The following is a 62,368-nucleotide window of genomic DNA, read 5'->3' on the forward strand; positions in this document are numbered from 1 at the left end:
ACTTTTTTGGACCAGGTACCCCTTTTGGGGTAGACATTTTTCCAGGTACCCCCTCATCTGAAGCGGCCGCAGAAACCTTTCAAGTGTCCTGAGTCTTTTTGTTGTTTCTGCAGCATGCGTCCTGCTGTTACTGTTTGGGGTCACGACAGGTTGACTGATGTTGTAGTTTTAGTAATCATGTCAGCTATTGGCCCAAAGCAAACATGGGAGAAACACAATGAACACAAAAAATACGTTTATTGCACAACTTGGCAGAAATGACCACGTAGATAAACATAATTTTAATGTTAAAAAAATCTTTTTCTGGGAATTATTTGGGTACCCCCGTCGCGTACCCCTAGGGGTCCGTGGAGCCCACTTTGGGAACCGCTGATGTAAACGATATATCATAAATCCATTCAAACTGGTGGAGATTCAAATCGTGATCAAAGCACAATTTTAATCGTGATGCAAAGAGCAGAGGGCGTGTGAAAAAAAGGGAAGAAAATACGGGAACTTATTGATTAAAAAAAACATGTTTTCATCCATTTGCTACTGTGTTGACAAGAGGGTCAAATCATTTATTTTTAAAGAGAAAGAAAATGCTGGATTTGTATAAGAGAAATAATAATAGTTTTTTCAGTCATTTGTCTGGAAAATAATTTAATCTTTAAAAGAATGAAACTATTGTGAACCATAGTATTGTGATTCGAATCGTATCGTGAGTTCAGTGAATCATTACATGCCTAAAAAATGACTTTGTATTTCCTCTCTCACATGTTTTATTATTCCACTTGTTACTTTGTATTTCCTCTCACATGTTTTATTATTCCACTTGTTACTTTATATTTCCTCTCACATGTTTTATTATTCCACTTGTTACTTTGTATTTCCTCTCACGTGTTTTATTATTCCACTTGTTACTTTTAATTTAGCCCTTCAACACTTTTCAACTTATCTTCATATAATTGCTCCTTAACACAGCGAACGCTAATCGCGTATCAATACGTTATCAATTAATCAAACGTCCGGTGCGAACCACGTATCCATACGTTTTAATCACTTTTTGATATCATACTTTCATTCATCTTTTTACCCACCCGGACAATGAAGAACCATCCCCCTGTCATTGCTGCTTAGTCCCGCTCACGTGATCAGAAAAAAAAACAAAAAAAACCCTCCCCTCCTGAAAACAGGAGGGCGGGCCGCTTTACGTGTAGAAGCCAGTGTAAAATGGACGCGCCCATGGAATGATCTAGTCGGTGTGTGAAAAAAATCAAATGTCACCTAACCTCGCCTCACCAGGCTTTCACCCAACACTATAATACTCGATTCCCCCCTCCCCTCCTGTTTCTCCTGCAGGAGGAGGGCCTTGCGAGATGGGGGCTCTGCTCTGTCTCGGAAAAAAACATGATGAACGGAACGCTGTTACGCTGCCTAACACATCTGCACCAGATCGGCATTGCACAACGTCTGCAACACACATGGACAGATGCATGTTTACTTCTTCATACTGTAGCGACCAAACGATCCCCGAGCCTACAATACTACGAACTAACAAACGAACTACAGTATCGAGAGGGGCCGCCATGACAACAGACAGTCTACCGTTGGGGGATCACGTATCGCCATGCAGAGCCGTCATAATCGGAGATCGCTCGGACGTGTGATTGTAACGCTTTTTTATTCATTATAATTGTAGTGATAAGACCGCAATGAACGCGTCGGGGACGTAATCGACCCGGGTGTAATGTATAACGAACATTTCCGCGTCCTAAACCGTGCATGCCCAGGCATGTTCCCCTATACTAGCTTGAAAAACAAAATCAGCTGATGATGACAACGCGTCTCACCGTTATACTATAGTTCTGAACCGAACGGTGGAATGGGACTTTTTATAGCCGTACGGATCAAGACTTTTGCTGCCCAATGTGCCCATGACCCCCCCCCCCCCCCCCCCAATGTTACTGCGATCAAAACAATGAAAGCAGTGAATCATCATCATCATCTAAAGAAAGCAGAGTTATGAAGGTTTATAGTCAGACATTGACAGGCAGATATAACAATAAACACAATAAATATGCTATACATCCTATACACCAAATGAAAGCCCTGAATGTGTACTTTTACGAGGAAAAGAGTAAACAAAGCCAGTTGTAGGAGTGGTTTACACCACTCAACAAAGCCAGTTGTAGGAGTGGTTTACACCACTCAATAAGAAAGCCTGCTGTTTCTATTAGCTTGGATGCCCCAACGATAATGTCACTGGAGGTTTCTGATGTCACTGGTAGACGGGTTTCTGCCCACAGCCCTCCTGTCCCATTTAGGCCTGACGTCGGAAAAAAAGAAGAAATCCTGTCAAGGACCCCCAGGAATGATCTGTATTTCAGGTCAAGGACCCCCAGGAATGATCTGTATTTCAGGTCAAGGACCCCCAGGAATGATCTGTATTTCAGGTCAAGGACCCCCAGGAATGATCTGTATTTCAGGTCAAGGACCCCCAGGAATGATCTGTATTTCAGGTCAAGGACCCCCAGGAATGATCTGTATTTCAGGTCAAGGACCCCCAGGAATGATCTGTATTTCAGGTCAAGGACCCCCAGGAATGATCTGTATTTCAGGTCAAGGACCCCCAGGAATGATCTGTATTTCAGGTCAAGGACCCCCAGGAATGATCTGTATTTCAAACTATTTCATGTTATCAGGTCTAAACTGGGTTAACATACATTAACCACTTAAAACTTAGTTTATACTTTCAGAAATAGCCGATCTACAACCTGTCAAAGCATCACATTGCAATGCATCGTGATGTACAACCTGTCAAAGCATCACATTGCAATGCATCGTGATCTACAACCTGTCAAAGCATCACATTGCAATGCATCGTGATGTACAACCTGTCAAAGCATCACATTGCAATGCATCGTGATCTACAACCTGTCAAAGCATCACATTGCAATGCATCGTGATGTACAACCTGTCAAAGCATCACATTGCAATGCATCGTGATCTACAACCTGTCAAAGCATCACATTGCAATGCATCGTGATGTACAACCTGTCAAAGCATCACATTGCAATGCATCGTGATCTACAACCTGTCAAAGCATCACATTGCAATGCATCGTGATGTACAACCTGTCAAAGCATCACATTGCAATGCATCGTGATGTACAACCTGTCAAAGCATCACATTGCAATGCATCGTGATCAATGCATCGTGATCTTGTACATTGGCATCATTTTTTTTTTCACTCAAGTCACATTTTGAATACAGGCCTTTTACTGTACATAACAGGGAATTATATCACGATATTTCTACTTTTACTAAGTAAAAATAATGATAATAATAAATCAGAATACTTATTCCTTGCAGTGTTGATTTTGTCGACTAAAACTAAGACGAAAGATGTCCGTCGACATCACGTTAATATACTGACTTTTGTCAACAAATACAAACTAGACTAAAATGTTAGGAAGGGACTAGTGGACAAGAGATCCAGTATAAGTCATTTTACAATTGGTTGCATACTGAAAATAAACGCGCTGCGACGCGTTGTGAGCTTGTAGATCGGCTATTTTCAGCAAGTGTAAAACCAGTCATTACGACGCCATCAAGGCCCGCCAAAATACATTTTAGTCGACTAAATCAACTGTAGATTTAGTCGATCTTATGATATTTAGTCGACTAAAATTAGACTAACACTAAAACATTCCGGGTGACTAAAATGCGACTAAAACTAAATGAAAACTAAAACTAAAAATTTGCTGCCAAAAACAACACTGCTTCCTTGTCTGCTTTACAACGAATACAAACTGCGTGTCGTTACCGTGTATCTCCTGTAGTCTGGCCTGAGCCTTACCGTGTATCTCCTGTAGTCTGGCCTGAGCCTTACCGTGTATCTCCTGTAGTCTGGCCTGAGCCTTACCGTGTATCTCCTGTAGTCTGGCCTGAGCCTTACCGTGTATCTCCTGTAGTCTGGCCTGAGCCTTACCGTGTATCTCCTGTAGTCTGGCCTGAGCCTTACCGTGTATCTCCTGTAGTCTGGCCTGAGCCTTTTCATCGTGTTCCAATACTGCGAGTACATCTTCCCCAGATCTCCGATCACTTTGTGCTCTTATTTGGTAGTTGTTTTTTGTGTTTTTTTTTTACACGCTCCGATTTAACCAAGAGGTCTCTCTAGTCTAAAGAGCCACTGCATGCCTAAACCCCATCGTTATAAATCCCTGGGATTGAAGAAATGAGAACTCTACCGGCCGCCTCTCCCTCACACCAGCAGGGATCCTCTCCCTCACACCAGCAGGGATCCTCTCCCTCACACCAGTAGGGATTCTTTAATAAATAAATTCCATTGAATGAAGAACTCAAGCGCTAAATGCATGTTGTAGTCCGTTCAGACTGCGTCGAATACAGATCTAGTACTGCCCTCGTCATGTCTGTCTGTCTGTCTGTCTGTCTGTCTGTCTGTCTGTCTGTCTGTCCGTCCCACAGAGCGATGGCTACAGAACACAGAGAGAGAAGTTGTGAGGTCAGATGACAGAACACACACAGAGAGAGAGAGAGAGAGAGAAGTTGTGAGGTCAGATGACAGAACACACACAGAGAGAGAGAGAGAAGTTGTGAGGTCAGATGATGATGTGATTAAATGTAGAAGAGCAGCTCTGCCTGGGTGGAGAATGTACTGTCACTTCTCCACCATGTCACGCTACGCTGTAGCACTTTTTTTATACGCTATAACTAACACAGCCATGCATGGAAGAAGTCCTCTGGTGTTCAGTCCTGCATTCCAAGGGTTCATAATCTTTCCGGGGCCCAAACTAGAGCGCATTTGAGCCGGGGGACCCTTGTAGATCGATCGGCTATTTTCACATTGTGTGCAACGTTCTTATATAATTTGACAATTTGGCCAATGTTTGAGCATGTGTTATCGTGTAGTTTGTTAAATACTTTTGTTGTGGTAATGCTGGTGTTTTTTTTTTTTATCCCACACTTCCCATTTTGACGATTCTACAAATGCCTTCTAAAATCCTGACAGTTTTCTGAAAAACCTCTGTTTCAATGTCAGTGGTGCTCAAGCTATTTCATGTCAAGGACCCCAAAGATTATATGTATTTGGCCTCCGACCCCCATCTGAAAATATGTTGTTCCAGGGACCCCCCCCCCCCCCAGAAGCAAAGATTTGAGTTAAAAATGTTCGCTCCTACAAGACCTACAAGCTCGTAGCTATGAGCTTGTAGATCTGCTATTTTTCAATAGCTAAAGTATAACATAATCCTTGAAACACCAAAAGGGGTTCCCGTCCAGAATGGGTTAACAGGTGTTACCGATGATATACCTACTAATGAAGGCTCTGTTCCATTCTGGTCAAACAGAGTCAGTGTTAATGACACTAACGAAGGCTCTGTTCCATTCTGGTCAGAACAGAGTCAGTGTTAATGATACTAATGAAGGCTCTGTTCCATTCTGGTCAGAACAGAGTCAGTGTTAATGACACTAACGAAGGCTCTGTTCCATTCTGGTCAGAACAGAGTCAGTGTTAATGATACTAATGAAGGCTCTGTTCCATTCTGGTTCTGAACAGAGTCAGTGTTAATGATACTAACAAAGGCTCTGTTCCATTCTGGTCAGAACAGAGTCAGTGTTAATGACACTAATGAAGGCTCTGTTCCATTCTGGTCAGAACAGAGTCAGTGTTAATGATGCTAATGAAGGCTCTGTTCCATTCTGGTCAGAACAGAGTCAGTGTTAATGATACTAATGAAGGCTCTGTTCCATTCTGGTCAGAACAGAGTCAGTGTTAATGATACTAATGAAGGCTCTGTTCCATTCTGGTCAGAACAGAGTCAGTGTTAATGATGCTAATGAAGGCTCTGTTCCATTCTGGTCAGAACAGAGTCAGTGTTAATGATGCTAATGAAGGCTCTGTTCCATTCTGGTCAGAACAGAGTCAGTGTTAATGATGCTAATGAAGGCTCTGTTCCATTCTGGTCAGAACAGAGTCAGTGTTAATGATGCTAATGAAGGCTCTGTTCCATTCTGGTCAGAACAGAGTCAGTGTTAATGACACTAATGAAGGCTCTGTTCCATTCTGGTCAGAACAGAGTCAGTGTTAATGACACTAATGAAGGCTCTGTTCCATTCTGGTCAGAACAGAGTCAGTGTTAATGATACTAATGAAGGCTCTGTTCCATTCTGGTCAGAACAGAGTCAGTGTTAATGATACTAATGAAGGCTCTGTTCCATTCTGGTCAGAACAGAGTCAGTGTTAATGACAATAATGAAGGCTCTGTTCCATTCTGGTCAGAACAGAGTCAGTGTTAATGATACTAATGAAGGCTCTGTTCCATTCTGGCCAAACAGAGTCAGTGTTAATGACACTAATGAAGGCTCTGTTCCATTCTGGTCAGAACAGAGTCAGTGTTAATGACACTAATGAAGGCTCTGTTCCATTCTGGTCAAACAGAGTCAGTGTTAATGACACTAATGAAGGCTCTGTTCCATTCTGGTCAAACAGAGTCAGTGTTAATGATACTAATGAAGGCTCTGTTCCATTCTGGTCAAACAGGGTCAGTGTTAATGATACTAACGAAGGCTCTGTTCCATTCTGGTCAAACAGAGTCAGTGTTAATGACACTAATGAAGGCTCTGTTCCATTCTGGTCAGAACAGAGTCAGTGTTAATGATACTAATGAAGGCTCTGTTCCATTCTGGTTAAACAGAGTCAGTGTTAATGATGCTAATGAAGGCTCTGTTCCATTCTGGTCAGAAGAGAGTCAGTGTTAATGACACTAATGAAGGCTCTGTTCCATTCTGGTCAGAACAGAGTCAGTGTTAATGACACTAATGAAGGCTCTGTTCCATTCTGGTCAGAACAGAGTCAGTGTTAATGACACTAATGAAGGCTCTGTTCCATTCTGGTCAGAACAGAGTCAGTGTTAATGATACTAATGAAGGCTCTGTTCCATTCTGGTCAGAACAGAGTCAGTGTTAATGACGCTAATGAAGGCTCCGTTCCATTCTGGTCAGAACAGAGTCAGTGTTAATGACACTAATGAAGGCTCCGTTCCATTCTGGTCAGAACAGAGTCAGTGTTAATGACACTAATGAAGGCTCTGTTCCATTCTGGTCAGAACAGAGTCAGTGTTAATGATACTAATGAAGGCTCTGTTCCATTCTGGTCAGAACAGAGTCCGTGTTAATGATACTAATGAAGGCTCTGTTCCATTCTGGTCAGAACAGAGTCAGTGTTAATGATACTAATGAAGGCTCTGTTCCATTCTGGTCAGAACAGAGTCAGTGTTAATGATACTAATGAAGGCTCTGTTCCATTCTGGTCAAACAGAGTCAGTGTTAATGATACTAATGAAGGCTCTGTTCCATTCTGGTCAGAACAGAGTCAGTGTTAAGGATACTAATGAAGGCTCTGTTCCATTCTGGTCAGAACAGAGTCAGTGTTAATGATACTAATGAAGGCTCTGTTCCATTCTGGTTAAACATAGTCAGTGTTAATGATGCTAATGAAGGCTCTGTTCCATTCTGGTCAGAACAGAGTCAGTGTTAATGACACTAATGAAGGCTCTGTTCCATTCTGGTCAGAACAGAGTCAGTGTTAATGACACTAATGAAGGCTCTGTTCCATTCTGGTCAGAACAGAGTCAGTGTTAATGACATTAATGAAGGTTCTGTTCCATTCTGGTCAGAACAGAGTCAGTGTTAATGACACTAATGAAGGCTCTGTTCCATTCTTGTCAGAACAGAGTCAGTGTTAATGACACTAATGAAGGCTCTGTTCCATTCTGGTCAGAACAGAGTCAGTGTTAATGACACTAATGAAGGCTCTGTTCCATTCTGGTCAGAACAGAGTCCGTGTTAATGACACTAATGAAGGCTCTGTTCCATTCTGGTCAGAACAGAGTCAGTGTTAATGATACTAATGAAGGCTCTGTTCCATTCTGGTCAGAACAGAGTCAGTGTTAATGACACTAATGAAGGCTCTGTTCCATTCTGGTCAGAACAGAGTCCGTGTTAATGATACTAATGAAGGCTCTGTTCCATTCTGGTCAGAACAGAGTCAGTGTTAATGATACTAATGAAGGCTCTGTTCCATTCTGGTCAGAACAGAGTCAGTGTTAATGATACTAATGAAGGCTCTGTTCCATTCTGGTCAAACAGAGTCAGTGTTAATGACACTAATGAAGGCTCTGTTCCATTCTGGTCAGAACAGAGTCAGTGTTAATGATACTAATGAAGGCTCTGTTCCATTCTGGTAAAAAAAGAGTCAGGGTGCTGCCATGTTGGCTCACTGGAAATATTCAAAGTGTCCTTGAGTGGGTTCCAAATGGCCTTGTAGCCTACCGTACGGTACGGGTGTGTAACTGAGTGTACAAATGGAACCTTAAGGCTCATTCATAGTCTGGATTTCCGGTGGTGAGGTGACCACCGCTCCGGTGGTGAGGTGACCACCGCTCCGGTGGTGAGGTGACCACCGCTCCGGTGGTGAGCTGACCACCGGAGCTGAAATAACGTTGAGCGGTGGTGAGTAAAAACAGAGAGAAGGGCTGGGGCGGTGGCGGTGGTTTGCTCTTCACCGCGGCTCAGTGACGTCATGTTGTAGTTCGGTGGTCACCTCAGTGACGTCATGTTGTAGTTCGGTGGTCACCTCAGTGACGTCATGTTGTAGTTCGGTGGTCACCTCAGTGACGTCATGTTGTAGTTCGGTGGTCACCTCAGTGACGTCATGTTGTAGTTCGGTGGTCACCTCAGTGACGTCATGTTGTAGTTCGGTGGTCACCTCAGTGACGTCATGTTGTAGTTCGGTGGTCACCTCAGTGACGTCATGTTGTAGTTCGGTGGTCACCTCAGTGACGTCATGTTGTAGATCGGTGGTCACCTCAGTGACGTCATGTTGTAGTTCGGTGGTCACCTCAGTGACGTCATGTTGTAGTTCGGTGGTCACCTCAGTGACGTCATGTTGTAGTTCGGTGGTCACCTCAGTGACGTCATGTTGTAGTTCGGTGGTCACCTCAGTGACGTCATGTTGTAGTTCAGTGGTCACCTCAGTGACGTCATGTTGTAGATCGGTGGTCACCTCAGTGACGTCATGTTGTAGTTCGGTGGTCACCTCAGTGACGTCATGTTGTAGTTCGGTGGTCACCCCAGTGACGTCATGTTGTAGTTCGGTGGTCACCTCAGTGACGTCATGTTGTAGTTCGGTGGTCACCTCAGTGATGTCATGTTGTAGTTCGGTGATCACCTCAGTGACGTCATGTTGTAGTTCGGCGGTCACCTCACCACCGAAAAGCCAGACTATGAATGAGCCTTTACAGGTCCATTTGGTTCCATTTGTACACTCCGAGTTATGGAGGTCCTTGAAATAAAAAAAATCACACCCGTGTGAACTGAGTGGTGTAAGGCCTGTCTGACGTAATGAAATCATGTCTGACGTAATGAAATCACACCCGGGTGAACAGGGTGAACATAGCAACCATGCTCATTTGTTCTGCACTAACAAAGCCAGTTGTAGGAGTGGTTTACACCACTCAAAAATAAAATGGGGTTACCACTGTAGACTAAATGGAACACAGCCTTAATTAGTATGATGGTAACACCTTAACCCATTATGGGCGGGAACCCCTTTTGGTGTTAGCATTATGTCATGCTTTAGCTATTGAAAAATAGCAGATCTACAAGCTCGTAGCGCGCCACCGAGTGGCGCGCTACGAGCTTGTAGGTCTGCTATTTTTGAAAAATTGTGAAAATGCGGCACAAATCTTTGAATATATATTCTTTCAGAGCGATGGTTTTTTTTTTATTTCGACGTCAAGCCTAAATAGGTTAAGGGAAGGGATCGATGGAGGGAAGTAGGGAAGGCCCCGTTAGTAGGAAGAGTATTATAATGTATGTGTGCATAGAGCCCATAGAGCACCGAAGTCTGACGTCAATGTCGGTAGAGGGCGCTAAGTCCACGGGTTCATGTACTTTATATTTGCATTGTAATCCCCATAGGGGGGGATTTTAGATCGCTTCATATAATAACTGTGTTTGAAATATAAACATGTCATCCCGGCCGTTTCACTCATATGGATATGAAGAATCAACTGACTGAGAGAAAACACTATTGTTACTGCTACTGAATTAGTTACATTTTCGCTGGAAAAAGACTATCATATATGAGTGACTGACTGTCGTAAACGATACAGAGACACCTCCCTGACAATATAACGATACAGAGACACCTCCCTGACAATATAACGATACAGAGACACCTCCCTGACAATATAACGATACAGAGACACCTCCCTGACAATATAACGATACAGAGACACCTCCCTGACAATATAACGATACAGAGACACCTCCCTGACAATATAACGACACCTCCCTGACAATATAACGACACAGAGACACCTCCCTGACAATATAACGACACAGAGACACCTCCCTGACAATATAACGACACAGAGACACCTCCCTGACAATATAACGACACAGAGACACCTCCCTGACAATATAACGACACAGAGACACCTCCCTGACAATATAACGACACAGAGACACCTCCCTGACAATATAACGACACAGAGACACCTCCCTGACAATATAACGACACAGAGACACCTCCCTGACAATATAACGATACAGAGACACCTCCCTGACAATATAACGACACAGAGACACCTCCCTGACAATATAACGATACAGAGACACCTCCCTGACAATATAACGACACAGAGACACCTCCCTGACAATATAACGACACAGAGACACCTCCCTGACAATATAACGACACAGAGACACCTCCCTGACAATATAACGACACAGAGACACCTCCCTGACAATATAACGACACAGAGACACCTCCCTGACAATATAACGACACAGAGACATCTCCCTGACAATATAACGACACAGAGACACCTCCCTGACAATATAACGATACAGAGACACCTCCCTGACAATATAACGATACAGAGACACCTCCCTGACAATATAACGATACAGAGACACCTCCCTGACAATATAACGATACAGAGACACCTCCCTGACAATATAACGATACAGAGACACCTCCCTGACAATATAACGACACAGAGACACCTCCCTGACAATATAACGACACAGAGACACCTCCCTGACAATATAACGACACAGAGACACCTCCCTGACAATATAACGACACAGAGACACCTCCCTGACAATATAACGACACAGAGACACCTCCCTGACAATATAACGACACAGAGACACCTCCCTGACAATATAACGATACAGAGACACCTCCCTGACAATATAACGATACAGAGACACCTCCCTGACAATATAACGATACAGAGACACCTCCCTGACAATATAACGATACAGAGACACCTCCCTGACAATATAACGACACAGAGACACCTCCCTGACAATATAACGATACAGAGACACCTCCCTGACAATATAACGATACAGAGACACCTCCCTGACAATATAACGATACAGAGACACCTCCCTGACAATATAACGATACAGAGACACCTCCCTGACCATATAACGACACAGAGACACCTCCCTGACAATAACGCAGAGACAGCTTGGTTATTTTTGGACCACAACGCTTATATGAAACAATTTTAAGATGAGCCCGTGTTATTCTCCATAGAGAAATTACTTCCGTGAACCCCTAGGGGAATCGAGGGGAATCGAGGGGACGAGCGAGTGACGCCAGGCCTTCGGCGCTCTATAGTGAAAGTATAATACGTTCCGAGTTCTAGGATCCCAGAATGCAAGGTTAGTAACATCTGCTGTCCCGCCCAGGACAGCCCATTTAGGTTATCATAATCTTTTTTTTTTATACATTTTTATCCCACAATTTTGTAACCCATTTTTCACCCCTGTGTCAATTATCTAATGTGACTCATGCTTTCTTCATGCATGAGTGTCCAAGTTGCTCCCTGGTTGGACGTAGCGCGTGGAAGGAACACGTTATTCCGACCAGTTCCTTTCCCCTCCATCAGGCGCCCCGGCTGGCCAGAGGGAGGCAGTTTAGAGACCAGGATTACTGCATGTTTTTTTGTGAGGGTATACCTACCGTAGGTTATCATAATCTGATCTGCTATTTGAAATGATCTGCTATTTTCAAACATTTTTGAAATATGTGTTATATATGTTATATATTTATTTTTAAAACATTTTAACAATACAAATATTTTCAGAGGGTTGTCCAACAACTAATTAATATATTAATTAATTTAGTAGTCCTTGACATTAAAGTGTTTGAGAACTACTAGCTGATTGATTGATTGAATTAACAGTTTGAGAATTACAGTACATTCCAAGCACAACTCAATACAAAACTGTGAGTGGACGACCCAATAAAGCATTACACTTGTTTACAATAGGGTCCACCATGTTCAATTCATCATAACATTTAGAGACGTACAAATATACACTAGGCCTACTATATAGCCAAAAAAATAGCTCTGGTCCATAGCCCTAATACGGCATTAGGGCTATGGACCAGAGCTACAGAACTAGAGCTACTAGACCGAATTATCATCAGTAACCTATTATCTTTATGGAAGAACACGACACTTGACTTGTGAGTGACTAGCCTAAGATTTAAACTCCAATGTTCAACTCCAATGTCCATTATAGTTATTGACCATTATAAATACATTATTTAGTTGTAAATAGGCATAGGGTTGACAACCTGGACAATAGTATGTTCTGGACATTTTATTTTAGGCCTATATTGTGAACAAAAGGGCATTTCCGGGGGGCGTTAATACCTTGTTTACATTCTACAGCAGGGGTTCCCAAAGTGGACCCTTATGGGTCTGTGTACACTCCGAGTTAAATTAACATTGATTTTTGAGTGGTGTAAACCACTCCAACAACTGGCTTTGTTAGTTTACGTGTCCACGTGTTTGTTCGTACCAAAACAATGAGCATGGTTGCTATGGTCACTCAGTTCACACGGGTGTGATTTCATTACGTCAGACCACAGCTGATCAGGCTATATAATACCTTACACCACTCAGTTCACACGGGTGTGATTTTTACAATATAAATTGGGATCCCAGAGATAGAAATGCCATTAAATGGGGGGTCTGTATAGACTAATGCATGTCAAACTGGGGGGTCCTTGAACTTAAACTGGTTGATAATCTCTGCTAGAGCCGTAAAGATATTCTCTTATGGGGGTCCCTGGCATGTCTTTTCAAATGGGGGTCCGTGGGGCTAAATAGTGTCAATGTGGGGGTCCTTGACATGAAAAGGTTTGGGAACCACTGTTCTACATACAGCATTATAAGTAGTTTAGTCGTAGGCCTACAGCTAAAAACTTTAATTTATATATCCCGTTTTAGCTCAAGTTATCTCTTTCACAGCAGGCAGCAGCAACTCAAACAACAACACAGTTCTCCTCTCCTCTCCCACATTTAAATGTCCACTGTTTCAAGTATAATTAAAAACTCAACTCACCTGTGGATAATCAATGAAAACGCAGCTTGCGTGACGACCACCGGCTCTGCTCTGTGTAAATAAATACAAACGTCTGTGTTTCCGAGGCTATAACTCTGTCCCCTTTCAACCACCACGTTGTGGAATGTTTATAATTATATCTAGAAGAAAGTTAGTTACTACATAAAGGCCTATAGAGGCCTACTCACTTCATTCTTTCATTGTTTGTGTTCTCTCTCTCTCTCTCTGAGTCGCTCCTGCACAGCAGCAGCTGTGAAAAACAAAACAGAAAACACACAGAGAGACAGTGTCACTGTTGTTGACAGATTTTGAGTTACAAGGACCAGTAGGGGGTCCATTTGGTTCCTATAAATAACTATCAATACTTTACCTGAAGTCCTGACTGAACCAAAGTCTAACCGGTACACAATTATAAGTTTAAACAAACTAAACTGCCTGGTCAGGCTAGGCCGCCTGATGTACTGAATGAATGCCAGTGCACTGAACGTATAGGGTAGGCCAGTTTCATGTTGCAATGGCGCCCTCATGTGGTCGTCATGTGGAAGCTCATCGTGTAGTAATCATTCAGCACTCAACCACCCAAAGCTTTTTTATTTTTCTTCTCCTCATTGATGAATTTAATGTCTACATCTAAAATATCATGATGTACAATATATAGGTGCAGTGAGTGTTGTTGTTACAGGTCCATTTGGTTTCATGTTACGCTCTCAAGAGAATTATTGTTAAACATCTGGCATTACTTAATTAACATTATTTTTTTTCAACATTTTTGCCTGTGACATCTGTCCTAATGGTACCACATGACCATACAGCATCAGCATGGCACTGTGGACATCTTATCCAACAAAATATGGGTCCGAGAGGCTAAATATGTTGGGGTCCGAGAGGCTAAATATGTTGGGTCCGAGAGGCTAAATATGTTGGGTCCGAGAGGCTAAATATGTTGGGTCCGAGAGGTTAAATATGTTGGGTCCGAGAGGTTAAATATGTTGGGTCCGAGAGGTTAAATATGTTGGGTCCGAGAGGCTAAATATGTTGGGTCCGAGAGGCTAAATATGTTGGGTCCGAGAGGCTAAATATGTTGGGTCCGAGAGGCTAAATATGTTGGGTCCGAGAGGCTAAATATGTTGGGTCCGAGAGGCTAAATATGTTGGGGTCCGAGAGGCTAAATATGTTGGGGTCCGAGAGGCTAAATATGTTGGGTCCGAGAGGCTAAATCCCATCAAATGGTGGTCTTTGACTGTGTGGCTTGAATGCCAAATAAACAATGGACCTCGATGAAAAAGGTTGAAAACCAACCTACCCGACCACACTCTACCACACTCTACCATTACACACTACCAACCTACCTGACCACAAGACGCCAATGTCTGCTCCAAACACTGTAGATCTGTTCTTCTAGTTCTATTAACACACTACCATTACACACTGTATATGTTGATCTGTTGTATTGTAGAGGGGTGGGCAACTTCAACTTGTAGACTTTTGTATCGTTCTTAATTTAACTTTTAATCTGTTTTAAATCAATGACCTCTTCCATACAGGAAAGGATTCCAAATAGGCCAGCTGGCTTCTTCCCTTCCTTGTTTGTATTGTATTGCATTGTATTTTCGTTCTTTGATATGTTATTGTCTATTTTTTGTACTAGGTGCTAAATAAATAAACCTAAAAACCTAAACCTAACTGTGAGGGACACCATATGTCCTCACTCCAGAGAGACACATTGCATATATAGCAGATCTACAAGCTCAAAACGTGTCGCAGCTATTTTTGCTATATTTGAATTGAAATCCTGATTTCATTTTTTTTTTACATTAGAATCCTGAAAAGTATGTATTTATTTATGCCCTACATCAGGGGTGCCCAAAAGGTAGATCACAATCTACCAGTAGATCACAAAGGCTGTGCAGGTAGATCACATGACATGCCCCTAAAAAACAATCTGCATCCGCCACTTGAATTTAGGTGACTTGACTTGATTGATATCCATATGTCAGCTCAAACCCACAATGCAATACTTTAGTTTCAGAGTGTGGCGTAAAATACAGTAGCATTATAAAGCTATACAGAAAACAAACCCAACCACCAATATGCATCAGCACCACTATTTCAAAGCCTCAGATAGCCTACTTTTTTTTAAACTATTTTCAGCAAAGGGTTAACAATTTTTGGGTAGGTTCATAGATCTTGTTGAAGCTGGTCATTTTGAAAGTAGCTCTCAAGTCAAAAAAGTGTGGGCACCGCTGCCCTACATAATCACTGCATTAACAACAAAATGTGAATTAGTTCCGTTTGACTCATGCTATCAAATCTTACAAATAAAAAATCTTTCATTTGGATAGTCAACATAATAGTTGTAGTAAATATGAACCTCTTTATGTGACGTTCATTGACAGTACAACACAGAAACCATCAGGCAGTAATTCACCTTTTACATCAAGGTTTATTTCATTGACATTATTGGAATTTAAATAATAGTTTAACTAAATCTTCTCTCCTATGGGACAGGGGACACTGGAACAACATATTTTCAGACGGGGGTCCGCGGCCAAATGTATGCATTCAAATCAGGGGTCCTCGACATGAAAAGGTTTGAGAACCACTGCTTGGTCATTTGACCACAACACAATCATAATAATTATTATCATAATTATTCTATAGCAGGGCTACTCAACTTAAGATGGCTCAGGGGCTAAATTCCCAAAGTCCAATTAAGGGCCACAAGCTAGAAATGTCAGTATTATTCTGAAAACTTTTACAAATTGATTTTGTAACAGACACTACACGACTAGTCTAAAACAAATAAGTAAACACACAGTAAAAAAAAAAACACATTTCAATCTGAGGCCAAAACCTCAAATGAACAAAAACACTGTGATTAACCCATTTTGGGCGGGAACCCCTTTGTGTTTTAAGCATTATGTTATACTTTAGCCATTGAAAAATAGCAGATCTACAAGCTCGTAGCGCGGCACTCGGTGGTAGGTCTGCTATTTTTGAAAAATCGTGAAAATGTGCCTCAAATCTTTGAATATATATCCTTTCAGAGTTTCCGGGGGGGGTGGCGCTACGAGCTTGTAGGTCTGCTATTTTTGAAAAATCGAAGAACCACCGACATAGAAACATAGCTTTTTCAGAAAAACTGTCAGGATGTAGAAGACATTTTTAGAATCTGATCTCAGATCAAAATGGGTTAAGACTAAACTGTTTTCCTCGGACAAAGTGGGATAAGTGACGCGTTCGGACGAAGTGACCGGAAAAAGACCAGACCAGTCACACCGACTGGCTCGCTGGGGCTTCTGGGAAATTGAGGTGCAACGTACAGGACAATATATGGCTGGTAACGGCTACGCCCGCGCTTCACCGTTACTCGTTGCCATCGTTGTCAGGACGGCGGAAAGATTTTGGTGGTTCTTCACTAAACTAAAACTAGGCAGTCAAAACCGTTAAGCAGGGGGGGGGCATGCGTCCCCCGGGCCGTGGGTTGAGTAGCACTGTTCTATAGCGAGGCCCCCCCGGGGCGTGGGGTGAGTAGCACTGTTCTATAGCGAGGCCCCCCCGGGCCGTGGGGTGAGTAGCACTGTTCTATAGCGAGGCCCCTCCGGGCCGTGGGTTGAGTAGCACTGTTCTATAGCGAGGCCCCCCCGGGCCGTGGGTTGAGTAGCACTGTTCTATAGCGAGGCCCCTCCGGGCCGTGGGTTGAGTAGCACTGTTCTATAGCGAGGCCCCCCCGGGCCGTGGGTTGAGTAGCACTGTTCTATAGCGAGGCCCCTCCGGGCCGTGGGTTGAGTAGCACTGTTCTATAGCGAGGCCCCTCCGGGCCGTGGGTTGAGTAGCACTGTTCTATAGCGAGGCCCCCCCGGGCCGTGGGTTGAGTAGCACTGTTCTATAGCGAGCAATAGAGTAATATTCCCCTGGACCACTTCACCACTTCTCAACCTATCTTCATATAATAGGTCCTCACTAATAATCATGATAAGATTCGGTCTGTGTCTCATAGGAGGGCTGTGGGCAGTTTAGAAACCAGTCTGTGTCTCATAGGAGGGCTGTGGGCAGTTCAGAAACCAGTCTGTGTCTCATAGGAGGGCTGTGGGCAGTTCAGAAACCAGTCTGTGTCTCATAGGAGGGTTGTGGGCAGTTTAGAAACCAGTCTGTCTCATAGGAGGGCTGTGGGCAGTTCAGAAACCAGTCTGTGTCTCATAGGAGGGCTGTGGGCAGTTTAGAAACCAGTCTGTGTCTCATAGGAGGGCTGTGGGCAGTTTAGAAACCAGTCTCTGTCTCATAGGAGGGCTGTGGGCAGTTTAGAAACCGTCCTCCAGTGACATCATTAGGCAGATTTATTTTAAACAACATTTTATTTACACAAAAATGTTTAGATTTTCATTATCGTGAGAACGATGGCTTCCATTTTTGCATTGAACTTTTCAGGACTAGAAAGCCTGCAGTTTATTTAGCTTGTATTCCCCATCGATGATGTCACTGGAGGACGGTTTCTGAACTGCCCACAGCCCTCCTATGAGACACAGACTGGTTTCTGAACTGCCCACAGCCCTCCTATGAGACACAGACAGGTTTCTGAACTGCCCATAGCCCTATGAGACACAGACAGGTTTCTGAACTGCCCACAGCCCTCCTATGAGACACAGACAGGTTTCTGAACTGCCCACAGCCCTCCTATGAGACACAGACAGGTTTCTGAACTGCCCATAGCCCTATGAGACACAGACCGAGTAGAAAAAGAATTGCGCCATTTTCTCATGATTATTAGTGAGGACCTATTATATGAAGATAGGTTGAAAAGTGGTCAAGTGGTCCTTTAACCCATTCTGGACGGGAAGTCGGGGAACCCATTTTGTTGTTTTAAGCATCATGTTCTACTTTAGCTATTGAAAAATAGCAGATCTACAAGCTCATAGCGCGGTACCGAGTGCCGCGCTACGAGCTTGTAGATCTGTTATTTTTTGAAAAATGGTGAAATGCCTCAAATCATTGAATATATATTCTTTCAGAGCGAACGTTTTAAACTCAAATATTTGCTTCTGGGGGGGGGGGGGGGCTCCGCAGCCAAATACAGTTAATTTTCAGAATGGGACTCATGGAAGGTCTTTCAGAATGGGACTCATGGAAGGTCTAACTCTAAATTGGTTAAAGACTGTCATATCATCATCATCATCATGTCTAATTGCATTGCTCCACGGTCACACTGATCTTCCGCGGCAATATCTTCAGCGGCAGAGTGTAATCAAAAGTGTTGATGAACGGGAAGAGCGTTTCGGTGAAGGCGTGCGTGAAGGTGTGTATGTGCGCGCCGGTGTCGGGGTCGGAGAACGACAGCTTCCCGCCGTCCCAGTCGAGCCGGACCCGGATCCTCTGAGGCCTGTGCTTCAGCGACAGGTCGGTGAACAGCCCCGGCTCGGAGCTCGCCGTGATCTTGGCCTCGTACAGCCATATGGAGAAGTAATGGCCGCCGCGTCCTCCCTTGCGGTGGTAGGAGTCCGCCAGCACGCCCAGCGTCCAGCGCGAGTTGTCCCCGACCTCCACGTCCCAGCTGTGGGTCCCCGAGTCGAAGCCCTCGGAGCCCAGGATGTAGCCGCGGTGGTCGAAGCGTTCGGGGTTGTCGGGGAGATGCTTTTGCCAGTGTCCGCATCGCACGCTGGTCAGATCGTCGGTCAGCGCGTACGTCGGGTATGCGGTGTTGGGGTCCAGGGTCACGGGCGTGTAGGAGACGATGTCCCTCATCTTGTCCCAGACTCTGAAGGCCAGGTTGCTCAGGTGTTTGGTGACGTCGATCAGCGGTCCCGACACCGCCCGTGGCTCCTGCAGCGTGACCTGGACTCTGTCCATGGTGGTCTTGTAGTTCTGGAGGAATGTGATGTGTTCGGCCTTCAGCTCCTCCTCGATGTCTCTGATGCTGTTCGAGAGGGTCAATATGTCCCTGTTCAGACACTCGATCTTCCGATTCATCACCTGACACTTCTGCTGCTCTTCCTCCCTCAGCGCGGCCACGCTGGCCTCCTCTTCCTCTCGCAGGAACTGATGAAGCTTCTTGAACTGCTCCTTGATCTGCGTCTCCGTGCGTCTGGCCTGGGCCGTGAAGTACGTCGCCGTTTGGTCACTCGTCCTTTTCACTTTAAGGAGGAACTTCAGTTTCTCCTGCAACGTCTTCAGGGATTTCTGGACCTCCTCCTTGTGCTCCAGAGCAGCCTCGTCGATGGGTCTGAAACTGTGGTCGGCGTGTTCTTCGGAATCTCGACACACGACGCACACGGGCTGCTGACATTCCAGACAGAACACCTGAAACTTGAGTTTCTCGGCGTGCAGACCGCAGAGATCCTCGGACCCCGACGGGGTTCTCTTGCGTTTCGAAGCCCTCTGTCTCTCCTGCACGAAGGACTCACACACGTTCTTCAGAGCCAGGTTACGGGGTGGATTCTCCGTCGGGTGGATTTCCTTACAAACGGGACATTGCTTTATTCCCTTCTCCCGCCACCATTCCTGCACGCAAGCGTTGCAGAAGCTGTGGCTACACGACAGGAGGACGGGATCTTTGAAGATGTCTCGACACACGGGACAGGAAAAATCCTCTTCTGGAAGAGACGACGAGGAGGCCATTTAGTGACGCTACAAACACTCAATGCAGTAAATCAGTCCACACGGACTTGGTAACGATTCCTCCTGTAGAATGTTCCCCTGAGGTTTACTGAGTCTCTGTTCCCCCTCCTGTAGCTGTAGAATGTTCCCCTGAGGTTTACTGAGTCTCTGTTCCCCCTCCTGTAGCTGTGGATGGAAAGACAGTCTGTCCTCTCTCACTGGACGTCGTGTTTGATCTGAAGCTCAATCGTATCGTCAGACCTGTTGACACACAGACACACACACACAGGATTAAGATGATGAATTGAAAATGGTGGACCCTGTTGTAAACAAGTCTTAGTGCTGCCTTCACTGCGTTATCACAGTTTCATCCACAGAGTAGCATTTCTTTGTATTGAATTTGTGCTTTCGTTTGAACTGTACCCATTATACATACTGTGAAATAAAACAATCAAAGATACTTAATTTACATGTAGATATGAGATGAGCATTAAGTCAACAATGGCCCCTAAAGCATCTGTAGCTCTGGTCCATAGCCTTCTACTGCTTCTACCATTCTGCCCTGCAGTATAAGGCTATGGGACTAAAATAATGTTTTTGCTACTCACCAAAACAAAGGCGGGTTGTGTCATTAGAAAGCCTACTTTCCTTAGTGGACGCACTCTGAGCCCCCCCCCACCACACATAAACGGTACTTTTTGTCCAGAAAGGGATTTTAAAATATTCTCTATGAGGCAGTTCTCTGGGCAATATCGGTAGAGGTCGCATTGGAGTAACTAAAAGTATTTTTTTTCCCGGTGGAAACAAAATCTCTTTTTGGCCAAAAAGTCAGGTTTATACGTGTGGTGGTGGTGGGGGGGGGGGGCTCAGAGTGCTTCCACTAAGGAAAGTAGGCTTTCTATTGACACAACCCGTCTTTGTATTGGTGAGTAGGTCAAACGTTTGTGAGATTTCCACTAAAGAGGAGAGGCTGGTCTGATTTCGATTTGAGATTTAAAACCGAAAGTCCCATAGCCTTATACTGCAGGGCAGAATGGTAGAAGCAGTAGAAGGCTATGGACCAGAGCTAAAGCATCTGTAAAGAACATTAGAAAGACATTTAGTAGGAAACAACTACTGAGTAGGAAACAATTGTGGCATTTTATCATGAACATTAGTGACGACCAATAGGCCTATCTCACAGCCCGTTTTTCACGCCCACTTCCGGTAAATAGTGGTGACTTTAACATGGGCATTTACACGTTTTTTTCTCTGGAGAATCTAAGTACATTTTCTAATGTAAAAATGTGACAGACCAATATTATTATGAAGCAAACAAGATGGTAAATCAGGTCGAGCAGATAGAACAAACCTTACCTTGAGAAAACAAAAGTTGTAGACTTCTTAAATAACCTCTGTTAACATGTAGCGTCTATGGAGTGACGTCACGCTATCACCACTAACCCCGAAAGGGGGCGTATTTAGGGGGGCGGGGAAATTCTGTGAGATAGGCTTATTGTATGAAGGTAGCTTGAAAAGTGGTGAAGTGGTCCTTTAACCTCAAACGATTGATTGATTGATAGCTAGATAGACTGATTGATTGAATTACCTTCATTATTAACAGTTTACATGGACAAACAGGGGAGCCCAGTACAATACACGGGTGACGGTCTGCTAAAAGGATTAATCCAAGAAAGGCTCGTTTCCATCGTGGTCATCATGTACTCAAATTACTTGAATAATAACAATACAAATATAAACAATACTGTGTAAAAACATAATATAATAAACAAGTCGTGGCGTCCAGTGTGCAGGGAACCTGTATGTCAATCTCAGATGTTACAGTTCATTTACAAAGTGATCAAATTATTATGTGCAACTAAATGGTCAGCTAGATGATGATAAAAAGGTGAGTATGTGAATACCAATGATAAGTCTACCATTTCAGGATATGTTTACTATTAATGATTTGAATTACATTGTTTCAGTACTTTGGTCTCTCTCTCTCTCAAAAAACCCCTAAACCTAGAGTTGCAAATTGCGGCTAACTGAGGGAGATCCAACACTTTCACAGCTTTTAAACAGTGGCTAAAAAAAACAACCAGTCTTGTGATCACGTATGACTGTCAGTCCACAATTGAGTTGGCCTACCCTAGCAATAGTTTTAATATTTTCTTATTGTCTCCTTTTACTGTGTTTTGAAATGCATGATGTTTCTGTATGCCGTCCTCTCATGGCAGCGGTGGCCGAACGGATAGCAGAGCGGTCTTGATACCGGAAGGTCGCCAGTTCGAATCAGCGGTCCGACACGTTAAAATTACCACCGCTGAAGTGCCCTTGAACAAGGCATTGAACCACTACGATGAAATGTGTTCTATGAGCAGGGCCTGGCTGGAAACAAGTTCTTGAGCTTAGCCCAGATACCCTGGGTAAATATAGTAATCATTTCATTTCATTTGTAATGTAAGTTTTGTTTAGTGTTCAATGTCCTAAAAGGGGCTACGGATGGAAAATAGCGTCTCTGCTAAATCCAGTGTATTTACGCTACATGTTCAAATCAATGTACTGTTCATTAATATGCTCTGTCCCGTCCAAATAAACAAATAAAGCAAAGTAAGGCGAGTTGGTATAAACCGGTGAGTTCTCAGGATAACGTTCCGAATTGCAAAATCATCTTGTACGACTCGTCTCCATGCTTTTCTCCCAGAGTGACCGTGGTGGTAAACCTCGGGTTTAACCACACAGTAAAAGTGGGTGACAAATTAACGTGATCACAAATTCACAAGAAAACAGAGAAATTACCTCCCTGGGTCGCATTTTATTTTAAGAGGATAATCGTTCCAGTGGATCTACAAGTTAGAACTAACTGGCCGAAGTTGAACGATAATAAATGTTCGTGCGGTTGTAGAACTTGGACCTTGAATCCAACAACATGTTACCATGATAATGTTACGGTTCTTAAACCTACATGTTCGGTGCTCACCTCAGACAGAACGGTTCTTTAGAGGATCCGTCTCTCACAGCCACGGAGAGAAACATCAACAAACAGCCAAGCCGCGTCCACTGTTGTACTCTATACAGCCGTAAGCGAGAACGGCGCTGTCGTAAGACGGCCGTAAAGCAGCACTGTCGCGACACTTAAAGGGCACTGCGCGCATATTGCATGAGAGTGAAACTTTATTGATTGATTGATTGTATTAACAGTTTTCAGAATTACAGTACATTTCAAGCACAACTCAATACAAAAAAAACTGTTAACTGTGAGTGGACGACCCAATAAAGCATTACACTTGTTTACAAAAAGGTCCACATTGTTCAATCCATCATATATTCATTCATATATTCATCATAATGAAACACAAGTTACAATTAACTTACTGACTGTTACACTCTTTACGTTATTTTGGTCCGTAGGCTACCTCTACATAAACGCTCAGATTTCAAATATAAAGTGCTAAGTTAGTTACCTCATGGCCAGGGATGGTACAATTCTGTACGGTCAGTCGCACAGAAGTACCCATGTATTCACTAGTTACAGGCCTATTGTTCAATAAAATAAAATGTGATCCAATTGGTGGCCATTTCTGTATTTTATGTTTACAGAAGAGCTGGAGAGACATGAACTATAACAGCAATAATTACAATGGTTGCTATCAGAAATATCAAGCTATAATTTAACACGTTTTAATGAAAACAATATCAAAGTGAGTGGTCCCATAAAGGATACGTGAAAAACTGACATCATTTATCGTTGTAATTTATTGTATCATGAAGGGATTCAATATATTTTTCTCTAAACAAATACTACTTTTCATACACTACATATTTGTATGTCTCTAAACGTTTTGATGAATTGAACAAGGTGATTGAACCTAAATTCATCAAAACGTTTTTGTAAACACGAGTTGTGCTTGAAACGTACTGTAATTCTGAAAACTATTAATAAATACTTCAATCAATCAATGTTCTAACCATGACATTTTATTTTAAGTACCAACACGTTGCTGAATCCTCCCGATAGGTGTCAGTGTTGTCCTTCAATAAAAGTGGAACTAGTGTGTCAGGGATGGTCTGTGCATATTTATCAGTCAAATAAACATCTCAGTCTGATGTAAGACCATAAAACAATATGCAAACAGTTGATAAACTAGCTTTCTGATGAATTGAAAATGGTGAACCCTGTTAAGTGTAATTCTTTACCAGTGTTTGTTGTCCACAGTAACAGTTTTTGTGTTGAGTTGTGCTTTCGTTTGAAATGTAGGCTACCAATTATGGCTACTGGTAGGCTACTTATAGCCTATCTGGCTGCTGGTAGGCTACTTATGGCTACTGGTAGGCTACTTATAGCCTACCTGGCTGCTGGTAGGCTACTTATGGCTACTGGTAGGCTACTGATAATACATATTTCAATCAATCAATAACTGTCAGCCAATAGGTTTTATTTTTCTAATATTCACAAAAAAAAAATCATCACACAAAGATTCTGGCTTAGGGGCTCAGGCTCCGATCCCGACGGCCTTCACTGCTTGTCACTCCCCCATTTCCTGTCAGCCTACTGCCTGTCCCTCTGTACAAATATATATACAAAATAAAAAGACAAAGGTGCAAAAAACATAAAAAAACAAAACAAAAAAAACGATGCACTACAAAACACAAGCACTCAGGGACATTGTAATTACATTCATTCTGTATAACACCAGGTAGGGCGCACACCGGCCTTCATTTTCGGGCCTGTTAGGAACTCAAGTTCTCGCAGGTTTTCATAGTAATCTGCGACCTACGGTCACCATCACACATGCATCCACTACCTCACTAAAAAAACAACAACCATGACTTCAGATTGTTGTTCTATAGTCACTTTTATCAGGAATCATGGGTTGAGTTTGCATGTTCTCGTCCCCTAGAGTCACACAAAAACATGGAGTAATCCTGGTCTCTAAACTACCTCCCCCTGGCCAGCCGGGGCGCCTGATGGAGGGGTTATAAGGAACTGGTCGGAATAAGGTGTTCCTTCCACGCGCTACGTCCGGCCGGGGAAACTCCCCCCTGTGAAATTAAATGAAATGAAATGATTACTATATTTACCCAGGGTATCTGGGCTAAGCTCAAGAATTGTTTCCAGCCAGGCCCTGCTCATAGAACACATTTCATCGTAGTGGTTCAATGCCTTGTTTAAGGGCACTTCAGCGGTGGTAATTTTAACGTGTCGGACCGTTGATTCGAACTGGCGACCTTCCGGTATCCATGTGTAAAGAGGCAGCTTGGACTCCTCATGCATAGAAAGAAGCATGAGGTCAGTCTGCTGCCACCCCCAGGTTTGCAGAGGAAGTGTAGCGCCCTATCTTACATTAGATAATTGACACTGGGTGAAAGAAATGGGTTGCAAAATCCATTTCCCCCCCCCCCCCCCAAAGCCTCAAATTACGTCACATTGTAGGCTCTACAGAGCCGAACCCACTTTTATTCGACTCTAAAATAAGAGTATGAATCGCGCCTTAGGCCTCAGAGGCACTTGCCCGACGGGCAGGTACAGGTCACGTTCTACCCAAAGGTCATTCCCACTTGCCCTTAAAGGGTAAGACCACTTTTGTAGAGGTTTGGGTTGTGTAGTTACCTTGCCATGATGTAACTCCAAATGTGGACAAGAAATCAAAAATAATTTCTCCAGTGATTAGAAATTGATAATTCAAAATATGCTCCTCATTGACTTACATTGTACGCTGAAACAGCTCTCAAAGTCACTCTTTTAGTACGTAAACAAACACAAACAAAGTTGTTTCAGACAATATAGAGCAACACCAAAACTCATGTGGTTTTATTTTTTCATAAAAATGTTAATTTCCTGTTGATTCGTCCATTTTTATTCAGAAGAAAACCCGGACTGGATCCATGGATCCGGATCCAGATCTTCATATAGTAAAATCAACAGGAAGTTACCATTTTTATGAAGAAATAAAACCACATGAGTTTTGGTGTTGCTCTATATTGTCTGAAACAACTTTGTTTGTGTTTGTTTACGTACTAAAAGAGTGACTTTGAGAGCTGTTTCCCCGTTACAATGGAAGTCAATGGGCTAGTATTTTTATAACGTTATTTTCTGTAAAACTGCACTATGGAGCGAAATAACTCCTGGACTGGACTAGTTTGACCATAATAAGGTAAGAAAACAACCCAAACCTCTAAAAAAGTGGTCTTACCCTTTAAAGTAAATCCTCCATTATAAAATGACTATACCGTTCAATGTAACACTTACCGTAGTTCTTTTGTCTGGGTTAGGACCCGCCGCAACCAGGATGCCGAAATCTCTGACACGACGATGTCTGGGTTAGATATCCTGTCACGTACGAAGGGCGATGGAGTCTCTGACACGACGATGTCTGGGTTAGATATCCTGTCACGTACGAAGGGCGATGGAGTCTCTCGCGAGGAGCGCTAGCAAATAAAACGTTCCGCTAACATCAATGGCAACAACAACCACTCTTATATGCTTGTCACGATGATGCCGCCAGGCGGCCGAATACCACCGCTCACGATGACAATCGTCCATATCCATATATGGAGTTTGTACATTGACCTGATGTCAGCACTATAGACATCTCTGTTGTCTCCATATATGGAGTTTGTACATTGACCTGATGTCAGCACTAGACATCTCCGTTGTCTCCATATATGGAGCTCTAGGTGAACGCCTTCGTTATAGGCTGTGATATACAAAAAATCACACCCGTGTGAAGTGAGTGGTGCAACTCCGTCTGGGGGTGGGGGGGAGTTCCAGACCCACAGAGGGGGTCCCTCTACTGTACTGTACTGGCACACCCGAAATCACCAGTTAAGTGTGTGTTTGTGTGTGTGTTAGGTTGCGCACAGGTGGTGAAAAACAACCATGCTGTTTTCGTGCTCAGACGCACCCAGCCACCCACACACATAGCTCCATAAAGGAGTGGTTGCACCACACAAAAATGTCATAGCTCAATTTGCATGCGCAATACCTACATAGGTGAATATGATTATGGGTTCACGCTTGTTATTTTACATTAAGTGTAAGCAAGTGTAGCAACCATGAAAACAGCACATTGTAGGTAAACAGTGCAAAAAAACAAACCAAAATGGTTCCTTTTAAATTATTTTAAAAGCGCTTTATTAAAATAGTGAAAATAGCAGATCTACACGTTCACAACCCCCATTTAAATAGCAGATCTACACGTTCACAACCCCCATTTAAATAGCAGATCTACACGTTCACAACCCCCATTTAAATAGCAGATCTACACGTTCACAACCCCATTTAAATAGCAGATCTACACGTTCACAACCCCCATAGCAGATCTAAACGTTCACAACCCCATTTAAATAGCAGATCTACACGTTCAACACCCCCATTTTTAGGCAGCCTATAGGTGCCCAGGGCTCGGGAGTCGAACCCGCGGCACGCCGTCCGGCCGGTCTGGCAGCCTATAGGTGCCCAGACGGTTGAGCCAACTGACGAAAGGACACAAACAGTTAAAATATGGAGCTGAAGAATTAAGTGTCATGCCCAAAAACAACACAACGTTCATCAAGCATAGTGACTTCAAGACTATTTATTTTAATGGGTTGTGATGAGGCAAAGGAGGAGCAAGTTACCTGCCAAGTCTTGTTGTGTGAATGTCAAGAAATACAAATAAAATGCTAGAATAATCTAAAGAACAGCATGTTTGCACACCTCCAAACATCAATCTTTTATAGTGTTTTTGTGTGTGTGAACAACTTAATGTAATGGCATCTGACTACTACAGTAGGTAAAGGTACAGTCTGGAATTTGTCTGAATGAATAAAAAGGAAGAATTTTTGCACCGCCATCTTTTATCACAGTCCAGAAACACGGTCGTTACAGAGTGCAGCTTTATACATTTGACCGGACAAAACCAGAGGGGTCATTTCACTAGAAACAAATGAGCACTTAAGTTATAAGCCCTATGCAATGGCTAAAATAGCCCATTCTAAAAGCTTGTAGATCAGATATTTTCTATGTTTAAAAAAAAAGAAAGAAAGAAAATTACATAATAGTGACACCAGGTTGAGATAAGAGTGAATAATTAATGTATGGTATCTAGACAAGAACACAGGTCTCTCGAGAGCGTGAAATGCTTGCGTTACATTTTACACTCTCAAGAGTTAAAGATCTAGAAGGGTCCATTTGGTCACCAACATCATTCAGCTGGGGACCACCTTGGTTGAGAGCCACTGCCCTTGGCAGAACCCCTTGGCAGAACCCCTTGGCACGGTGGTCCAGTACAAGGCACCAGACAGACACGTCATCTAGCGTTTCTTTGTAGTAAAACGATAGTTAACCACCATTGAAATGATTAAAAAGGACCGTGTGGACTCTGAATATACAGTGTGCTTTATAGAAACAAAAAGAGGGTGAAATGACAGGAAAGCAGAGCTGGTGGCTTACGGTAATTCCACAGAGTGCACACGTGAATTAAATTAAATTAAAAGGCTCGCTCACAGACACACACACACACACGTCAAAAGTGCCAGCCTCCCTTTCTCTTCCATTCTCTGAGAAGCCAAAGGGGTGGAGCTACCCGACCGTTTGAGTTAAGACACCGGCGAATTGGTTTTTTGGAGCGGGTTGTCTGTCAACCAATAAGAAATGAGCGCCGTGGTTGCCCCTACCGTGGCAAACCTTTGGCTCGTAGTTAAGGTAAAATAACATCGAAACCGACATTTAGAGCCAAAAGGATGAATAAAGAACCAAAAAGGACAGCTTAGAGTTTGTCCAGTCGTTCAAGAAGTTCTTTGACGCCTACCGTGAGCACCGTTACGACCCTGAAGCTGCTCGCCAAACGCCTGGCCAATAGGACTGTCACGATTAAACGCCTGGCCAATAGGACTGTCACGATTAAACGCCTGGCCAATAGGACTGTCACGATTAAACGCCTGGCCAATAGGACTGTCACGATTAAACGCCTGGCCAATAGGACTGTCACGATTAAACGCCTGGCCAATAGGACTGTGACGATTAAACGCCTGGCCAATAGGACTGTGACGATTAAACGCCTGGCCAATAGGACTGTCACGATTAAACGCCTGGCCAATAGGACTGTCACGATTAAACGCCTGGCCAATAGGACTGTCACGATTAAACGCCTGGCCAATAGGACTGTGACGATTAAACGCCTGGCCAATAGGACTGTGACGATTAAACGCCTGGCCAATAGGACTGTGACGATTAAACGCCTGGCCAATAGGACTGTCACGAAGCCTCCCCCCGGTTTTGTAGTTGACTTCCAGTCAACTACAAACCAGCATCATGGGAAACATGACATGCGTTGGCTAAAACAACTTCTGACGCAGATGTGTGAGCGTGCCCTCTGACCTTTAAGAAAAGTGTCTAGTAATATTGAAAATGACATCATCAGCAAGGCTGTTGAATGTTTACTAGGGCTGAACAATTTGGGGCCAGAAAAAAACTAATACAAAATGACCATATACTGGCGTTTGTTTGGCGTGTAGCTGCTTTTAGTGGACTCGTTTTACAGTGTTTTATTCGTTTTTATATATTTTTTTACATTTAGCGGTCTGATGCCGATCCCCAATTTGGGCGATCCCTATCGACCAGTGGTTCGCAAAGTGGGGTGTGTTAACCCCCAGGGGTCCTTGAGGGCATTCCGGGGGGGGGGGGGGGGGGGGGGTTCTAGTCCTCAGGCAAAATGAGTATAGCGTCAAGATCGTATTGAAGATCTGATATTTTTTGGAATATATTTGAAACATTTTTAACACCACAAAATCTTGTATATGGGGGACCCTGGCCCAAAATCTTGTATATGGGGGACCCTGGCCCAACATCTTGTATATGGGGGACCCTGGCCCAACATCTTGTCAGATGGTGGTCTGCAGCCAAATACCTGTAGATTTGGGCGTCCTTCAATTTGAAACGTTTACACTGTCCGACCTAGACCACTGTTTTGACCTATATCTTTTGTACAAAAGTGCAATCAGTCTGAATGAAAAGGTCTCTTTGAGAACATTTAACATATAACTTAATATATATCAAATTATTTATATATGATTATGGTGATTCATGGTCCAAAGATGTCCTAGAACAGTGGGTATAGTCCCCGGGTTCAAATGTGATTATTTTGGGGGTTCCCCAGTTCAAATGTGATTATTTTGGGGGTTCCCCAGTTCAAATGTGATTATTTTGGGGGTTCCCCAGTTCAAATGTGATTATTTTGGGGGTTCCCCAGTTCAAATGTGATTATTTTGGGGGTTCCCCAGTTCAAATGTGATTAATTTGGGGGTTCCCCAGTTCAAATGTGATTATTTTGGGGGTTCCCCAGTTCAAATGTGATTATTTTGGGGGTTCCCCAGTTCAAATGTGATTATTTTGGGGGTTCCCCAGTTCAAATGTGATTATTTTGGGGGTTCCCCAGTTCAAATGTGATCATTTTGGGGGTTCCCCAGTTCAAATGTGATTATTTTGGGGGTTCCCCAGTTCAAATGTGATTATTTTGGGGGTTCCCAGTTCAAATGTGATTATTTTGGGGGTTCCCCAGTTCAAATGTGATTATTTTGGGGGTTCCCCAGTTCAAATGTGATTATTTTGGGGGTTCCCCAGTTCAAATGTGATTATTTTGGGGGTTCCCCAGTTCAAATGTGATTATTTAACCCATTCTGGGCGGGAACCCCATTTGGTGTTGTAAGCATTATGTTATACTTTAGCTATTGAAAAATAGCAGATCTACAAGCTTGTAGCTTGTAGCACCGAGTGCCGCGCTACCATATTTTAGAAAAATCGTGAAAATGTGCCACAAATCTTTGAATGTATATTCTTTCAGAGCCAACGTTTTTAACTCATATCTTTGCATCTGGGGGGGTCCCTGGAACAACATATTTTCAGATGGGGGTCGGCGGCCAAATACATATAATTCTGGGGGTCCTTGACATGAAAATGTGTGAGAACCACTGACATAGAAACAGAGGGTTTTTCAGAAAACGGTCATGATTTAGAACAGGGGTTCTCAACCCGTGGGTCGCGACCCCTCGGGGGGTCGCCAAATTATTTTAGGAGGTCCCCAAATTATTAAAAAAAAAAAAAAAAAAAAAAAAAGATTTATTTTTAAATTTTATTTTCACTTTTTTTCAAAAAGAGCAGACCTACAAGCTCGTAGCGCGCCACTCGGTGGCGCGCTATGAGCTTGTAGATCTGCTATTTTTCAATAGCTAAATTATAACAATGCTTAAAACACCAAAAGGGGTTCCCGCCCAAAATGGTTTATGGTTATTGTAGCAGTCAATTTATATTGGGGGTCGGGAGGGGGCGGGGCAGGGGTCCCGAGACATTGCCAAAGCATTTCCGGGGGTCCCCGGCCAAAAACGTTGAGAACCCCTGGGTTAGAAGACATTTGTAGAATGGACGTCAGGCCTAAATGGGTTTGTGCAGAGCCTCTGCGATGTGGAAATGGCAGCAGTTCATATCGCGATTTAGTCTATTTCTTTCCAGATTCATTGTCCAGCCCTAATGATGACCCAAAGCTCGAGGCACTGCAGCCCATATAAACACTTAGGTTATGCATATACTTGGAAAAAGTGCAGAATTATAAGGTCTCTGTTTTGTTTGTTTTTGGTGTCCAAGTGCATACATTTGATCTCACATTCATGGCTTCTATTTTAGGAGTACTGTTCTTCACCCCCCCAACGTGACTTTAATTCCATCCATCAATCACCCTGCGAAGCCATGAATACATGGAGACGTACAAGCTCTCAGAGCTTATACATCTGCTGTTTTCTTTTTATATATATTTGAAAAATATCCAACATTTTTGGATTTTTTTTTTTTTTTTTAATAATTTAGATTTTCTTTTAACACAAAAGGGGACACAAAACCGTTTCCGTTTTATGGGGGTGGGGTGGGGGTGGGGGTGGGGGGGAGGGGGGGGTCAAATACATCTGGCAGTCCTTGTGTTTCTCCATGTGTTCCAAAGGCCTTGCAGGGTCAGGGATTAGCTTAGCCTGCCCCGGTGGGTTTCTATTGGTTCACCGATCCGAGCGCCCGCCCATGCCCCCCTCCTCCACTCCCCTACCTAGCCTGGGCACCATTCCATTTCCCATGCCCCCCTCCTCCACTCCCCTACCTAGCCTGGGCACCATTCCATTTCGGGTTTATGAACCGGTCGGGAGCGGATGATATCGCTACGTCATGTTGTAGTATTGCTTTGTAGTCATCAATCTTCCGGAACTTCCTTTTCCCTCAAACTGATTTTTCTCAATAAAAGCTACAGGCTACGAGAGCTTTTATTGTTATTCTTCCGGTTTGAGGGAAAAGGAAGTTCCGTTTGATTGTTCCTGCCTGATGACTAACAATACTACAACATGATGTAGCGATATCATCCGCTCCAGACCGGTTCACACGGAACTTTTGGAACAGAGACCCATGGGATTTTCTCCGAGGCGAGGTTACCCCTACCCGGTTGAGAACAGCGTAGAACACTGACGTCAACCACATTTGGTTAGCGGAATACAAGTCGACTCCCACAGTCCTGGTTTCCCCAGGCTTTTCTTAGTGAGACAAAATGCGAACAAAAAACAAAAAAACCCGGGTACCTACTACCGAGGCTAGTGATTGCCAGAGCGATTGCAAGTCATTTTTTTTTGGGGGGGGGGGGGGGGGGGGGGGATGTGTGGGGGTGGCTTGAGTAACTCCTTTAACCCATTTTGGGCGGGAACCCCTTTTGGTGTTAGCAATTATGGCACGCTACGAGCTTGTGGGAGGGAGGTGGGTGGGAGGGGGGTGGGAGGGGGGGCTATAGTCTCTTGGTGTGACTGGAGTTGTAGTGGCTGCGCATGTCCTTGCGCAGCCGGAACTTCTCGCCGCAGACGCCGCAGATGTACAGGTGCACGTCCATGTGCTTCTCCAGCTGCTCGCCGCTGGGGAAGATCTGGAAGCACACCTGGCAGATGGTCTCGCCCGCCGCCAGGTGGGAGATCATGTGGCGCAGGTGGTCGTGCTTCAGGAAGGTGCCCTGCGTACACGGGGACCATATGGAAGGACACAAAAACAATCATGTCACGATTAGTGTAGTTCACCCAAAAAACAAGAATGACTCCCGAGTCATGTAACTGCCAGGTGCCAGACAGTTAGCCTGGTTAATAAACCAGACCGAATCAGCCGTTGGCAAAAAAGAATTGCCTACCAGCGGATTACGGTCTGGCGAGGCTCAGTAGCACGCCTCTTTCCTACAACCGAGAACAGGTCGGACCAATCGGGACACGGTATGCAATATGGGCGGGCTTTGGTACAGTGACGTTCAATGCTTGAGACCTTTGACTGACAGTATCTCTGACCAATTGCGTCAAAGAGAAAATGTTTGAACCCGCCCCCCGGGAAATTAAATCCAAGTGGAGCCAGCCCAGACTAATATACCGCGACAGTGTTGTGTGATATTAGTCTGGCTTATTAGCCAGGCTACCAGACAGTAGCCTTGTGGTTAGAGTGTCCGCCCAGGGACTGGGAGGTCGGTGGTTCGATTCCCCGGGCCGGGTCATACCAAAGACTGTAAAAATGGGACCTAATGCCTCCCTGCTTGGCACCCAGCGTCAAGTGTTGGATTGGGGGGGTCAAATCAACTAATCAAATAATTCCCCCAGCTGCTCACCGCTCCAACAGATTGGTCAAAGGCGGAGAACAAATTTCACTGCGGTAACGTGTGTGACAAAGTTCTTGTGAGGGAAAGCTTCCGCGTTGGTACCAAAGAACGTAATGAAAGGAATGGATGAAAGTTCAATACCGGTCGCTCCAATGAATTGCATCGGCGAATGAGCTTGTAGATCTGAAAATGTGGCGCGAATCTTTGAACATGTATTCTCAAACTCAAATCTTTGCTTCTTGGGGGGGGGGGTCCCTGGAACTACATATTTTCAGTAGAGATGTATCAGTATCGGTATCGGGAAAAGTATCAGATCGGCCCTTATTTGTCATATCGGGTCATATCGGTATCGGTGAAAATGCCAGTCTAACCGCACAGATCCGACACAGGGCTAAGGGGTTGACACTATGGCAGGTAAATAAAATGTTGGGACATGTGGAATTTGCTTTGGAGTTGCCCAAACTGCAAGTGCACATTTGAGTGAGGAGTCTGCTATAAACACAACACGATATATTATAGCTAGATAGCTATAAACACAACATGAAATCACGACACTGGTATCGGTATTCGGTATCGGCTAACACAGAAATTGAGGTATCGGGATCGGAAACAAAGAAAGTGTATCGGGACATCCCTAATTTCCAGACACTGGTCTCCTCACCTGGTCGCAGACGGGGCAGACGTAGCGCGCCATGCCCTTGTGCATGCACTGGTCTCCTCACCTGGTCGCAGACGGGGCAGACGTAGCGCGCCATGCCCTTGTGCATGGTCTCCTCACCTGGTCGCAGACGGGGCAGACGTAGCGCGCCATGCCCTTGTGCATGGTCTCCTCACCTGGTCGCAGACGGGGCAGACGTAGCGTGCCATGCCCTTGTGCATGGTCTCCTCACCTGGTCGCAGACGGGGCAGACGTAGCGCGCCATGCCCTTGTGCATGGTCTCCTCACCTGGTCGCAGACGTAGCGTGCCATGCCCTTGTGCATGGTCTCCTCACCTGGTCGCAGACGGGGCAGACGTAGCGCGCCATGCCCTTGTGCATGGTCTCCTCACCTGGTCGCAGACGGGGCAGACGTAGCGCGCCATGCCCTTGTGCATGTCGGTGGTCTCCTCACCTGGTCGCAGACGGGGCAGACGTAGCGCGCCATGCCCTTGTGCATGGTCTCCTCACCTGGTCGCAGACGGGGCAGACGTAGCGCGCCATGCCCTTGTGCATGGTCTCCTCACCTGGTCGCAGACGGGGCAGACGTAGCGCGCCATGCCCTTGTGCATGCACTGGTCTCCTCACCTGGTCGCAGACGGGGCAGACGTAGCGCGCCATGCCCTTGTGCATGGTCTCCTCACCTGGTCGCAGACGGGGCAGACGTAGCGCGCCATGCCCTTGTGCATGTCGGTGTGCAGCCGCAGCTGGCGCTCGCGCAGGAACTGCTTCCCGCAGGTCTGGCAGCTGAACTGCTTCTCCTTGGTGTGAACGGTGTAGTGCTCCCTCAGGTGGCAGCGCTGGTAGAAGCCCTTCCCGCAGATGCTGCAGAAGTGCTTGCGCCGGTGGTCGGGCTCGCCGCCGATGGCGCCTATAGGGTGAGGAAAAGAATAGATATTAACCCATTTAGGCCCGACGTCGAAACTTTTAAAAATGTCTTCAAAATCCCGACAGTTTTCTGAAAAACCTTATGTTTCTGTATCAGTGGTGCTCAATATTTCATATCAAGAACCCCAAAAATGATATGCAATATGCCTCCAACCCTCCATCTGAAAATATGTTGTTCCAGGGACCTCCCCCAGAAGCAAAGATTTGAGCAAATACAGGTTAAAGCAATACGCTACAACAGGAGGTCTCAGGTTAAAGCAATAAGCCTCAACAGGAGGTCTCAGGTTAAAGCAATACGCTACAACAGGAGGTCTCAGGTTAAAGCAATACGCTACAACAGGAGGTCTCAGGTTAAAGCAATAAGCCTCAACAGGAGGTCTCAGGTTAAAGCAATACGCTACAACAGGAGGTCTCAGGTTAAAGCAATAAGCTACAACAGGAGGTCTCAGGTTAAAGCAATACGCTACAACAGGAGGTCTCAGGTTAAAGCAATACGCTACAACAGGAGGTCTCAGGTTAAAGCAATAAGCTACAACAGGAGGTCTCAGGTTAAAGCAATAAGCTACAACAGGAGGTCTCAGGTTAAAGCAATACGCTACAACAGGAGGTCTCAGGTTAAAGCAATACGCTACAACAGGAGGTCTCAGGTTAAAGCAATAAGCCTCAACAGGAGGTCTCAGGTTAAAGCAATACGCTACAACAGGAGGTCTCAGGTTAAAGCAATACGCTACAACAGGAGGTCTCAGGTTAAAGCAATACGCTACAACAGGAGGTCTCAGGTTAAAGCAATAAGCCTCAACAGGAGGTCTCAGGTTAAAGCAATACGCTACAACAGGAGGTCTCAGGTTAAAGCAATACGCTACAACAGGAGGTCTCAGGTTAAAGCAATACGCTACAACAGGAGGTCTCAGGTTAAAGCAATAAGCCTCAACAGGAGGTCTCAGGTTAAAGCAATACGCTACAACAGGAGGTCTCAGGTTAAAGCAATACGCTACAACAGGAGGTCTCAGGTTAAAGCAATACGCTACAACAGGAGGTCTCAGGTTAAAGCAATACGCTACAACAGGAGGTCTCAGGTTAAAGCAATACGCTACAACAGGAGGTCTCAGGTTACCATGTATTGTATAATGGCTAAGAGGCGTTGGTGAGACACGACGCACAGCGGAGTGTCTCCGACCCTTACCTAGCCTCGGCCCCAGGCTTACTCATCTGTGAAGAGAAAGGCCTGGTCACAACGTAAGGCAGAGAAGCTATCGGCGGAAGTATCGTCCGGAACATCCGTCAGATGCATTTCCCCCGGATACGATATTTTCCCGACCAATCACAAAAGCATCAACGTCATTTCCTTGGGCGATACTTCCGCTAAAAACCCGCAAACTTCCGCCCAAACAAATGATAGCCTCTACAGTCTACAGCGTAGGTCTTACCGGCTTCGTCCAGCAGCGCGGGGCGGAACAGCTCGGGGTCGTGGTGACAGGACAGGGCGTGCTCCAGCGCCAGGCTCTCGCTCTGGAACAGCAGGCCGCAGTGAGGACACGCCAGGTCAGAGCCCTCCATCAGCAGGCCGTCCTCCATCATCAGCATCTCGCCCTGCATAGGCTCCTCCTCCAGCAGGGAGGAGCTGTCGTCCTCGCCGTGGGAGTCCGACTCTCCGCCGCCGCCGTGCTGCGACTCGGCGCCGCAGCGCTCCGCGTGCTCCTGGAGCTGCCGGCCTTTGATGAGCACCTGGCGGATTAGAGGGAGAATATTACGCTTTAACCCATTTAAGCTTTAGTGCCGCGCTACGAGCTTGTAGATCTGCTATTTTTCAATAGCTAAAGTTTATTATTAGTAATTAGTATATTCAAGGGATATATTTCACTTAGAAAACCACCTTTGGTCATTTCATCGTCCACTCAGGTTAATGTCAACACAAGTTGCTCGATTGATTGCCCGTGTATTTTAACCCACATTTAGACCTGAGGACGATTCTACAAATGCTTTCTAAATCATGACAGTTTTTTGGTCATTTCATCGTTAGCCTCGGAAACCCAGATTATTATTTCCAGGGGGGAAAAAAAAACGTAGCGCAAACGTCGATCACTCTCTGCCGATTTCTGATCGCCTGCACCTTTGTCTGGCACGCACACGCACACACACACACACACACACACACACACACACACACTAGAGACTGACACGGGAGTGGATTTTCACTCCTGTCCTGTCCCACTCCCACAGAAAAAATTCTGTCCTGTCCCAATCCTGGGCCAGAGTTAAAAAAATAATCCCATCCTGTCCCACTCCTGTAGAATGACTCCTGATCCCATCCCGCTGCCACTCGAAATTACTCCCGCTCCCATCCCGCTCCTGTTTTTTTTTTTTTTGTTAGTCATTAGGCAATTGATCGATCGATCCATCTATAGGCCTATCTATCTATCACTTCTGGCTTCTCAAGACAGATAGCCTACCAATAAAATTAAAATAATAAAGTGTTGGATTTAACTTTGACTACCAAATACAGTTCTGACACTTAATTTAAATCCTATGACACGTTCTTTCCCTGAACAGAACTTAAAGCTTAACAGTTAACACGTGCTTTGTCAATTAAGATAAAAAAAACAACATCAGTGTTAATTTAACTCTATATGAATAATTATTCAGTGTACAAGTCTATGTGTATGGCAGTGGTTCCCAGGGGTCCTTGAGAGTTCCAGGGGGTCCCCAGCTAAATAATAGTTTGGAACCAAATGGACCCTTATGGGTCTGTAACAAATGATGTTATGGGAGTGTACAAATGGAACCAAATGTTGTTCCATTTGTAGTTAAATTAACATTGATTTTACAATATAATTTGTAAAATTTGTAAATCTGGGGTCCCAGCGATAAAAATGCCATTACATGGGGGTCCGTAGACTAATGCATGTCAAACTGGGGGTCCTTGAAATTAAAATGGTTGAGAATCACAGCTAGAACCGTAATAAAAAATCTTCTCTTATCCTACGAGCTTGTAGGTCTGCTATTTTTGAAAAATCGAAGAACGACTGACATAGAAACATAGCTTTTTCAGAAAACTGTCAGGATGTAGAAGACATTTATAGAATCTGATCTCAGGTCAAAATGGGATAAAATGGAGTTTGACATTACAATGGGTTTGTATAGGAAGGCAGCTAAAAGGCAGCCAAAATGAATATTAAATATCTAAATAAATACTGACTAAATACAGAATCGAGCAACTTAAAAACTGCCTGGGGCGTTCACGTAAGCCTGAGTAGATGATAAAATGACGTTTGAAGTTGAAGTTTTTTTTTTAACCCATTTAGACGTGTGGAAACATCATAACTAATCCAACCGACGGATTGCTGCATTTTCATTGATATCAAACGTTATTCAGATTTCTATTCTTTTTTTTGGGAGAGTTGGCCTCTCCTTCTGCACCATACTCCTTGCTGTTCGCCCATGCGCGTTGTCGTTCACTTCCCTGTTTACGGCTCAGAAAGAATGCCTCGTATCTCCTAATCTAGGGAGCTCTCCGTGGTTTTGACCAGATGGACATACTAAGCTCTTCATTTCTGACTTCAACATGCCTCTCGTTCAAAATATGAACGCGAGGGATTATTCATCGACTTTATCGTAATCATAGCGAGGTAAGCAAGCACGAGTGGCCGGGCCGGCCGCGTAAGAACATTCTAATCCAAAACAAGCACCTGACCACAGCATCCGCAGGTGTGCCCCATGTGGCTGGAGATGGACTCACCTGACCACAGCGTCCGCAGGTGTGCCCCATGTGGCTGGAGATGGACTCACCTGACCACAGCGTCCGCAGATGTGCCCCATGTGGCTGGAGATGGACTCACCTGACCACAGCGTCCGCAGGTGTGCCCCATGTGGCTGGAGATGGACTCACCTGACCACAGCATCCGCAGGTGTGCCCCATGTGGCTGGAGATGGACTCACCTGACCACAGCGTCCGCAGGTGTGCCCCATGTGGCTGGAGATGGACTCACCTGACCACAGCCTCCGCAGATGTGCCCCATGTGGCTGGAGATGGACTCACCTGACCACAGCGTCCGCAGGCGCAGATGTGCCCCATGTGGCTGGAGATGTAGTGGGTGGACTTGTCCTCGTCCGCCAGCAACGCCCCGCACAGCTCGCACGGCGTGCAGCGCTCCTCCTCCTCCTCCTCCTCCTCCTCCGCCTTCTCCTCTTTGATCCTGCGGAGCTTGGCGGCCGGCGGGATGCCCGACGAAGAAGAGTCCTCCTCCCCTCCCTCCCCCTCCCCCTCCCCCTCCCCCTCCCCTCTACCCCCCTCCTCCTCGCCGCCAGACCCATTGGCGTCCTCCGTGGGGGCCGGCGGCTCGTGGCGTTCGAACCTCGTCGCCGAACCCTTCCGGTGGTGGTGGTGGCGGTCCTTGTGTTTGGTTTCTCCGCGTAGCCGCGCGCTACAGTCCCGTTGTTGTTGCTGCTGCTCGCCAACCCGCACCGCCACAGCGATGCTGTCCGTCGTCGTGGCGTTGTCGGAGATGGGGGCGTGGTCGTCGTCGTCCGCGGGCTCCGTCTTGATGGAGAAGCTCCTGGCGGCCTCGTTGTTGTGGTCCGTGGCGGCGGCAGCGGTCGGCGCAGAGCGGTTGGTCGTCACGGCGTCCATCTTGTGCTCCCCCGCCCCGACCGGCGTGGTGGGCCAGTCGTCCTCCGCTTTGCAGACGAGGAGCAGCCGGTGGGCGCCGGCCTCCTCGCCTGGACCCTCCGACGCCGAGCTCTCCGCCTTGCTGGAGTCGTTGTCGGCCTCGGCGTTGGTCCTGTCGGGTCACAGGGGATGTTAACGGTTATTATAGACACTGTGATACATGGAAAATGGTGCTTTTATATACAGCTTAACACACACATTCATACTATACACCGATGGCAGAGGAAACCATGCAAGGCACCAACCTGCACATCAGGAGCAATTAGGGGTTCACGTAAGGGTCCGTTTGGTTTCATTTTACACCCTCATTAAATTGTTTTTTTTCAATAGCTAAAGCATAACATGATGCTAACACCAAAAGGGGTTCCCGCCCAAAATGGGTCAAACGGTTACCTGGGCGGCTGGTAGGCCTTGCGGTTGGTTAAACGGTTACCTTGGCGGCTGGTAGGCCTTGCGGTTGGTTAAACGGTTACCTGGGTGGCTGGTAGGCCTTGCGGTTGGTTAAACGGTTACCTGGGTGGCTGGTAGGCCTTGCGGTTGGTTAAACGGTTACCTGGGTGGCTGGTAGGCCTTGCGGTTGGTTAAACGGTTACCTGGGCGGCTGGTAGGCCTTGCGGTTGGTTAAACGGTTACCTGGGTGGCTGGTAGGCCTTGCGGTTGGTTAAACGGTTACCTGGGTGGCTGGTAGGCCTTGCGGTTGGTTAAACGGTTACCTGGGTGGCTGGTAGGCCTTGCGGTTGGTTAAACGGTTACCTGGGCGGCTGGTAGGCCTTGCGGTTGGTTAAACGGTTACCTGGGTGGCTGGTAGGCCTTGCGGTTGGTGCAGGTCAGGATGTGTTCTATCAGCAGCTTCTCGCAGCTGAACACGAAGCCACAGTCGTCGCAGGTGTAGGTGCGTCCGAAGCGAGGCCGCTCCTTCAGGCCGGCGCTCCTCCCCCCACCCCCACCGCCGCCCGAGCGCTTCCGCAGGTCGCACGGCTGCTCCGCCATGCTGTCCGCGAGGGGCGGAGCCACGGTTAAAGGCATGACGGCGGCGGCGGACACCACAACGTCATCCACTACTACGGCAGCCGGTGCCGCCGCCGCCCTGGTGGCCGACAGCGGGATGGCGGCTTGCCGCGGCGCCGGGATGATGGTGGTGGCGGTGCCGGTGGCGCCGGTGGCAGCTTTGTGCGGGCGCTCCGCCTCGGGGGCGCCTCCGCCGCCACTGGGCCGCGGCGCCGGCTGCTCGAACATCCGCACGCCGAACATCATCTTCCCGCCGGCGGCCGTTGTCCCTCCCCCACCCGTGGTGGAGGACGAGCTGGGGGGGGGGGGGGGGGGGGGAGGGGGGAGGACAACGTTACCACACTTTGGGATTATAGTTTTTACAAATTGCAGCATTTAACTCCCATTTCATTTTATATGTTTATAATGTGGTTATATGCATGTAGAAAACAGAAGAAATTATTATTATAACTACAGCTAGCAAAATAAACTAGAATAAAAAACGGTACAGTAGTGCATCCCGTGGATGCAGAGGTCGTTGTTTTATTGCGTCCCTTAACTATAAACTGCGTTTTGGGATGCAAAATGCACCCTATTTTAATCTCCGAGTTTAGTTTTAGTTAACTATACACACCTGGAGGAGGAGGAGGAGGACGAGGAGGCGGAGGAGGACGGCGTGAGGTTGGAGCTGCGGAGGTCCCTTAGGTCCTCCAGAGAGTCTGGGATGTAATACATCTGGAGGTAGGCCATGGAGGCCTTCAGCTCCTCGAACTCATAGCTGCCCACCTAGAGAGGGGCGGTCACATGGTCGTTATTAGAGACGTAGGCCTCATAGCTGCCCACCTAGAGAGGGGCGGTCACATGGTCGTTATTAGAGACGTAGGCCTCATAGCTGCCCACCTAGAGAGGGGCGGTCACATGGTCGTTATTAGAGACGTAGGCCTCATAGCTGCCCACCTAGAGAGGGGTGGTCACCTAGAGAGGGGTGGTCACATGGTCGTTATTAGAGACGTAGGCCTCATAGCTGCCCACCTAGAGAGGGGTGGTCACAAGGTCGTTATTAGAGACGTAGGCCTCATAGCTGCCCACCTAGAGAGGGGTGGTCACATGGTCGTTATTAGAGACGTAGGCCTCATAGCTGCCCACCTAGAGAGGGGTGGTCACATGGTCGTTATTAGAGACGTAGGCCTCATAGCTGCCCACCTAGAGAGGGGCGGTCACATGGTCGTTATTAGAGACGTAGGCCTCATAGCTGCCCACCTAGAGAGGGGTGGTCACATGGTCGTTATTAGAGACGTAGGCCTCATAGCTGCCCACCTAGAGAGGGGCGGTCACATGGTCGTTATTAGAGACGTAGGCCTCATAGCTGCCCACCTAGAGAGGGGCGGTCACATGGTCGTTATTAGAGACGTAGGCCTCATAGCTGCCCACCTAGAGAGGGGCGGTCACATGGTCGTTATTAGAGACGTAGGCCTCACAGCTGCCCACCTAGAGAGGGGTGGTCACCTAGAGAGGGGCGGTCACATGGTCGTTATTAGAGACGTAGGCCTCATAGCTGCCCACCTAGAGAGGGGCGGTCACATGGTCGTTATTAGAGACGTAGGCCTCATAGCTGCCCACCTAGAGAGGGGCGGTCACATGGTCGTTATTAGAGACGTAGGCCTCATAGCTGCCCACCTAGAGAGGGGCGGTCACATGGTCGTTATTAGAGACGTAGGCCTCATAGCTGCCCACCTAGAGAGGGGCAGTCACATGGTCGTTATTAGAGACGTAGGCCTCATAGCTGCCCACCTAGAGAGGGGTGGTCACATGGTCGTTATTAGAGACGTAGGCCTCATAGCTGCCCACCTAGAGAGGGGCGGTCACATGGTCGTTATTAGAGACGTAGGCCTCATAGCTGCCCACCTAGAGAGGGGCGGTCACAAGGTCGTTATTAGAGATGTAGGCCTCATAGCTGCCCACCTAGAGAGGGGCGGTCACATGGTCGTTATTAGAGACGTAGGCCTCATAGCTGCCCACCTAGAGAGGGGCGGTCACATGGTCGTTATTAGAGACGTAGGCCTCATAGCTGCCCACCTAGAGAGGGGTGGTCACATGGTCGTTATTAGAGACGTAGGCCTCATAGCTGCCCACCTAGAGAGGGGTGGTCACATGGTCGTTATTAGAGACGTAGGCCTCATAGCTGCCCACCTAGAGAGGGGCGGTCACATGGTCGTTATTAGAGACGTAGGCCTCATAGCTGCCCACCTAGAGAGGGGCGGTCACATGGTCGTTATTAGAGACGTAGGCCTCATAGCTGCCCACCTAGAGAGGGGTGGTCACATGGTCGTTATTAGAGACGTAGGCCTCATAGCTGCCCACCTAGAGAGGGGCGGTCACATGGTCGTTATTAGAGACGTAGGCCTCATAGCTGCCCACCTATAGAGGGGTGGTCACATGGTCGTTATTAGAGACGTAGGCCTCATAGCTGCCCACCTAGAGAGGGGTGGTCACATGGTCGTTATTAGAGACGTAGGCCTCATAGCTGCCCACCTAGAGAGGGGTGGTCACATGGTCGTTATTAGAGACGTAGGCCTCATAGCTGCCCACCTATAGAGGGGTGGTCACATGGTCGTTATTAGAGACGTAGGCCTCATAGCTGCCCACCTAGAGAGGGGTGGTCACATGGTCGTTATTAGAGACGTAGGCCTCATAGCTGCCCACCTAGAGAGGGGCGGTCACATGGTCGTTATTAGAGACGTAGGCCTCATAGCTGCCCACCTAGAGAGGGGCGGTCACATGGTCGTTATTAGAGACGTAGGCCTCATAGCTGCCCACCTAGAGAGGGGTGGTCACATGGTCGTTATTAGAGACGTAGGCCTCACAGCTGCCCACCTAGAGAGGGGTGGTCACATGGTCGTTATTAGAGACGTAGGCCTCATAGCTGCCCACCTAGAGAGGGGTGGTCACATGGTCGTTATTAGAGACGTAGGCCTCATAGCTGCCCACCTAGAGAGGGGTGGTCACATGGTCGTTATTAGAGACGTAGGCCTCATAGCTGCCCACCTAGAGAGGGGTGGTCACATGGTCGTTATTAGAGACGTAGGCCTCATAGCTGCCCACCTAGAGAGGGGTGGTCACATGGTCGTTATTAGAGACGTAGGCCTCATAGCTGCCCACCTAGAGAGGGGCAGTCACATGGTCGTTATTAGAGACGTAGGCCTCATAGCTGCCCACCTAGAGAGGGGTGGTCACATGGTCGTTATTAGAGACGTAGGCCTCATAGCTGCCCACCTATAGAGGGGCGGTCACATGGTCGTTATTAGAGACGTAGGCCTCATAGCTGCACACCTAGAGAGGGGTGGTCACATGGTCGTTATTAGAGACGTAGGCCTCATAGCTGCCCACCTAGAGAGGGGCGGTCACATGGTCGTTATTAGAGACGTAGGCCTCATAGCTGCCCACCTAGAGAGGGGTGGTCACATGGTCGTTATTAGAGACGTAGGCCTCATAGCTGCCCACCTAGAGAGGGGTGGTCACATGGTCGTTATTAGAGACGTAGGCCTCATAGCTGCACACCTAGAGAGGGGCGGTCACATGGTCGTTATTAGAGACGTAGGCCTCATAGCTGCCCACCTAGAGAGGGGCGGTCACATGGTCGTTATTAGAGACGTAGGCCTCATAGCTGCCCACCTAGAGAGGGGCGGTCACATGGTCGTTATTAGAGACGTAGGCCTCATAGCTGCCCACCTAGAGAGGGGCGGTCACATGGTCGTTATTAGAGACGTAGGCCTCACAGCTGCCCACCTAGAGAGGGGTGGTCACATGGTCGTTATTAGAGACGTAGGCCTCATAGCTGCCCACCTAGAGAGGGGCGGTCACATGGTCGTTATTAGAGACGTAGGCCTCATAGCTGCCCACCTAGAGAGGGGTGGTCACATGGTCGTTATTAGAGACGTAGGCCTCATAGCTGCCCACCTAGAGAGGGGCGGTCACATGGTCGTTATTAGAGACGTAGGCCTCATAGCTGCCCACCTAGAGAGGGGCGGTCACATGGTCGTTATTAGAGACGTAGGCCTCATAGCTGCCCACCTAGAGAGGGGTGGTCACATGGTCGTTATTAGAGACGTAGGCCTCATAGCTGCCCACCTAGAGAGGGGTGGTCACATGGTCGTTATTAGAGACGTAGGCCTCATAGCTGCCCACCTAGAGAGGGGCGGTCACATGGTCGTTATTAGAGACGTAGGCCTCATAGCTGCCCACCTAGAGAGGGGTGGTCACATGGTCGTTATTAGAGACGTAGGCCTCATAGCTGCCCACCTAGAGAGGGGTGGTCACATGGTCGTTATTAGAGACGTAGGCCTCATAGCTGCCCACCTAGAGAGGGGTGGTCACATGGTCGTTATTAGAGACGTAGGCCTCACAGCTGCCCACCTAGAGAGGGGTGGTCACATGGTCGTTATTAGAGACGTAGGCCTCATAGCTGCCCACCTAGAGAGGGGTGGTCACATGGTCGTTATTAGAGACGTAGGCCTCATAGCTGCCCACCTAGAGAGGGGTGGTCACATGGTCGTTATTAGAGACGTAGGCCTCATAGCTGCCCACCTAGAGAGGGGCGGTCACATGGTCGTTATTAGAGACGTAGGCCTCATAGCTGCCCACCTAGAGAGGGGTGGTCACATGGTCGTTATTAGAGACGTAGGCCTCATAGCTGCCCACCTATAGAGGGGTGGTCACATGGTCGTTATTAGAGACGTAGGCCTCATAGCTGCCCACCTAGAGAGGGGCGGTCACATGGTCGTTATTAGAGACGTAGGCCTCATAGCTGCCCACCTAGAGAGGGGTGGTCACAAGGTCGTTATTAGAGACGTAGGCCTCATAGCTGCCCACCTAGAGAGGGGTGGTCACATGGTCGTTATTAGAGACGTAGGCCTCATAGCTGCCCACCTAGAGAGGGGCGGTCACATGGTCGTTATTAGAGACGTAGGCCTCATAGCTGCCCACCTAGAGAGGGGCGGTCACATGGTCGTTATTAGAGACGTAGGCCTCATAGCTGCCCACCTAGAGAGGGGCGGTCACATGGTCGTTATTAGAGACGTAGGCCTCATAGCTGCCCACCTAGAGAGGGGCGGTCACATGGTCGTTATTAGAGACGTAGGCCTCATAGCTGCCCACCTAGAGAGGGGTGGTCACCTAGAGAGGGGCGGTCACATGGTCGTTATTAGAGACGTAGGCCTCATAGCTGCCCACCTAGAGAGGGGCAGTCACATGGTCGTTATTAGAGACGTAGGCCTCATAGCTGCCCACCTAGAGAGGGGTGGTCACATGGTCGTTATTAGAGACGTAGGCCTCATAGCTGCCCACCTAGAGAGGGGCGGTCACATGGTCGTTATTAGAGACGTAGGCCTCATAGCTGCCCACCTAGAGAGGGGCAGTCACATGGTCGTTATTAGAGACGTAGGCCTCATAGCTGCCCACCTAGAGAGGGGCGGTCACATGGTCGTTATTAGAGACGTAGGCCTCATAGCTGCCCACCTAGAGAGGGGTGGTCACATGGTCGTTATTAGAGACGTAGGCCTCATAGCTGCCCACCTAGAGAGGGGCGGTCACATGGTCGTTATTAGAGACGTAGGCCTCATAGCTGCCCACCTAGAGAGGGGTGGTCACATGGTCGTTATTAGAGACGTAGGCCTCATAGCTGCCCACCTAGAGAGGGGCGGTCACATGGTCGTTATTAGAGACGTAGGCCTCATAGCTGCCCACCTATAGAGGGGTGGTCACATGGTCGTTATTAGAGACGTAGGCCTCATAGCTGCCCACCTAGAGAGGGGCGGTCACATGGTCGTTATTAGAGACGTAGGCCTCATAGCTGCCCACCTAGAGAGGGGCGGTCACATGGTCGTTATTAGAGACGTAGGCCTCATAGCTGCCCACCTAGAGAGGGGTGGTCACATGGTCGTTATTAGAGACGTAGGCCTCATAGCTGCCCACCTAGAGAGGGGTGGTCACATGGTCGTTATTAGAGACGTAGGCCTCATAGCTGCCCACCTAGAGAGGGGCAGTCACATGGTCGTTATTAGAGACGTAGGCCTCATAGCTGCCCACCTAGAGAGGGGCGGTCACATGGTCGTTATTAGAGACGTAGGCCTCATAGCTGCCCACCTATAGAGGGGTGGTCACATGGTCGTTATTAGAGACGTAGGCCTCATAGCTGCCCACCTAGAGAGGGGCGGTCACATGGTCGTTATTAGAGACGTAGGCCTCATAGCTGCCCACCTAGAGAGGGGCGGTCACATGGTCGTTATTAGAGACGTAGGCCTCATAGCTGCCCACCTAGAGAGGGGTGGTCACATGGTCGTTATTAGAGACGTAGGCCTCATAGCTGCACACCTAGAGAGGGGCGGTCACATGGTCGTTATTAGAGACGTAGGCCTCATAGCTGCCCACCTAGAGAGGGGCGGTCACATGGTCGTTATTAGAGACGTAGGCCTCATAGCTGCCCACCTAGAGAGGGGTGGTCACATGGTCGTTATTAGAGACGTAGGCCTCATAGCTGCCCACCTAGAGAGGGGTGGTCACATGGTCGTTATTAGAGACGTAGGCCTCATAGCTGCCCACCTAGAGAGGGGTGGTCACATGGTCGTTATTAGAGACGTAGGCCTCATAGCTGCCCACCTAGAGAGGGGCGGTCACATGGTCGTTATTAGAGACGTAGGCCTCATAGCTGCCCACCTAGAGAGGGGTGGTCACATGGTCGTTATTAGAGACGTAGGCCTCATAGCTGCCCACCTAGAGAGGGGTGGTCACATGGTCGTTATTAGAGACGTAGGCCTCATAGCTGCCCACCTAGAGAGGGGTGGTCACATGGTCGTTATTAGAGACGTAGGCCTCACAGCTGCCCACCTAGAGAGGGGTGGTCACATGGTCGTTATTAGAGACGTAGGCCTCATAGCTGCCCACCTAGAGAGGGGTGGTCACATGGTCGTTATTAGAGACGTAGGCCTCATAGCTGCCCACCTAGAGAGGGGTGGTCACATGGTCGTTATTAGAGACGTAGGCCTCACAGCTGCCCACCTAGAGAGGGGTGGTCACATGGTCGTTATTAGAGACGTAGGCCTCATAGCTGCCCACCTAGAGAGGGGTGGTCACAAGGTCGTGTTGGTACATGAGGTGAAACGACCCCTATGCCCATACCAGTGTTGCTTTCGTCGACTAAAACTAAGACGAAAAATGTTCGTCGACTACCTTTTTTTCCACTGACGAAAGCTAAATGGAAACTAAACAAAAACGAAGCTATGAATGACTAAAACTAAGACTAAATACATTGACACATTTCGTCAACAAATAAAAACTAGACTAAAATGGTAGGGACTGGTGGACAAGAGATCCAGTATAAGTCATTTTATAATTAGTTGCATGCTGAAAATAGCCGACCCACAAGCTCACAACGCGTTTTCAGCCGTAGTCTGAAGACCCACCTTTTCAGACTCCATCATGGCCCGTAGCACTTACCCCACCCCCTTAGATAGCACTTTGTAGACTTAGATAGCATTTGAAACAGACTTATAGCATGTTATGTAGACAGCACAATAATTGCATTGTATGTAGTCATAGCACTTCATAGTACATATGTATAGCATAGTATAGTATATAGTTTATATGTGTAGTATAGTATATATGTATAGTTTATATGTATAGTGTCATTATATAGATTCTAGTTACGTTCTTAGCTTACGCATGTTTCATGATAAATGCATTTTATATATGTGATGTATTCCTATGCTTTTTTTGTTCTTGCTTAATGTAAATCGCTCTGGATTAAGAGCGTCTGCTAAATGCCTAAATTGTAAATTGTAAATTGACTAAAACTAGACTAACACTAAGACATTCCAGGTGACTAAAATGTGACTAAAACTAAATGAAAACTATTCAAGAGACTATGACTAAAACTAAAATCATGCTGACAAAAACAGCACCAACAACGATGCGGCCCAGGTACATGAGCTGTAGGATGACCCTATGACCTACCACGATGCGGCCCAGGTACATGAGCTGTAGGATGACCCTATGACCTACCACGATGCGGCCCAGGTACATGAGCTGTAGGATGACCCTATGACCTACCACGATGCGGCCCAGGTACATGAGCTGTAGGATGACCCTATGACCTACCACGATGCGGCCCAGGTACATGAGCTGTAGGATGACCCTATGACCTACCACGATGCGGCCCAGGTACATGAGCTGTAGGATGACCCTATGACCTACCACGATGCGGCCCAGGTACATGAGCTGTAGGATGACCCTATGACCTACCACGATGCGGCCCAGGTACATGAGCTGTAGGATGACCCTATGACCTACCACGATGCGGCCCAGGTACATGAGCTGCAGGATGACCCTATGACCTACCACGATGCGGCCCAGGTAAATGAGCTGTAGGATGACCCTATGACCTACCACGATGCGGCCCAGGTACATGAGCTGTAGGATGACCCTATGACCTACCACGATGCGGCCCAGGTACATGAGCTGCAGGATGAGGTCGAAGCACTCGGCACTCGTCTGCATGTTGCTCAGGTCCAGCCGTGACGCCCCCTGCTGGTCGCGGATGAACAGCATGCGGAAGTAGGAGCTGCAGGCGGCCAGCACGGCCTTGTGCGCGCGGAAGTAGATGTCGCCGATGGAGATGCAGCAGTCGCACAGGAAGCCCCACTCGCGCTGGTTGTTGAGCTGCTGCAGCACGTGGTCGCTGTGGCTTGGCCTCGCCATCGCACCCCCCTGCTGGAGAGGAGGGAGAAGACAGGAGGAGAGGAGAACAAGAGAGCAGATGAAGAAAGCAATTAACCCATTCAGGCCAGAGAGCAGATTCTACTAAATGGGCAGTATTATGCGTGTCTTAAGTACCAGGTCTTATTACTTAACTTAAGACCTGGAGGCGTGATCAATGCCATTTGGCTATTCTGAGTGGCCAAACAGCATTGACCACGCCTCCAGGTCTTAAGTTAAGTAATAAGACCTGGTACTTAAGACACGCATAATACTGCCCAATGTCTTCTAAATCACGACGGTTTTCTTAGAATCCAAGGTTTCTGTGTCAGTGGTTCTCACACTATTTCATGTCAAGGACCCCCAGAAATTATTATATGCAATTGGCCGCCGACCACCATCTGAAAATATGTTGTTCAAGGGACCAAGGGACCAAGGGACCACCCCCCCCCAGAAACAAAGATTTACGTTAAAAAAAAACGTTCGCTCTGAAAGAATATTCAAAGATTTGTGCGACATTTTCACGATATTTAAAAAATAGCAGATCTACGAGCTTGTAGATCTGCTATTTTTCCAACAGCTAAAGTATAACATACCGGTAATGCTTAAAACGCCAAAAGGGGTTCCCCCGTCCTGAATGCCTTAACTGGGCTGCAATGCTTTATTAAGGCTTTGCGGGTTGCGTGTGGTCAGGTAGGTTGCGTGTGGTCAGGTAGGTTGCGTGTGGTCAGGTAGGTTGCGTGTGGTCAGGTAGGTTGCGTGTGGTCAGGGTGTGGTCAGGTTGCGTGTGGTCAGGGCTTTATTGTGCTGCAGTAGATTTCGTAATGTTTGCTGGATTCATCCCGACCGTGTTGAACCCTAAAGTAGATCTGATGACTTCTGAATGACTGTGTCGTTTCTGAGGGGCGCTATCCCCCCTGCTATGTCCAGCTTCTTTATTTTATTCTTTAATATATTTTCTGCCTTTATTGATATAGGATGAAAGTAGCCCGACAGGAAATGGGGAGAGAGATGGGGGGGGGGGGGGGGAAGGCACGCGGCAAAGGCCGTTGGGATCCGCCCGGGCCCCGCCAATGTCCAGCTTTGAGGATTTGTGTAAAGCACAAACATCGTTTTGCTACGACTAGTTTTGAGTGTTTTGTGTAGTAAACACAAACATTGAAACGTCCCTATTTTGGACGTGTCATTATAGGGAAAATAATTTATGGAAAAAAAACAATAAGCTCAAACACTGTCAGAACAATAGAGGGTATGCGCGTGACATCATCATCAAACCCGGAAGTTATGCAGGAACGCCCACTGAGTGGCAAAAAACTACTTTCTGGCCTCGACAGCCCAGACATCCACACAGAAAAGTCCTGTCTGATTGCATTACACAACATTAAACAGTGTTAAACTCACTTTGCATGCTGATTTGCCACTCGATGTGCCATTCACTTTAAGCATGCGCATACGCTCTATTCTGGAAAGAAACTAGAAAGGCACTATGTCGAGCTGCCAACGTGCACATTGCACACAGCTAGGCCATGTATGGCCTGAGTCCTAGAGCTCTCTGCTGTCTGTCTGGGTACGGCTGCTGCTCTGAGTCCTAGAGCTCTCTGCTGTCTGTCTGGGTACGACTGCTGCTCTGAGTCCTAGAGCTCTCTGCTGTCTGTCTGGGTACGACTGCTGCTCTGAGTCCTAGAGCTCTCTGCTGTCTGGGTACGACTGCTGCTCTGAGTCCTAGAGCTCTCTGCTGTCTGTCTGGGTACGACTGCTGCTCTGAGTCCTAGAGCTCTCTGCTGTCTGTCTGGGTACGACTGCTGCTCTGAGTCCTAGAGCTCTCTGCTGTCTGGGTACGACTGCTGCTCTGAGTCCTAGAGCTCTCTGCTGTCTGTCTGGGTACGACTGCTGCTCTGAGTCCTAGAGCTCTCTGCTGTCTGTCTGGGTACGGCTGCTGCTCTGAGTCCTAGAGCTCTCTGCTGTCTGTCTGGGTACGGCTGCTGCTCTGAGTCCTAGAGCTCTCTGCTGTATGGGTACGACTGCTGCTCTGAGTCCTAGAGCTCTCTGCTGTCTGTCTGGGTACGACTGCTGCTCTGAGTCCTACAGCTCTCTGCTGTCTGTCTGGGTACGGCTGCTGCTCTGAGTCCTAGAGCTCTCTGCTGTCTGTCTGGGTACGACTGCTGCTCTGAGTCCTAGAGCTCTCTGCTGTCTGTCTGGGTACGGCTGCTGCTCTGAGTCCTAGAGCTCTCTGCTGTCTGTCTGGGTACGACTGCTGCTCTGAGTCCTAGAGCTCTCTGCTGTCTGTCTGGGTACGGCTGCTGCTCTGAGTCCTAGAGCTCTCTGCTGTCTGTCTGGGTACGACTGCTGCTCTGAGTCCTAGAGCTCTCTGCTGTCTGTCTGGGTACGGCTGCTGCTCTGAGTCCTAGAGCTCTCTGCTGTCTGTCTGGGTACGGCTGCTGCTCTGAGTCCTAGAGCTCTCTGCTGTCTGTCTGGGTACGACTGCTGCTCTGAGTCCTAGAGCTCTCTGCTGTCTGTCTGGGTACGACTGCTGCTCTGAGTCCTAGAGCTCTCTGCTGTCTGGGTACGACTGCTGCTCTGAGTCCTAGAGCTCTCTGCTGTCTGTCTGGGTACGACTGCTGCTCTGAGTCCTAGAGCTCTCTGCTGTCTGTCTGGGTACGACTGCTGCTCTGAGTCCTAGAGCTCTCTGCTGTCTGTCTGGGTACGACTGCTGCTCTGAGTCCTAGAGCTCTCTGCTGTCTGGGTACGACTGCTGCTCTGAGTCCTAGAGCTCTCTGCTGCTGTCTGGGTACGACTGCTGCTCTGAGTCCTAGAGCTCTCTGCTGTCTGTCTGGGTACGACTGCTGCTCTGAGTCCTAGAGCTCTCTGCTGTCTGGGTACGACTGCTGCTCTGAGTCCTACAGCTCTCTGCTGCTGTCTGGGTACGACTGCTGCTCTGAGTCCTAGAGCTCTCTGCTGTCTGGGTACGACTGCTGCTCTGAGTCCTAGAGCTCTCTGCTGTCTGTCTGGGTACGACTGCTGCTCTGAGTCCTAGAGCTCTCTGCTGTCTGGGTACGACTGCTGCTCTGAGTCCTAGAGCTCTCTGCTGTCTGGGTACGACTGCTGCTCTGAGTCCTAGAGCTCTCTGCTGTCTGTCTGGGTACGACTGCTGCTCTGAGTCCTAGAGCTCTCTGCTGTCTGTCTGGGTACGACTGCTGCTCTGAGTCCTAGAGCTCTCTGCTGTCTGTCTGGGTACGACTGCTGCTCTGAGTCCTAGAGCTCTCTGCTGTCTGTCTGGGTATGACTGCTGCTCTGAGTCCTAGAGCTCTCTGCTGTCTGTCTGGGTATGACTGCTGCTCTGAGTCCTACAGCTCTCTGCCGTCTGTCTGGGTACGACTGCTGCTCTGAGTCGTAGAGCTCTCTGCTGTCTGGGTACGACTGCTGCTCTGAGTCCTAGAGCTCTCTGCCGTCTGTCTGGGTACGACTGCTGCTCTGAGTCCTAGAGCTCTCTGCTGCTGTCTGGGTACGACTGCTGCGCTGAGTCCTAGAGCTCTCTGCTGTCTGTCTGGGTACGACTGCTGCTCTGAGTCCTAGAGCTCTCTGCTGTCTGTCTGGGTACGACTGCTGCTCTGAGTCCTAGAGCTCTCTGCTGTCTGTCTGGGTACGACTGCTGCTCTGAGTCCTAGAGCTCTCTGAAAAGTTGCAATCCGAAAATGGAAGCCATCGTTCTCACGATAATACAAATCTAAATATATTTTAAAACAAATCTTGTTTTTAAAAAGATTCTGCCTAACGATGATGTCACTGGTGGATGGGTTTCTGAACTGCCCACAGCCTTTCTGAACTGCCCACAGCCCTCCTATGAGACACAGGCTGGTTTCTGAACTGCCCACAGCCCTCCTATGAGACACCGACTGGTTTCTGAACTGCCCACAGCCCTCCTATGAGACACTGACTGGTTTCTGAACAGCCCACAGCCCTCCTATGAGACACAGACTGGTTTCTGAACTGCCCACAGCCCTCCTATGAGACAGACTGGTTTCTGAACAGCCCACAGCCCTCCTATGAGACAGACTGGTTTCTGAACTGCCCACAGCCCTCCTATGAGACACAGACTGGTTTCTGAACAGCCCACAGCCCTCCTATGAGACACAGACTGGTTTCTGAACTGCCCACAGCCCTCCACTGACTGGTTTCTGAACAGCCCACAGCCCTCCTATGAGACACAGACTGGTTTCTGAACTGCCCACAGCTCTCCTATGAGACACAGACTGGTTTCTGAACAGCCCTCCTATGAGACAGACTGGTTTCTGAACAGCCCACAGCCCTCCTATGAGACAGACTGGTTTCTGAACAGCCCACAGCCCTCCTATGAGACACAGACTGGTTTCTGAACTGCCCACAGCCCTCCTATGAGACACAGACTGGTTTCTGAACAGCCCTCCTATGAGACACAGACTGGTTTCTGAACAGCCCACAGCCCTCCTATGAAACACAGACGGGTTTCTGAACAGCCCACAACCCTCCTATGAGACACAGACTGGTTTCTGAACTGCCCTCAGCCCTCCTATGAGACACAGACTGGTTTCTGAACTGCCCACATCCCTCCTATGAGACACAGACTGGTTTCTGAACTGTCCACAGCCCTCCTATGAGACACAGACTGGTTTCTGAACTGCCCACAGCCCTCCTATGAGACACAGACTGGTTTCTGAACTGCCCACATCCCTCCTATGAGACACAGACTGGTTTCTGAACTGTCCACAGCCCTCCTATGAGACACAGACTGGTTTCTGAACTGCCCACAGCCCTCCTATGAGACAGACTGGTTTCTGAACAGCCCTCCTATGAGACACTGACTGGTTTCTGAACAGCCCACAGCCCTCCTATGAGACACAGACTGGTTTCTGAACAGCCCTCCTATGAAACACAGACTGGTTTCTGAACAGCCCTCCTATGAGACAGACTGGTTTCTGAACAGCCCTCCTATGAGACACTGACTGGTTTCTGAACAGCCCTCCTATGAGACACAGACTGGTTTCTGAACTGCCCACAGCCCTCCTATGAGACACAGACTGGTTTCTGAACAGCCCTCCTATGAAACACAGACTGGTTTCTGAACAGCCCTCCTATGAGACAGACTGGTTTCTGAACAGCCCTCCTATGAGACAGACTGGTTTCTGAACAGCCCACAGCCCTCCTATGAGACACAGACTGGTTTCTGAACTGCCCACAGCCCTCCTATGAGACACAGACTGGTTTCTGAACAGCCCACAACCCTCCTATGAGACACAGACTGGTTTCTGAACTGTCCACAGCCCTCCTATGAGACAGACTGGTTTCTGAACTGCCCACAGCCCTCCTATGAGACACAGACTGGTTTCTGAACTGCCCACATCCCTCCGATGAGACACAGACTGGTTTCTGAACTGTCCACAGCCCTCCTATGAGACACAGACTGGTTTCTGAACAGCCCACAGCCCTCCTATGAGACAGACTGGTTTCTGAACTGCCCACATCCCTCCTATGAGACAGACTGGTTTCTGAACAGCCCTCCTATGAGACACAGACTGGTTTCTGAACTGCCCACAGCCCTCCTATGAGACAGACTGGTTTCTGAACAGCCCTCCTATGAAACACAGACTGGTTTCTGAACAGCCCTCCTATGAGACAGACTGGTTTCTGAACAGCCCTCCTATGAGACACTGACTGGTTTCTGAACAGCCCTCCTATGAGACAGACTGGTTTCTGAACAGCCCTCCTATGAGACAGACTGGTTTCTGAACAGCCCTCCTATGAGACACAGACTGGTTTCTGAACAGCCTTCCTATGAGACACAGACTGGTTTCTGAACAGCCCTCCTATGAGACACAGACTGAGTAGGAAAAAAATGGTGGGGTTTTCATGAACAGTTTATGAGGACCAATATGAAGGGATGTTGAAAAGTGGTGAAGTGGTCCTTTAAGTGGTGTGTTCATGAGAGTGAGTGCAGAGCCATCACATGCAAACACACAGCAACATGTTATATTATGTTCAAGTAACAGCTTGAACAGATCTACAAGCTCACAACATTAAATATAAGGCATTATAGTTAAATCTGACTTGCCTAAAGCCTGCAGATACCCAGTTGCATTTAGTTTTCAGAATGGACAAAATTAATATACTTTTCTATTTGGGGTCATGTCAACATTGGTAATATCAATTATCAGCCATAACAGAAATTAATTATAATCGGATATCGGCCAAAATGTCTCATCACGTCCCTAGTCCCGACTCCCTAGTCCCTAGTCCCGAGACCCGTCGGTGGTCCCAGTAGGTCCCAGGGACATTTTATGAGTCCCACTTCAAACGACGATAAGAGTACAGTACTGAGTAGTGAGTACAGTATTGCATCCCAGGACCCCGGCCGGAGGGTGACATGCGTCCTTTCGGCGTCACTACATTTTAGTACGTCAAAGGCTATTTGCATCACTACACTTGTGCAAGGCCGAGCTGTGATAGGCCAGACGGTCGCCACTTGAGTGTCAGTCGGGACAAACGCTCTCGCCAGAAGATGATTTATTATTATTATTCTGTGCCTATCGGGTCGCAACCCGAACGATGGCGAGTCGGCTCAATGGACAGCCCAAACGAACGAAACATCCGTCTCTGCCCCTCATTTGCCACACACACACACACACACACACACACACACACACACACACACACACACACACACACACACACACACACACACACACACACACACACACACACACACACACACACACACACACACACACACACACACACACACACACACACACACACACACACACAGATCAATGGGTTGGATTGGGGGGGGGGGGGGCCCCCCCCAATCCAACCCATCTGGCCCCCCCCCAATCAACCCATACAACCCAATCATTTGATTAGTTGATTTGACCCCCCCCGGGGGGGTCAAATCAACTAATCAAATGATTCCCGAGCGCGGCACGGCTGCGGCTCACCGCACCAAGAGATGGGTCAAATGCGGAGAACAGAATTCACTGCGGTAACGACGTGCGACAAATCGTACGACTTTGACTTTGACCCTCCCCCTGCGTTTTCAACCCAGCTCCGTGGTTTCCCTTTCCGTGATGTGCTGGCCCGACAATATACACGCCACGGACAGCGGACACGTGGCATTCACAGAGAAACGACAACATCACGGAATATGTGTGTGTGTGTGTGTGTGTGTTGCCAGAGTTGGCCAAAAATGATATTCGAATATTCCTTTTAAAACACCACATGTATGCGAACAATTTTCGAATGAATATGATGTATATTATATGATAATATGAATATGATATGAATATTGCAGAATAATATGCTGTAAAACTTTCTCTTTCTTCATCTATATGGTCCGGTCCTGTATGGGCTGTGGTTGGTGCTGAGAAATGCACTCTCTTGAGTCTTGCGAGATCAAAAGAATGATTCATAATTATCTTAATAGCCTAATGTTTGTATAATGTTTTAGTTTACGTGGCACAGAGTCTCGCCAGAACTCACACAGCAATTATTTTATTTTTTTACATTCGAATATTCATTCGAATATGGAATATTCGTTGGCAGCAGTGTGTGTGTGTGTGTGTGTGTGTGTGTGTGTGTGTGTGTGTGTGTGTCTCTCTCTCTCTCTCTCGGGTCGCACTGCGACACAGATTTGTGGTGTTGGACCGAGACTGGCCGCAGGCGGGTCGAGTTTCTAGTTTTGTACAACTCACTCCCAGGGTCAATTTGGTTCCTGTAACAATCACTTAGTTGGCTGACCCCTTGGAACCGCCGCAAGGACCCCTGTGTGGGGGTCCCTGGACCCCTGTGGGGGTCCCTGGACCCCACTTTGATAAGCACCGACAACATAAACAGCATGACGGTGTAGGCCTACACACAGACAACATAAACAGCATGACGGTGTAGGCCTACACACAGACAACATAAACAGCATGACGGTGTAGGCCTACACACAGACAACATAAACAGCATGACGGTGTAGGCCTACACACAGACAACATAAACAGCATGACACACAGCACATTTTGCAAAACATTTTGTAAACATAACTCACTCCACCTGAACAGTAGAGTTGACATGTTTGACATGTTTAATACATACTTAAGATAACTTTTGTCTCAGAGGCACTTGCCCAATGGGCAAGTCATGCCAAATACCTACATACTAGCTATGAATATGACTATGGGTTCACACTTATCACTTTTACATGTTGTAAGTGTGTAGCAACCGTGAAAACAGCATACTATAGGTAAACAGTGCTCTTATTAAGTTATCATACATTCTACAGACAGACAGTTGCGTCCCCTCTCAAACAAGCACGTGCCCCGTCGGGCAACCTGAACGCAAACTCTACCTGCCCAAAAGTTGCATCGACCTGCCAGGGGGGCAGGTGGGTTAAACCATCGACCTGCCAGGGGGGCAGGTGGGTTAAACCATCGACCTGCCAGGGGGGCAGGTGGGTTAAACCATCGACCTGCCAGGGGGGCAGATGGGCAACCCAACCCTGTATAAAGGTTAATTGTATGGATAAGACACCGCTGAGGAAGACCCACCAGGTTAACTGTATGGATAAGACACCGCTGAGGAAGGCCCACCAGGTTAACTGTATGGATAAGACACCGCTGAGGAAGGCCCACCAGGTTAACTGTATGGATAAGACACCGCTGAGGAAGGCCCACCAGGTTAACTGTATGGATAAGACACCGCTGAGGAAGGCCCACCAGGCCGAAGCCAGTCCGTTGTCCCACAGAGGTAAATAAACCATGTGAAAAGGACATTTCTGGTGTGCCGAGTCTGCCGACTATTATTCCTTCATTCCTATTTGTAGTTCCTTTGAGCCTTGCACCTATAAGACCATTCGTCTAATTTGGAGTGTTGTTGCAAGCTTTCTGCTATTTCGGTTTCTCTTTCCCCAACTTTATGGATATCAACTATAGATTATTAACTATACACCGTGATATAATTTCACGTACATGTTTACTTCTTTAGGAAATGTTAACTTGAATGTTTAATGTATTATAATGTAGTATAATAGTATAATGTAGTATAGTATAATGTCTACATTATACCTGTATATATGCTATAATATGGCATATAATGCAGTTAACAGCTATTTACTACATTTGTGACTAGTTTGTCATGAGCATTAATCATTGTGTCATGAACCTTAATGGACAGCTATGAATAACTACTATATTTCTGACCAATATAGTTTTTCATGATGATCATTCGCTTCATTTGCATAGCAGTATGTAAATGAGTAGGGGTCCCATCCATCTATTATAATCAGCTATGAACATGAATTACATCGCATGTCTGGTGGGGGGGGGGGCAGAAGGGGGGGGGGGGGCAGGGGGGAGTGCAGCACACAGAACACCAGACCTGTAGTGTGTGTGTGGGGGGGGGGGGGGGGGGCAGAAGGGGGGGGGGGGGGGCAGGGGGGAGTGCAGCACACAGAACACCAGACCTGTAGTTAAGCAGCTAAAATGAAAGGTTTTTATACCACCAGCCCAGCCCGCCCACGCATCTCTGCGTGGCCTACTCTCTCTCCACTAGAGTCTAGTACACGCACTCTCAAAACACGCACACACAGAGTGTGTGTGTGTGTGTGTGTGTGTGTGTGTCTGTGTGTGTAGATCTAGTTTAGCAGCCTGTTCGTTGTCAGTCACGCATAATAATAATAATAACACCATAACAACAACGTGCGATATAGTATAGCTTATTATAACCTCGAATATTAAATAATGAACTGACTTGTCAGTTGTTGTTATGGTCGCAGAGTGGACGGTTACTACTTACAGACAGTTTACAGTTTCAACAACCCCCTGGTGCTGCTGCTGTGTGGCGTTCAGAGTGATAGTCTCTCTCCCTGATCTCTCTCTCTCTCCCGCAACACGACGACACGCAAAATGGAGATCTGTTTGTAGAGCTGCGTGACTGAGAGAGAGAGAGAGAGAGAGAGAGAGCGCTTGCGTGACAGAGCTGCCTCCACCTCCTCTCTCTCACGCATACAGTTAGAAACGGTATGCGTGCGTGCCACCCCCGCGCTGCTGCTGCTGCTGTGTGTGTGTGCGTGACGTGCGTGCGTCTCCTCTCCCATATGAATCCCGCAGCCTGCATGCAGGGCAGCCATGAATTCACGCACGTATACGTCTCGAGACTTTCAGAACAAAACAAGCAATACGAAACACGAACGACACACAATTAACCGCTTCTTTATTACTAGTATCTAGTATCTGGTGTTGTTCAGTTGTTGTACAGTTCAGATATTGTTGTTATGGTTATTAATGTATTCGTGTGTGTTTGTTTACAAACAAAGTCAGAGGGAATAAAGTAAAGCTCTCACCCACCACAGCTCTAGAGGAGGAGGAGGCCTGGCGGTGAGGAAGTGGACAGACTTTGTTGTGTTCTCAATAAAATGTCCTCCAGTCAGTCCAACAACAACAAGTTCGGTTCGGTTCTCCCGCACCGCACCGCACCGTGTCGCCTCGCCCCGGCGGGCCCCGCACCGTGCCGTCCTGTACCGTCCCGTCCTGTGCGTCGTTAGTTAGCTTAATTCCTCCTCTCTGTCTCCTCTTCCCTCCTTCTCTCTCTCTCTCTCTCACTTCTTTTTGATATTCCGAACCATATAAAGTTGTTTGTTTGTGCTGCTGCTGAGGAGTCAGGCCGGGACCACACGAGAAACAACAGTCAAACCGTCTCCTCCTCGCGGGGTGTGTTGGGGTCGGGACGGCTCTCTATTCGGGGTGTGTTGGGGTCGGGACGGCTCTCTAGTCGGGGTGTGTTGGGGTCGGGACGGCTCTCTAGTCGGGGTGTGTTGGGGTCGGGACGGTTCTCTAGTCGGGGTGTGTTGGGGTCGGGACGGGTCTCTAGTCGGGGTGTGTTGGGGTCGGGACGGCTCTCTATTCGGGGTGTGTTGGGGTCGGGACGGCTCTCTAGTCGGGGTGTGTTGGGGTCGGGACGGTTCTCTAGTCGGGGTGTGTTGGGGTCGGGAGACTCGGGACGGCCGAGGTGAAGCCTCTGTAGTCGGTTCAGTTCTTCTGCAGCCAGCCTCAGTCAGTCCCAAATGAGGAGGGAGGGGAGGGGGGGAAAAAAAGATGAAAGAACTTCCGCACAGCCGCTCTGTGTGCTCTTCTTCTTCTCCTCCTCGCGCTCTCACACTCACACACACACACACACCGCACGCGCCTCCCCGCGAGCTTTAACACCACGCCCCCCCCCGCTGTCGTCACCCAACCCAACCCCGCCCCCTACACACTGCTGTTATCAGCAAATACAAAAAAAGGAAAAACAGCGCCATCTGCTGTTTGTTTCATTTGAAGCAGAATCTGTTCTTTGAGAGATTAAAGGGATTGTGACAACAAAAAAAAGGTTTTGTAATTTTATTTTTTTTATTTTTTGTTTAGGTTTTCTGAGCTCAATTGCACCCCCACAAAAAACCCTGAACTTTTTAACATTCAGTAGATTTTCTGCATGTGGGTCTGATTTTCCTGCTGACTGTGATGTCACAGTCAGCAAATCCCAAATATGACTTAGGAATCTGCCAGCAGATGTCACTGTTTTCACTGTTTTGCCTGTTTTCATTGCAGCTCAAAAGGCTTCACAGTGACACAGACACAGAAAAATCCCAGACCACAGAAAATGCACTGAATGTTCAAAGTTCAGGTTGTTTGGGTATGAGGGCTTTCTCGGCCCCACCCCTCTCCCATTGTTTATATTGTGTTTAGGATCCAAGATGGCCGCATCATCAGGAGCGGGTGGGGCAGAGGTGAGCGGGTGGGGTCGACATATGACCTTACTGGGCTGCATTCAAGACACTTGCCTTGTGTCTGACACCTGACTTGTGTCTGAACACAGCTTTGATGGATGTGTTCTGCCCCACCTCCCCCCCATCAAACAAAATGTTTGGTCAAACCATTCCATTGGAAATGCATTGGAGCGGCCATTAAACACAGACACAAGACAGACACAAGACAGGTGTCTTGAATGTGTGAACGCAGCTCAGTATGTCGACCCCGCCCGCTCACCTCCGCCCCACCCCCTCCTGGTGCTGCGGCCATCTTGGAAACTAAACACAATATAAACAATGGGAGAAGGGTGGGGCCGAGAAAAGGCCCTTATTGAGGTCATAAAACCTAAAAGAAAAACGAAAAATGAATTAACGTGAAACCATGAAACCTTTAATAATAACCCCATATAACTCAGTGGTTTTCATGAAACCTTTAATAATAACCCCATATAACTCAGTGGTTTTCATGAAACCTTTAATAATAACCCCATATAACTCAGTGGTTTAACGTCATGAAACCTTTAATAATAACCCCATATAACTCAGTGGTTTAACGTCATGAAACCTTTAATAATAACCCCATATAACTCAGTGGTTATTAACGTCATGAAACCTTTAATAATAACCCCATATAACTCAGTGGTTTTCATGAAACCTTTAATAATAACCCCATATAACTCAGTGGTTTAACGTCATGAAACCTTTAATAATAACCCCATATAACTCAGTGGTTTAACGTCATGAAACCTTTAATAATAACCCCATATAACTCAGTGGTTTAACGTCATGAAACCTTTAATAATAACCCCATATAACTCAGTGGTTTAACGTCATGAAACCTTTAATAATAACCCCATATAACTCAGTGGTTTAACGTCATGAAACCTTTAATAATAACCCCATATAACTCAGTGGTTTAACGTCATGAAACCTTTAATA

General features: G+C 47.2%; 2 protein-coding genes across 3 annotated transcripts; both read right to left on the reverse strand.

The window, feature by feature from the left end:
• Positions 1 to 15,803: 15,803 nt before the first annotated feature.
• Positions 15,804 to 20,197, reverse strand: LOC306941260 (nuclear factor 7, ovary-like). 2 transcript variants are annotated; one of them, XR_013792117.1, is made up of 2 exons: positions 16,560 to 20,197; positions 15,804 to 16,483 (listed from the first exon to the last, which is right to left on the reverse strand). XR_013792117.1 is itself a non-coding variant. In XM_079526606.1 (1 exon), exon 1 carries the CDS (start codon positions 20,053 to 20,055, stop codon positions 18,622 to 18,624), a length of 1,434 nt encoding a protein of 477 aa, XP_079382732.1. In that variant the 5' UTR covers positions 20,056 to 20,197; the 3' UTR covers positions 15,804 to 18,621. The 2 variants fall into 2 exon arrangements, 1 of the variants encoding a protein (XP_079382732.1); XM_079526606.1 differs by having other exon boundaries at positions 15,804 to 20,197.
• An 11,033-nt stretch (positions 20,198 to 31,230) lies between these two features.
• zbtb1 (zinc finger and BTB domain containing 1) lies at positions 31,231 to 60,723 on the reverse strand. The gene is made up of 9 exons (XM_079525644.1): positions 59,991 to 60,723; positions 49,372 to 49,647; positions 41,519 to 41,670; positions 40,691 to 41,200; positions 39,516 to 40,009; positions 39,268 to 39,464; positions 36,659 to 36,956; positions 34,988 to 35,214; positions 31,231 to 33,023 (listed from the first exon to the last, which is right to left on the reverse strand). The coding sequence occupies exons 2-9, from the start codon at positions 49,633 to 49,635 to the stop codon at positions 32,805 to 32,807; spliced, it is 2,361 nt and encodes a 786-aa protein (XP_079381770.1). The 5' UTR covers positions 49,636 to 49,647; positions 59,991 to 60,723; the 3' UTR covers positions 31,231 to 32,804.
• Positions 60,724 to 62,368: the final 1,645 nt, after the last annotated feature.

This window comes from Electrona antarctica, assembly GCF_951216825.1.
Source record: "Electrona antarctica genome assembly, chromosome: 17".
Lineage (NCBI taxonomy): Eukaryota > Metazoa > Chordata > Actinopteri > Myctophiformes > Myctophidae > Electrona > Electrona antarctica.

Bases quoted from the DNA above. Each gene is read 5' to 3' on its own strand.
- LOC306941260 (XM_079526606.1), bottom strand. From the start codon at position 20,055: ATGGCCTCCTCGTCGTCTCTTCCAGAAGAGGATTTTTCCTGTCCCGTG.
- zbtb1 (XM_079525644.1), bottom strand. From the start codon at position 49,635: ATGGCGAGGCCAAGCCACAGCGACCACGTGCTGCAGCAGCTCAACAAC. The intron at 41,201-41,518 runs GTGTGTATAGTT...CCCCCCCCCCAG, and splicing joins TCCTCCTCCTCCTCCTCCAG to CTCGTCCTCCACCACGGGTG. The intron at 36,957-39,267 runs GTGAGTCCATCT...CTAATCCGCCAG, and splicing joins CCTGCGGACGCTGTGGTCAG to GTGCTCATCAAAGGCCGGCA.